Here is a 72,089-nt window from a genome sequence, read left to right as displayed (position 1 = left end):
TTTTGTACTTTTGATTAAAGATTGTTGATTTTTTGTGCTTGTTGTTTTTAATAAAGATCTTGCGACGCGTTGTTAATAAAGATGTATGTGTACCAAGTGGTGCAGGGGTGTTGGACCCCTCCATGCTTGGATGTGGGTAAACGACTGTAGTTATTCTATGTATACTTATGTACACTACATTTTCACAGAATGGGAAGTGCATGTGTCGTGGGTATGTTAGATAGGAAATTACAGGGGAAGGTTGACTATGGAGGGTCAGAAAATTTTGCTCACCTTGTAAGGATGATACTTCAAGCAAGTTTTAGTATCACGGGGGGAGTGTAAGGTTCTCAAAATTCCCACATTCCCCCAAGGTTATTAATAAAAGGGACCCTGTATGGACAATTTAAAAGGGGTAACCAAAAGATGGCGTCCGCACCTCGTGACCAAAAGCCTGTAAGATTTTACAAGCTTGGACTCTGCAGCACAGAACAGGCTGCTTTGGGAAATCGAAACTTAAAATGCATTTCTGTGAAAAGGACTTTTGTGCTTGAAGGGCTAGACAGCTAGGCAAACATTGAATATCCATTACGTCAGACTGAAACAGATCAACCCAGTTAGGCCTAAGCACAAGGCCACTAGTTTGTCCGCATAAATAATCAGAAACAGCTTATGGAAGCCATCAAGGTTGCACAGGCTGATTAAAATGCATTAATGACAATACAGACTATCAGGGGCAATAAATGGCCATCTAAAACCAGTTAACTTAGATTGATATAATCATTTAAAACAGCCCGCCAAAAGTGAAACAATGGACTGACCTGATTTGGCGCGCAGATAAGGGCCATCGGAAAGAGTATAATTGTAGGCCCATCAGTAACAATCATATCTCCTGCTCTCTCTTGCTCTGGTCTCTTGTAGGGGGTGGTGTGGTGGTTGGCGCATATGCCCAGTCATTATGCCCCTGACTGTTTGTGAGCGGTTCGAATCGCTCCCACGCCCCTGGGTTCTAGACACCGGACTTAGGTACAGGTGGTGATACAGAAAAGACTCGAGTAGACCGGTGGTTTGGATGTAAGCAAAACCAAGATTTTATTGAAAAAGACGATTAACACAATTTTATGAGAAGTTACTGGTATAACAATACAGGCAAATACAAAATAACTACACTTGTACAGGGAACGGGGAACACACGGCACATCGAGGGAAAACAAACTATCTTAACAATCCCCTTATCCTTATCCCACCCCCTATACCTAACTAGATTAAGCTATGAGGGGCCAGAATTCATGCTCACCAATCCAAAGATAAAAGCCAACTGTTAACGAGTGCGAGTTTTGAAGTCTGGTTTCTGGTCCTTCTAGGTACCCTGTCGCCATGTGGCCTTCAGGGGTGCAGTGCTGGGTCGGCTACTGTGACACACCTTCTCCCCTCCGCTACCGTCATCGTCTCATCTCGATGGGTTCTCCTCTTCTTCTCCCTCCGGCGGTCGCCGGCGGTAACATTATATTTATCGGACAGTCACCAGTCGTTACCGTTTAGATTTTACTAGCCATGCATCAAACGCCTGTATATTCATACAAGGGCTAGACACCTGCATTATCACATTATTCAACAAGGTGTTTGTCTGCACCGTCCTCAAGGACCTTCTTCCCCAAGCACCTGCTTATAACTGGGCACTTGGCTTGCTTATTGGTATGTTTTCTTCACTGCCCTGCTCTGCCCTTACCGAGTTATTGTCTTCTTCATCTCCCCTCGTCTTGTCTCGTCGGACTACTATACGAGTCCTGGGCTACCTGCTCAACTTCGTCTCGCCCCTTTCTGCGGCCTAGGCATTCTGGATGGCTATGGACTTGGGTCTCGTTCCCCTTCCTAGCAGTTGGTATGGTGTCCTTAGCTACTGAAAATCTGCTCCGGGGAGAGAGAACCCGCCACGAGGCCAGGGTACGAGTACGCGCGGCAGCCCAAGAGGCCGGAGCCACGAGAACAGAGAGCAGAGTCAAGGGCAAGAGCAAGAGTCAAGAGAGAGTTTGCTACCCGGGGCCTCTAGTTATACTCTTCACGATAACCCTTATCTGCGCGCCAAATCAGGTTAGTTCATTGTTCCGATATTGGCGGGCTAGTTTAAATAATGGTAGCAATCTGAACTAACTGTTTTTAGATGGCCAGTAATCGCATCTACTGGCCTGATAATCGAGTTGTTTTGTTATTAATACATCTTAATGGGCCTGTCCAGCCTCGATGACTTCCTTAAGCTGTTCCCGATTATTTATGGAAACTGCTTGATGGCCTTAAGTATAGGCCTAACTGGTTTTGATCTGTCTCCGATTTGGCTTAATGCATATTCAAAGTCCTGTGTCTGCTTTTCAAAATACAAAGTCCTTTTTCACAGAAACTGCAGCATTGGTTTCGATTTCTCCAAAAGCTGCTTGTGCCACAGAGTCCAAGCTTAAAATCTTACAGGCTTTCGGCCACGAGGCGCGGACACCATCTTGGGTACCGTTGTTTTTAAAATGTCCACGCAGGGTCCCTTTTATTAATAATAACCTTTTGGAAAATGTAGAAATTTTGCAAATCTTACACTCCCCCCTGTGATACTAAAACTTGCTTGAAGTATCATTCTTACAAGGTGAGCAAAATTTTCTGACCCTCCCTAGTCAACCTTCCCCTGTAATTTCCTATCAAATATACCCATGACACATGCACTTCCCATTCTGCAAAAATGTAGTGTACATCAGCATACATAGAGTACATTACAGACTTTACACACATCCAAGCATGGAGGGGGCCAACACCCCTGCACCACTTGGCACACATACATCTTTGTTAAACACGTCGCAAAAAAACAGCAGAAGAAACCTTCATTAAAAATAACAAATGCAGAAAAACAACAATCTTTAATCAAAATACAAGGAAAGAAAAGACTTAAACAGGCGTATCTCCCTCCACCTTCATATAATGTTCCTTCCAGATCTTCTGGTTACGGAATTCTAACAACTGGCCTTTTCCCTTACATTGAAGGCAAACTAGATACAACACTATCCTTAACTGGCAAACCACGAGAATGTGGGAAGCCAGCCTGATCCACGAAGGGACCTCTATGTTATTGAAAATGTCCCACCAGGGTGAAATCACAATATCCAATATCTTAGTCCCTATCTCTACTGTTTTCTGCTCTAGGGTGTAAAAATGTTTCTGCGAAACTATAACGGCTTTGAGTATTTTGTTAAGGTGTTCAGGGAGAGGGGGAATTTCATAGCCGAAGTGCGCTACGTAATTTTGCAAATTCGTAAAATTCTCCTTCACAGTGAGGTGAACAGTGGAGGGTTCAGGAATGGGGACATTTCGCTCCTGGGCCACTTGAACTTCTGCCTCGGATTTAAAACAGAAACTGCTGTCAGTAACCGGACACCAGCTATGCTGTCCATGCTGGTAGTGGGACGCGCCGGTGCTGACGCAATATGTCCTATCTCCTATATATGCTACCTGCGGGGGAACATGGCCTTGTGCCATTGCCTCCATGGTACAATTTATAGGTTTCGCGCCAGCAGCTCTGAACCCACACTGCAGTTTTGAATAGGCATTCAAGTGCTGGGGACACAGGATTATGTGTGCTCCCCGGCTCCGGCACCCTGAGAGGTCAGTACCTGTCATAGCGTGCTCCCACTTTATGACGTAAGGTGGGACCGCTGCGAAACGAATGTGCGCACCCCCTTGAATGACTCCAATGTTCTCAACCCTGTATACCGGCGTGGGTCAGGCTGTCCTACCCATGACCGGCATCCTAACTACTACTCCCATGATCGTGTGGTTGGACCGCCCACAATCCACGGGGACTGGATAGGCTTCGGAGGCTTACCGGAGTTTGCACGGGCTTAATGCATTCTCAAATGGGTGGAGGGCTGCGAGGTACTTGTTGCTAATCCAGGAGGGGACTAAACCCTGTTTTACATCCTCCAGATTACTGCGGCCCTTGCCCAGTAACCACGCCCCGTATAGCACGCACACCTGATTCTGCGCAGCCTGGTCAGAAGCATTTCTGTCCTCCCTTATGAGAGCATTTACCGTCTTTGCGTGCTTTTCCAATTCGGCTATAATCTCCTTTAAATGGACCATCATGGCCTGGTCCTCATGCAACTCCGAGCCCACTATCTTGTTCTCATCCAGTAATATGTTCTTTAACTGTGTTTTTAAGCCGTTTATCTGGGTCTGCAGCTCTATGTCATCTAAACTGTTGATGACAGAGGACCCAGTATTAAACGCTGTAAAAACATCATTCCATACTCTCCTTCTTTGCCTCCCTGCATTACCCAAAAATTCTTGGTGTGTGGTGTAAAGTTCGGTCTTGTCCACGTGGGCGAAATCGAACTCATAAAACTTCCTGAACATGTCCTTTAATAGGGCCTGGTATAGCTGCTCTGTTTCTTTGGGACACCACTCTGGTAAATGTACCTCGGTGAGACTTAACATCACGGAGGCTACCGCGTAGTGTACCCCCTGGTACAGCATCTGATCGGTAGGTACTAGTACCAATCCATTCCCTGGTCCCTTGGTGGTGGTGGGGCAACCTTCCCTGGATAACCTCGCTGCCTGCACCATGGGCGGGGGCTTACGGGGGCGGGTTACAAGCTCCGTGGCATTGACTGGGATCGGGGAGAATGGGACTGTGCACGCCTTCAGGCTGGTATCCCACTTCATCCCCTCCCCGGCATCTTGCCACTGCCGGTGGAAAATGATGGATATGCCTGCGAGGCAGACCCTCTCTGACCCCCACATACAGATATAAATCCCTTGGTCTGGTTCCCACCACTTGTCCCAACACACACTCAATCCTCCATGAGTCCCTGTAATCGTCTGGTGGGTGTTGTTCCCCAACCGTTCCCACTCGACTTCGCGGTTCCTCATGTCTTTGCTCAGCTTTCTGAGCCACCACCACCTATCCAGAGGAATGTGTCCTTTACACGTTAAACATATTCGCTTTACAACGGTGACGCTGACCCTCGTGGTAATGACCCGTACCCTGGGGCACAGGAGGGAGGCTTCCCCGTACGTGAATCCGGTTTGGCTGGAGTACTGAGACGAATTGGACCCCAGCCATCCTGGCCATGTTCCCTCATGGGCGTAGACGGCGGTCTCTTCCGCATCCCGTTCACCGCTTCCATCGGTCGCGATAGGCGCCCTGTCTCCCGAACACCCGTAGATGTGGGATTCTTCTACATCGCCCCGTCTTCCCACGCTCATCCCAATCAGGGCGAATAGGATCACGACCCCCTCCATCCTGAAAGTCTTTCTGCAAAAGATGTAAAAACATGCAGCCAGGTCCCAAGAGATTCTCTGGCTTGGTGAAGCATGGTCGGGTCCCACGACCTCGACCCCAATATACACACTCTTAGCAGATTCCTTACTTAATTAACACTATCCATCACCTTATTTAACTTAAACTAAAACCCAAACTTAAGCTAAATAATTAAACTTAACAATAACCAAAACTTAATCTAAAACTATGTACATCTGCTGCTCGTCTCTGGGCGTGCCACACAAAAGATTATTGCTCAAGATAAAACATCATGGGATTGGGGGTAATATTCTGGCATGGGTGGAGGATTGGCTATCTAACAGAAAGCAGAGAGTTGGGATAAATGGTTCGTTCTCAGACTGGCAATCAGTAACTAGTGGTGTTCCGCAGGGGTCAGTGCTGGGTCCCCAACTCTTTACAATCTATATTAATGATTTGGAGGAGGGGACCGAGTGTAACATATCAAAGTTTGCAGATGATACAAAGATGGGAGGGAAAGTAGTGAGTGAGGAGGACATAAAAAACCTGCAAAGGGACATAGACAGGCTAAGTAAGTGGGCAGAGATTTGGCAGATGGAATACAATACTGGAAGATGTGAGGTTATGCACTTTGGCAGGAAAAATCATCGAGCAAGTTATTATCTTAATGGCAAGAAACTGGAAAGTACTGCAGTACAAAGGGATCTGGGGGTCCTGGTGCACGAAACTCAAAAAGTTAGTATGCAGGTGCAGCAAGTGATCAAGAAGGTCAATGGAATGTTGGCTTTTATTGCTAGGGGGATAGGATATAAAAACAGGGAGGTATTGTTGCAGTTGTACAAGGTGTTGGTGAGACCGCACCTGGAATACTGCATACAGTTTTGGTGTCCGTACTTAAGAAAAGACATACTTGCTCTCGAGTCAGTACAAAGAAGGTTCACTCGGTTAATCCCGGGGATGAGGGGGTGGACATATGAGGAGAGGTTGAGTAGATTGGGACTCTACTCATTGGAGTTCAGAAGAATGAGAGGCGATCTTATTGAAACATATAAGATTGTGAAGTGGCTTGATCGGGTGGATGTGGTGAGGATGTTCCCAATGATGGGTGAAACTAGAACTAGGGGGCATAATCTTAGAATAAGGGGCTGCTCTTTCAAAACTGAGATGAGGAGAAACTTCTTCACTCAGAGGGTAGTAGGTGTAATGATATCAGCAAATAGTGATGTTATTTGCCTGTTTGATTATGATGCCTTAGCAGCATAATTGCATGTATTGATTACTTATGCCTGACCAGCAGAGGTCATGTGACCTAGACAAGCAAGGGAGTTTAGATTCAGTTTATTTCCAAATGCATCACAAGCATGATGTCTCCTGTAAGGCTGTATAAAGAGTTGAACAGACTTTAGATTAAAACTCATTCTCTTTCATAAATGTCTCATCATTGAACCCACAAAGAAATCAATACATGGTGTCGGAAGTGACTGAAAGAGATGAAGAGAAAAAATCTGAAGTTAAATCAGCTCTCCACAGATTAGCAAGCCAAAAGTGAACATCGTTGCTTACCATTGGAGAATAGCTAATGAAGTGAAAAAATGGAAGGTTTACACCCACCGGCGACACTTCAGTTGACAGGTAATGTGGCTGAAAATTGGAGAAGGTTCAAACAACGTGTGGGGTTGTATTTATCAGCAATCGGAGCTGACGAGAAAAGTAATAAAAGGAAATCGTCACTGTTCTTACATGTCGTGGGTGATGAAGCACTGGAGGTGTATAATAACTTCACATTCGCTGTTGATGGAGACAAAATGAAGCTAGATAAAATAATGGAACAGTTTGAGGCCTACTGCATACCTAAACGTAACGTGACGTTTGAGAGGCACAGATTTTTCACATGTGTACAGAAAACGGGTGAGACTATTGATCAGTATGTGACTGAACTGAGAAACAGAAGCAAATCGTGTGAATTTGGGGGACTGACAGACTCGCTGATTAAAGACAGACTGGTGTGTGGTATTCCGGATAATGGTCTAAGGGAAAGACTGCTAAGAGAGCAAGATCTAGACCTGGGAAAAGCCATAGCACTGTGTAGGGCTACAGAGACTGTGAAGTTGCAGGCAAAGGAGCTGTTCAGTGACAATAGCTGCAACGTGGATGCAGTGAGAAAGAACGGATACAAACCGTTTAACAAAAAGAGCGCCAATGTGAAAAAAGAGGCATGGCCAGCAAACAAAAATGAAAGGGGCAAGCAACAGTTGTGTAGTCGATGCGGTACACAGCATACACCAAGAAAGTGTCCAGCAGATGGTAAAACATGCAATAGTTGCAACAAGAACAACCATTATGCCCATTGCTGCAAGAACCAAGTGCAACAAAGCAAGGTCCATGCAGTAGATGAAAGTGACATAGAGGAGTTCTATGTAGATGTTGTGTCTGAAAACAAAAAAGAAGAAAGAGACTGGATGTTGACACTAAAAGTGAATGACATACACATTCCATTTAAATTGGATACTGGAGCACAAGTTAATGTGATATCAGAGACTGATTTTAAGAAAATTAGACCCAGACCAAAGATACATGGAATCAAAGTGAAAGTGACAGGATACTCAGGTACTGAAATACCAGTGAAAGGAAGATGCATTGTCAAAGTGACACACAAGGACAGAGAGCACACGTTAGCATTAATCGTGGTGCCAAAGGATGTGCAAGCCATACTAGGTTTAAAAGCCTGTGAGAGACTGAACCTGGTAAAGAGAGCCCTTGTTGTGGAAAGCGAAGGAGAGACAGTCTATGATGAACTCGTGAAAGAGTACAAAGACCTATTTAAGGGTCTAGGTTGCATTCCAGGAGAACACACGATTAGAGTAGATAAAAGTATGACACCGGTCATACATCCATGCAGAAAAGTTCCGTTTGCTCTTCAAAAGCAACTGAAGGCAGAGTTGGACAGGATGGAAAGCCTAAACATGATTCAGAAGATAGATGAGCCAACTGAGTGGGTGAGTTCCCTTGTCGTAGTGGACAAAAAGAATGGAAAGCTCAGAATTTGCCTGGATCCAAGAGATCTAAACAGAGCAATAAAGAGAGAGCACTTCAAGCTTCCTACACGTGAGGAAATCATGGCACAGTTTGCAAATGCAAAATATTTCAGCAAGTTAGATGCATCATCAGGATTTTGGCAGATGAAGCTGGACGAGGCAAGTTCAAGACTGTGCACGTTCAACAGTCCATTTGGCAGGTACAGATTCCTAAGGTTACCATTTGGCATTGCCTCAGCTCCTGAAGTGTATCACAAAACAATTCATATGATCTATGAGCACCTGGAGGGAGTTGATACATCAATGGATGACATCATAATATGGGGAACCACGAGAACTGAGCATGACGAGAGACTGAAAAAAGTGCTGGAAGCAACAAGGAAAACAAACCTGAAGCTGAATAGAGAGAAATGCCAGCTCGGGGTGACAGAACTGACATTCGTGGGAGATATCCTTAGCAGTGAGGGCATCAGACCAGATCCCAGAAAGGTGTCCGCCATTGAGAATATGCCAAAGCCACAATGCAAAAAGGACGTGCAGAGGTTTAATGGAATAATCAACTACATGGGGAAATTCATATCCAACCTCTCAGAAAAGATGGCGCCACTGAGAAGACTAACTGAAAAGAACATAGAATGGGAATGGAATCATGAGCATGAGAAGTCATGGAGCGATCTAAAGAAACTGCTCACAGAGGAACCAGTTCTGAGGTTTTATGACCCAGCGAGACCCATTGAGATATCATCAGATGCATCACAGAGTGGGCTCGGTGCCGTGCTTCTGCAAAAATATGACTACTGGCAACCTATTGCATATGCATCGCGCTCAATGACAGGCGCGGAGACGCGATATGCTCAAATAGAAAAGGAGCTGCTCAGCATCACATACACCTGTGAAAGATTTCACCAGTTTGTGGCAGGACAAGCAATCAGTGTAGAGACTGACCATAAGCCCTTGATTGCATTGTTCCAAAAGCCACTAAATAGCTGTCCGCTTAGAATACAAAGAATGATGATCAGGCTGCAACGCTATACACTGAATGTTGCGTACACACCGGGTAAGCTGGTGTATACAGCAGACACGTTGTCCAGAGCTGTAGACCCAAGTGAGCCCGCAAACACCACAATGGATGAAAAAGTGAACGCCTACGTGGACATGATCACAAGTGCACTGCCCATAGCAGATGCAAAAATGGAGCTCATAAAGACTGAGACAAACAAAGATGAAACAATGAGACGACTGAGGAAAAGCATCTTGGATGGATGGCCCAACATGAAGCAAGACTGCTCACCTGGCATAGCAGAGTACTGGAACTGCAGGGCGGAACTATCAGTGGTCGAAGACATCATCTACAAAGGAAGTAAAATAGTTATCCCAAAGAGTGTGAGAAAAGAGATGCTAAAAAGGATCCATGGAGGACATCTGGGAATCGAAAAGTGTAAGAAAAGAGCACGAGAGGTGATGTACTGGCCACAAATCAACCAAGATGTGACAAATGAGGTGTCAAACTGCACAATATGCCTGAAATATCGAGCAAGCAATCCGGTAGAACCACTAAAGCCACACCCAGCACCAGACAGACCTTACCAGAAGGTAGGCGCTGACCTATTCGTATGTCAAGGGAAGGACTATCTTGTAGTCACAGACTATTACTCCCTGTATCCAGAGGTTTGTAGACTGCACACCACCACTGCAGATGCTGTGATAACATGTATGAAAGCCATATTCTCCAGACATGGCATGGCAAGCGAGGTCTTCACAGACAACGGACCTCAGTTTTACAATGCAAGTTTCCGACACTTTGCCAAAGAGTGGGACTTTGTCCACACAACGTCAAATCCTCACTTTCCACAGTCCAATGGTCTAGTGGAAAAATCGGTCCAGACAGTGAAAAGACTGATGTACAAGGCAAAAGACAGTGGAACTGACTTCTACCAGAGCATGCTTGTATACCGCACAAACCCGCTCGAGTGTGGTAAGTCACCAGCCCAACTCCTTATGGGACGTCGGCTAAGGTCAAACCTACCCATCCCGGAGAACCTCCTGAAAACAAAAGAGGGGGAGAAAGTGAGGAAGTTCAAAGAACAACAGAAAGAAAAGCAAAAGTACTACTATGACAGAGGAACACAAAACCTACCTGAACTCCACACTGGTGACCAAGTAAGGTTGAAAGACAAAACAAACACATGGACTCAGAATGGAACTGTCCTGAGTGAAGTTCAACCAAGATCATACACCATTCAGACAGATGAGGGTGCTGTTCTGAGAAGAAATCGTCGAGATCTTCTCATGGGACCAGCCACAGCAGGTCAAGAGACTGATACTGTTGAACAACCTGATCACACAGCTGAGAAACCATCATCTGAGGCAACAACTCAGATTCAAGGACAATCAATCAGAAAATCCTCAAGACACGTGAAGCCTCCTGAGAGACTCATTGAGCAAATTTAAGGACTATTGTTATAGAAGGAAGTAATGTTATCTTATTCTTTCTTCAAGTTCTAGTGTATTTACATATTTCATGTGAACACACAAAGCAAGGTTAAAAAACCTTGATCATGATAATGATAATGTAAGTTCATTAAGTGTTACAGTTAAAATGCAGATTAATACAAAGAAAACATGTTGTTAGTTAAAAGTAAAATACTTCTGTTTTAAGAAAAGGAGATGTAATGATATCAGCAAATAGTGATGCTATTTGCCTGTTTGATTATGATGCCTTAGCAGCATAATTGCATGTATTGATTACTTATGTCTGACCAGCAGAGGTCATGTGACTGAGACAAGCAAGGGAGTTTAGTTTCAGTTTCGTTCTAGATGCATCACAAGCATGATGTCTCCTGTAAAGCTGTATAAAGAGTTGAACAGACTTTAGATTAAAACTCATTCTCTTTCATAAATGTCTCATCATTGAACCCAGAAAGAAATCAATACAGTAGGTCTGTGGAATTTGCTGCCCCAGAAAGCTGTGGAAGCTACATCATTAAATAAATTTAAAACAGAAATAGACAGTGTTGTGTATGTAACCGTTTACCTTTAAGGGAACTATAGAATGTAACCGTTCGCCTTTAAGAGCACTACTTTAGGGTGGCACTATCTATTGGCTCATGTATACTGTAATACCGATAGTGACCACACCAGTATATAAGGGTTGTGATACGTTAACTAGGGCAGAATCGCCCGAGCCTCTGAATAGTAAAGACGTGTTTTATTTTGTTAACAGTGGAGTCTGTGATTATTTATAATACAACCCACAGACTTAACATTGGCGACGAGTCAGGATTCGAACCCTGCGGCAGTTGTTCCACGGCGGCTTCGTCCGAAGACAGGACGTTGAAGAGAGGTTTCAATCCTCACCAGTCTGGAACCGACAGGCTGGAAGCGACAGGCATTAGGACCCTGAAGCCTCCATAACCTCGTGGGTAAGCCGCAGCGTTGGCTGCAAAGACAGGGCGATCGCAATCCCTGATAAGAGCCGCGGTGAAACGCGCGAGCGGGTAAGCCAGAGCCCGGGAGGGAGCGAGCAAGAGCCGCGCGAGCGGGTGAGCCAGAGGCCGGGGGCCGCTTTCAAGTGCGAGGCGCAGCCGGGCCATCGATCGCATCCGCTGATAAGGCCCGCACTTGGCCTGAAAGTCAGCGTCGGGGAACGGGTGATAACCGCCATTGAAGTGGGCGGAGAGCGCCGAGAAGCGCGGGAAAACCGCCATCGAAGTGGGCGGGGAGAGCGAGAAGCGCGGGAAAGCCGCCATTTTTCGCGGGGAAACCGCTGAAGAAGAAGGAAGAAGCGGGAAACCGCCATCTTGGAAATTATTAAGAATTTCAGGAAAGTAATAAGATTTTTCAGAAAGGCTGGTGTGTTCTCAAGAAGAGAGGGAAAATAAGTATAAGTACAGCAATACTTGTGGTGTTCTCAAGAAGAGAGAAGAAAATTAATAATAAGTAAAGTAATACTTGTACTGTACTCGAAAAGAGAAGAAGATGCCTAAGCGAGGAAATATTAATGATTTTAATGCTGAAATAGAAGACAGGGCCACGTATGGGGAACGCATAGGAATATATTGCGTAGCCATATACGACAAGGCAATAACTTTGTTAAATTCGATGGGAGCAAAAACATACGGGCTTTTGAAACATCTAATAGCACCAGTTAAACCAGTGGACCAGACCTTCGAAGAGATCGTAGCAGTGCTGAAGGATCACTTGAACCCCACACCGTTGATACTGGCTGAACGATTTAAATTTTACGCCAGAACCCAGAGGCAAGATGAAAGCAATGCGGAATACTTAGTCGAACTGCGTAAGCTAGCGAAATACTGCCAGCTTGGAGGGAATTTGACAGAGGCGCTGCGGGACAAGTTCGTATGCGGCTTGGCCAAAGAAGGAACGCAGAAGCGACTCCTGGAGGAAAACGACCTCACACTGGACAGGGCTGTCCTCATAGCTTCATCGCACGAAGCCGCAGTGAAAGGAACGGCGGAAATGCAGCTAAAGGCGGCGGCACTCGGGGTGGACCAAATGACTGCAAGCATTTCCAAATGCTACCGTTGTGGAAAGACAACGCATGACCAGAATCAGTGCTGGTTTAAGAATCAAGAGTGCAGGAAATGTGGCAAACTGGGTCACATCGCGAAGGTATGCAGGTCCAGAAAGAAGACCAACAAACAAAGGAAGCCACCACCACAAGAAAAGTACAACAAGGTGCATCAGGTGGCTGAAAAGAGTTCAGACGAACAAAATTCAGACTCAGACCCAAACAGCCAGGAGTTGGATAGTCTGAGAATCCACAATGTGGGTAAAGTAACTGATCTACAGACGATCTGGGTCACACTAAAAATAGCTGGAGTCCAAGTACGAATGGAGCTGGACACGGGATCAGCTGTATCAGTCATCAACCAAAAGGACTACCACCGACTATTCTCTCACATACCCTTAAGAAATACCAAGTTCGTATTACAGACATACACGGGGCATCGCGTATACCCCATGGGGAAAATAAGAGTCAAGGTGAGAGATAGGGGTAAAGTACACCCAAGAATGAATTTGTACGTACTACCTGAGGGAGGACCACCACTTCTAGGACGGGAGTGGATCAAGAAAATAGACATGGAATGGCACTACCGACAAGCAATGACGAGTGAGGACTCGGTGCAGACAAGCAGCTCAGACTCTGAGCCGGAAGACGATAAGTCCAGCTTATGTATGAAAAACAAGGTTAACATTAACTCACAGACTAAGGTTGGAAAATCGATGGCGTGCATAAAGACAGAGAATTCTGAGTCTGTTCAAGCTACAGACGTATGCATTACGGAGGAACACCGGGCTCGAACTCAACGCTATTTCAAAGTACAACAACAATTAGAACAATTAAGTTACCGCCTCGTACAAGAGATGAAAACAATGAAAAAGTTCTATGACACCGAATGGGAGAGTCTGGAAAGACAACAGAACCTACTGGCTCAAGCAGAGAGCGACCATAGAGCCATCGTGACCAATTACCGATCACATCTCCCTGATGATGTTCAGGGGTTAGAATATTTGCATGATCTAGAGATACAGCAGAAGGGCAAATCACGCTGCACTGAGGATTTTGTTCTGCAATTAGAGACGGAGCTAGTGCAGGCAAAGTTAAGAGAAGTTGAATCACAGGGTGCTCTTAAGGAGATGCAGAAACAAATCTTGGACATGGAAAAGAGAAACGCTTCTTTACCTGATGAGAATAATGTGGCCATGTTGCAAGAGGAGCTTATAGGGGCGAAACTGAAAGAAGCTAAGCAAAGGATGTTGGAACTTGAAACGCAGAACCAAATCAGCGGTAATCAGCTATGTCAAGCAGAGAAGGAGTGCAAGGGTCTACATGAGAAGGTGCGATATCTCTCAGCCCAAAATAAGGGACTACTCACTCAGTTAAATGAAAGTAAACGGGAAATGGCTGAGATGGACTGCAAGAATAAAGAAGAGTTGATGGCAGTGAGACTTCGAGAGGCAGATAGCATAGCAGCCTTGGCTGAACTCCAACAGGAAATTGCGAAAGAAACAAATAAAGAGGAATCTTCAGGAAGCCAGGATTTTATTCCAGTTCTTCTCTACGACTCCTTACAAGCAGAGTGCGAGAAGTTGAAAAAACAGTATGAACAGGCCCAGACTACAATTCTGGAGGGGGTTAACTCAGCAACCTCCGAAAAGCTAGTTTCGTTGGAAGTATATGAGCAACTAAAGGTTGAACATGAGCAAGAAGTCCAAAGGCTGCAGGAAATTCTTGAGGAGCTCAGGGCCAAGACAGACTCATCGGTAGAAGTTCCATACATAGATGAGGATGTAGAGGTGAAAGACATGGCAGAACTCATAAAAATATGGAAGGAAGCCCAAGACAAATATGAGGCGGCAATTACCGAGGTTGACCGACTTGAAGAACAGTTTCAACTGGGAATGGGCCCTGAACATGAGCTAGAGAGCATCGAGGCGCAACTTCTCCAAGCACTGGAAGCCAAAGTACAAGAGGAAGAGAAGATGAAAGCATTGGAGAAAATGATGGATGAAATGGAGGAGTACGCTGAATTACGTCCAGGGGAACAGGAGAATGGGGAAACAGCTACTTCAGTAGAAGGATTAAATAGCCTGATAACGAAATCCCTGAAGGAAGGGAAAGGATTGAACGCACAAATGAGGCCAGGAGGGAAGGAAGGGCAGACATCCGAGGAAGAGCAGGATGAATATGATTGCTTGAAGAAGGGTTTTGACCTGTTGAGTGACACCGAATGTTATGAGGATGTGGTCTGCCCAAATTGTGATGGGAACTCCCAAAGTGCTGAAATCCTGAGGAAGCACTTAAGGTCTAAGGAACATAGAGAGTTGGTGGCGCTACAGATGGCAGCCGGGAAAAGAGCTCGGAGAGTTTCAAAAAGGCAGAAAAGAAAAAGAAGAAGCAGAAAATAATAACTGTTTAAAATATTATTACTTCTACTACCTCAGTCCGAACACTACGAAAGGTGCTAAATTTGTAAAAAAAATCCAGGGACATTATCAAGACAGCCAGTGGGTTGTATAAGTCCGCACTGCTGGTTCAACAGGACGAAAGTACAAGCTGTTAAAAAAAAAAAAAAAAAGGCTATGGAGGATGCTGTCTGGAACGAATTAATACCAGAGACTGAATTTATGAACTGTTCCCACAGAGACTGAACCTGTAAACTGATTCCACTGAGAGTATGTTTGTAAACTGTTATATGACGTTGACTCCATTGAGAGTATATCTGTAAATTGTTATATGACGTTGACTCCATCGAGAGTATATCTGCAAACTGTTTATATAAAGTTGAAGATTGTATGTTTAACGGGATTCTGTAAGTAATAAGCTAGGAAGGGAGGAGTGTTGTGTATGTAACCGTTTACCTTTAAGGGAACTATAGAATGTAACCGTTCGCCTTTAAGAGCACTACTTTAGGGTGGCACTATCTATTGGCTCATGTATACTGTAATACCGATAGTGACCACACCAGTATATAAGGGTTGTGATACGTTAACTAGGGCAGAATCGCCCGAGCCTCTGAATAGTAAAGACGTGTTTTATTTTGTTAACAGTGGAGTCTGTGATTATTTATAATACAACCCACAGACTTAACAGACAGTTTCCTAGAAGTAAAGGGAATTAGGGGTTACGGGGAGCGGGCAGGAAATCGGACATGAATCTAGGTTCGGATCGGTCATGGCCCTGTGGGTGGCGGAGCGGGCCCAGGGGCCGTGTAGCCTGGTCCTGCTCCTACTTCTTGTGTTCTAATTCTGTGTTAGATTTCAGGAGATGGTTCTATTCACAGGGATTAGTGGAGACCTCGGGAACAGGCTGCCAGCTAGGAGTCCTTCAAGAGTAAATTGGGCCTGTTCCTGGCTGGGGTGGAGATCACCTCTTACAGAAGGTAAGTACTGCAGGAAATACAGGGACAGAGTGCTCTCCTGGACGAGTTTCGATCGCCTAGATGGATCGGAGAGGAATTTCCCAGATTTTTTATCCCAAATTGGCCATCGGGTTTTTTATGTTTTTTCGCCTCTCCCGGGAGATCACATGGGTTCAGGTGGGATGGAGAGTGAAAGTAGATTTGAGGTTAGGATCAGATCAGCCATGATCTTATTGAATGGCGGAGCAGGCTCGAGGGGCCGATTGGCCTACTCCTGCTCCTATTTCTTATGTTCTTATGGTTCCAAACTTCCTACTCGGGCATAGTTTCTTACCATAACCTGATCTCCCATCTCCCACTCGTGGTGCTTTCTCGGTTCGAGCAGCAATCGGTTACTCCGATACTGCCTTCCCATGTTCCCAGCCGCCTGCTCGTGGACCTGTTTCAGGTGCTCAAAGAGGTTTCGGGCGAACCTATCCCGGTTTACTTCCCTGAGCTGACCCTCCGTGAGCACCGGGGCTAGTACATGGGTGGGGGTCCGCATAATCCTGCCGGTCATGTAAGAATTCGCAATAATTTACAGTTCTGAAGATTAATATTTTTTGATTAAAGAATCCCTGGGCGATGTGCCTTTAAATTTTCTAGGGATAAAAATGGCCGTCAGACCGCATTGCCGAAGACAAAAGGACTTGGAAGCAGCTTGTGTGTGTGTCTGTGAAAAAAAGGGGTGATGAAAGATGGCTGCCCAACCTCGTGTCAGGACACAGAGACAATCGACATGAAAAAGGAGGATTAAAGATGGCTGACTAAACTGCCAATCAAAGGCAGTTCGGGGAGTTCCCTCCCTGCAGAGACAATCGATGTTTGTTTACAGGAACTGCTACTTTGTGTACACAAGGGTATTCCACTTCAGACTGCAGTTTCGGGTGACCACAGAACAATGGCCTTCTGTTTACACTCCTCCCAAGCTGTTTACATAGTAATACAGCTCCATTCAAAACCCATCAGGATGAATGGAAATGGTTCAATAGCCCATCACACACAATGAAGACACATCCAAACTGCAGCTTTACATTCAAAGCTCAGCACAGAAGAGGCATTTGAACTAAGAAAAGGAACAGTTTAAAATGAATGGGTTTGGATGAATCACCCATTACTGGACAATGGGGCAGTTGGATCCCTTTTGTTTTAGCCCAGACCCCTCCGGAGCTGGGCGGGCCCCAAATGGGGGTATAAAAGATAGCTTCCCAGAAGCTCTCTCTCTCTCTGGCCTTGCCTCCGTGTGCCTCTACAGCGTGGGAGTCTGCCTGTGGAAGCGAAACACCAGCAGTTTACTTTTAAAACACTGGGGTGTTTTTCACTTCGGGGCAGTGAAGATCTAAGTTCGCAGGGCACGGAGCTGGCATTGCAGTGGTGAACATATATTTTTCTGGCCTTCCACAAGGCAACTTAGGATAGGCATAGGGGTGGGAATAAAGTGGGAATTTCGTTAGAATTGTGATTTTAGTTGATTTCCCTCGTTGTGTCCGTTTTTCCTCCCCTATTTAAGTAAGACAGTGTTGCACCTAGCAGAGAAGTGCGATGGTGAACACTGAATTCAGTATTTAAAACTGTATTAAAAGGGAGTAGCTGTTTTAAAGTACTGTATTTAAAACTGTATTAAAAGGGGTGTTGCACCAAGCAAAGGAGTGCTGTGGTGAACGCTGTTAGCTGTTTTAAAGTAACTGTATTAAAGTGCTGTGTTTTTAAGTAAAAGCCACTAAGCTAAGGTGCTGTAGTGAGTAAAGGGTCTTTTAAGTAAAAAGCACTGGATTGAAAATAAAAGCAGTGTTTCACTGAGCAGGGAGCCCTCTAGTGGATACTGAGCGTACTGTGTGTATTAAATAAGGTAGTGTTGCAGTGGGCAGGGAGCACTCTAGTGGACACTAAGTGTACTGCATTTAAGCAAAAGTGTTGTACCAGGCATAAGAGCCATATCAATTATTTTAAGTTGTTTCGTTCTTTTGTTTTCAATAAATACTGCTCTGTTTTGCACCCAAACCACGAGTCACATTGTTTTCTGTCTACATCACCACCGAATAAGTCCGGGGGTCAGAGCTCAGGAATAGGGGAGCGCTTCAAAACCGCACGGGGGTCCCTGGAGCAGCTCAGAGGCTTCTGACTGGCCAGAGACAAATAACCCCAGCCCCGCTAATTCCTTACAGTCATCAGCTCGTACAGGGAATACCCCCTGCTTTTAGACTGGCTGGCCCGGATCCCCATCAAAACCAACGGGAGGACTTCGGCCCATTTACAGGGCGAGTCCACCGTCTCCTTCCTTAACCTTTCCTTGAGGGTCCGATTTATGCGTTCCACAATCCCGGATGACTGCGGGTTGTGGGCCACGTGCCATTTCCCCTCAATGCCAAACAGCATGAGGGTGTTCTGCATCACCTGTCCGGTGAAGTGACTCCCTTGGTCGGACTCCACATACTATGGTAGTCCCCACCGCAAGAACACTTCCTGGACCAGGATCCTGGCAGTACCCAGAGCTGTGGCAGTTCTGCAGGTGAAGGCCTCTACCCATTTGGTAAACACGTCCACCAGGACTAGGCAGTACTTATAGCCTCCCTGGGCGGTGGGCAGGGGCCGATGTAGTCGACTTGTATTGAATGCCATGGTCCCTCAACCTTCACTTGTGGGGGTCGGGGTTACTTGCAGCGCACACAAGACAGCCTGCACAGAACTCGCGGACATCGTCCCTGAGTCCCGGCCATCATCCCGCCTGTTCCACCCATTGCCAGGTGGTCTCAGGCCCGGGGTGTCCCACTCCTGGACCCTCATGGGCCAGTTGAAGGAATTTGCTCCGGTGCTGCTGTGGCACAACCCACTGTTCCCCCCGGAACAGCATACCCTTTTTAACGGAGAGGGTCGCTGTGCCGTACGGACCTTCTACTCCCTTTCCCTCAGCTACTGCACTGAGGACTGCTTTTCGGATGGGGTCTTGGGCTTGGACCGTCTTTAGGTCCGGGGCTAATGCTACCCCTACACTCCCTTGGGTCCTGTCCCTACCTCTGACCACCACCATTGGTCTGGACCCAAATGGGTCCCAGAAAGTACCTGTGCGGGCACCCTCCTTAGCGAGCAAGTCAGCCTGCTGGTTGCCTTGGCCGCGGGGTTCTGTGGAGGAATGGGCTTTCACCTTGTGGATGAAAACCTCCCCTTCCTCCCCCACTGCTGCCAGGATCTTTTCCAGCAGGGATTTTACTGCGAGGGGTCTCCCGTCGGCGGAGGTGTATCCGCGGCGGGACCAGATGGCCAGGTACTCCGTACACGAATTGCACGTGAACATGCTGTCCGAGCAAATTGTGTAGGGGGTGGGGAAGATTTCAGGGTGTGTAACAACGTACACCACCGCGGACAGTTCAGCCTGCTGGGCGCTCATGGTGCTGGGGAGCTTAATCGCCAGGGCAATGTTTGCCGCTGGGTCGTAAACTCCACATCCCGTGAGACACTCGCCAGCAGATACCGTGCTGGAACCGTCTACATAGATTTCGCGTCCTGTGGGATGTATCCCGGCCCGTAAACCTATGTTTACTTCCCAAACCCCTTCCATGGAACACCGATGGGCTGTTCCAGGATATACCAGGTTGGCTGTGAGTTTTGGCTCACAGAGACCCTTCACCTTCAGATCCATCTGTGAGAGGAGCAAGGTCCAGCGGGCAATGCGGGCACTGCTCACTGTTCCATCCTTGACCCTCCCGTCCAGAAGCATCTGGGTGAGTGTGTGATGGGTGAGGAGGGTGATGGGAGAGGTGCAAGTGAAGATCAGTGATCTCTTCACAGCCCAATGTGTGGCCAAAAGGTGCTGCTCACAGTTGGAGTAGCTCCTCTCCACATCCATGAGTATCTGGGAGGAGTAAACAACCGGTCGCAGCCGGCTGTGCCGCTCTTGGAGTAGCACAGGACTCAGGCTGTCCCCGCTGGCTGCTACCTCCAGGAAAAACTCTTTCCCCCCATCTATTGCCCCTAGAGCTGGTGCGGTCTGCAAGTCCTTCTTGAGCCTGACAAATGCTGCCTGGCAACCCTCGTCCCGAAGCCACTCCACACCCTTGTGTAGGAGTCGGAGCAGAAGGGCTGCGGTCGCCGCATAGTCCTCAATAAAGTCTCTACAGTACCCGGCTAGCCCTAGACCTCACACCCATTACTGTGATAGGGACCAATAGTTTTTGTACCGCCTCCCTCCTAGCCTTTTGTATGGCCCTTTCTCCAGTGCGGACGGTCAGGCCGAGGAATTTCACCTTCTGCTGGCCGATCTGCGCTTTCTTGGGTTTCACTTTGAAACCCTTCTGCCCTAACAGCTCCAACAGTTCGGCCAATAGAGGGCCATGCTCCTCTTTCAAATCAGTGAACAGGAGCAGGTCATCCACATATTGAACCAACTGTCTGGGCTGGCTAAAATCCTTCAAACTGTTTGCCATGCACTGATGGAAAATGCTGGGGCTGTTGTGGAAGCCCTGCGGCAAGCAGCTCCACATGTACTGTTGCCCTTTAAATGTAAAGGCAAACTTGTACTGATCCTCCCTCCTTATAGGGATAGACCAAAACCCATTGGAAATATCCAGCCCCGTGAAAGTGGTCGCGGATGCTGGAATACTCCCTATGAGGTCGGCAACTGCTGCTACTGTGGGTGCACAGGCTGGGATGTTACTATTGAGCACTCGATAGTCCACCGTGGCCCTCCAGGAATTGTCCGGCTTTCTGACCGGCCATAATGGAGAATTCACGTGGGTAGCTATCGGTCTCAGAACTCCCTGCTGCACTAACGAGGACATGGCTGCTTCCATGTCCGGCTCTCCTTCCCCGGGGAAGTTATACTGTTTCTGTGGTTGGGCCATGGGGTCCCCGTCTACGCTGACCTCAAACCCTGTGACCCTCCCACAGTCGTGTTTGTGAGTGGCAAATGTGGCCAGGTGGGCCTGCACAAATGCCTGGAACTCTGGTGGGGTGTTGCTGACCATGAGCCCGAGGTTATAATCCTCTTTGGGCTTCATGGTGCAGAGGGTCCACTTCCCTTTCTTTCCCGGGATTGCGACTACCTCTCCGTTCTTTACTTTACCTGCCCCCCAAAGGCAGTGATTCCGCAAATCTGTGTGGAGTTTGCACATTCTCCCCGTGTTTGCGTGGGTTTCCTCCGTGTGCTCCGGTTTCCTCCCACAGTCCAAAGATGTGCGGGTTAGGTTGATTGGCCATGATAAAAATTGGCCCTTAGTGTTAGGGGGGATTAAATACATGGGGTTATGGGGTTATGGGGATAGGGCTTGGGTGGGATGGCTGTCGGTGTAGGGACCGGGTGCTAGGGTTTGGATGATCAGCCATGATCTCGTTGAATGGCGGAGCAGGCTCGAAGGGCCGAATGGCCTACTCCTGCTCCTATCTTCTATGTTTCTATGTAAATCCACTAGGATCCTGTGGCCTACAATAAAGTCGGCCCCCAGGACCCCTCTTCCACCCTCCACTTCCCATCTCATCAGGACATAGGCCCTCTTGGAGCGGAGCGGTCCTAACCGAATGGTGAGCAGGATGGAAAATGAGCCAGCCTGTTCTTTACCCGTGAATCCCGATAGACTGTATGGGACCCCGTTAGAGAGAGGCGAGGTGGTGGGGTTATCTGAGTAGATCACGGTGCATGATGCCCCCGTGTCTAACAGATAGGTCCTCGTCACCTTCTCCACCTCCATCTCCAAAAGGGGTCTTTTCCACTCATCATACCGGAGAGAACACAGGTAAACAGGCTGCGCTGGCTCTAGTCATGGCTGTGGGTTGGATGGGGCTGACGGGGTCAGAGCACCGGTAGCGGCTGCTACTCTCCCCTGGCCAGTCAATAAGGACCTCATGGCGTCCAAAAGTGACTCGACCTCTGACGAAGGGGTCCCTGCGCCCGCCATTTGGGCTGGGGCTGTGGGATGCTTTCCCTTGTTATCCTTCCAAGGGTTTTTGCACTCCTTCCGCCAGTGGCCATCCTTCCCACACCCGTAACAATTGGTCTTTGTGTTGGGGGGATTACTCCCTTCCTGGTGCCACTCTTTACTACCCGGTACGGGTTTTACCTCATGCACCTTTCCCTTGGGTGGGTGTGCATCGGCTCCCCTACCGTTTTTATAGGCCAGAGTGAGCTGCCTAATTACCGTGAGTTCTGTGGTCTGGGGATTTTTGGGGTCGAACCAGGCTTCTGCCTTGGCCTGGACCTGTGGCAAGCTGTTCGCCACCAGGCAACGGAGCCAATGGGCCAGGGAATCCCTGTTCAGGAACGCTCGGTCCGGCGTCCCCGGGCAGGCCCTCCAGTACACCGGCCACAGCCGGTCCGCAAAAGCCTGCGGGGTTTCCCCTAGGAGTTGGATCGTCTTCTCCACGCGGGAGAAAGGGCTTCCTTCATCCATCCCCATGGCCTCCAGAACCGCATCTCTAAGCTCCTCATACCTGCTCTGCCCCCTTTTACACTCGTCAGAGAGGGATTGGAGGAGACTACTCTCCAGGGAGAATAGCAGCATCTTGGCCTTCTCAGCGTCATCGCAGTCGTTGACACTGGCTGCCTGCTCTACTTCCCTGAAGTGGATCGAGGGGTCTCCCTTTTCGGAGAGCCTCGGGAGATTGTTGACCATAGCCCTAAGCTGTTGGGTGTTAAAGGGTAATACGAACTGGTTTTGGAGGGGTCCCTCATTGTCGCCATTGGCGGGTGGGCCGAACCTCTGATGCCGTGCTGGGCACATCGGTCCCAGCTCCGACCTCTCGGGCGGGGCTTCCTCTACCTCCGCCTCCACCTCTGGCTCCACTCGCGGTTGCACCCCACCTTGCTACCAAACCTCACTGAAACTTGGCGCTACGGGTGGTGGTTGTGAGGTCTCCTCTCTCTCAACCGGGTCAGCCCTAGGCATTACCGGTGACGTTGGAACTGTCCTTCCCTCGTTCCCCATAAAATCTGCCTGGCCTGCCTTTGGGCTTATGAGGCATACCATGCCTTTTGCCTTCCGGAGGGCCCGGCTCAGATTTTCTATCCTCTCTTTACAGGGGCCATGGTCTGCCTCCTCAAAACCCTGCTTGCTCGCTAGCTTGTACGCTGCCTTTACCTCCTGTACTTTCTCTTCCTGTTCCCTAATCTGCCTTGCCAAGCGGGCGTTCTTTTCCCGCAACCTTAACTCATTTCCCTTGGCCTCAGTGACTTGTCACCGTAGGTATTCCAACTGGGCCTTGTGTTCTCCCACTAAATGCACTCTCTCCTGATTTAGGGCCTGCAAAGCTACTAATAACTTCTCCCCTGCAAGAGCGTTATCCTGGATCTCCAGGGCTGACTCCCTTAACTCGACTGCCTTTGCTGCAACGAGCCTGTCCAAAAGCTGGACCTGCTTTTTAAAACACATCAGCCAAACTGCCTTCTCTAAGGACTTCTTGTGTTACTTTCCCTCTGTCCACTTAGCTGCTGCATCTACCGGACGCCCAGCCCTTAACAGAGTGGTGATCCACTTCTTAGTGATATTCACCTTGCTAAACACATAATCAGAAATCCTTTCCTCCATCATGGTTTGCTCATCCAAACCATTGTCTACTGTATCGCAACTCTGTTGCCGGTGTCCTGCCGTGGTCGCCATTTCTGTAGGGGGTGGTGTGGTGGTTGGCGCGTACACCCAGTCAGTTATGCCCCTGACTGTTTGTGAGCGGTTCGAATCACTCCCACGCCCCTGGGTTCTAGACACCGGACTTAGGTACAGGCGGTGATACAGAAAAGACTCAAGTAGACAGGTGGCTTGGATGTAAGCAAAACCAAGATTTTACTGAAAAAGAAGATTAACACAATCTTATGAAAAGTTACTGGTATAACAATACAGGCAAATACAAAATAACTACAATTGTACAGGGAATGGGGAACACACGGCACATCGAGGGAAAACAAACTATCTTAACAATCCACTTATCCTTATCGCACCCCCTATACCTAACTAGATTAAGCTATGAGGGGCCAGAATTCATGCTCACCAATCCAAAGATAAAAGCCAACTGTTAACGAGTGCGAGTTTTGAAGTCTGGTTTCTGGTCCTTCTAGGTACCCCGTCGCCACGTGGTCTTCAGGGGTGCGGTGCTGGGTCGGCTACTGTGAAACACCTTCTCCCCTCCGCTACCGTCATCATCTCGTCTCGATGGGTTCTCCTCTTCTTCTCCCTCGGGCGGTCGCTGGCGGTAATGTTATATTTATCGGCCAGTCACCAGTCGTTACCATTTAGATTTTACTAGCCATGCATCAAACGCCTGTATATTCGTTGTGGCGTAGACACCTGCGTTATCGCATTGTTCAACAAGGTGTTTGTCTTCACCGTCCTCAAGGACTTTCTTCCCCAAGCGCCAGCTTATAACTAGGCGCTTGGTTTACTTATCGGTAAGTTTTCTTCGCTGCCCTGCTCTGCCCTTACCAAGTTATTGTCTTCTTCATCTCCCCTCGTCTCGTCTTGTCGGACTACTATACGAGTCCTAGGCTACCTGCTCAACTTCGTCTCGCCCCTTTCTGCGGCCTGGGCATTCTGGATGGCTATGGACTTGGGTCTCGTTCCCCTTCCTAGCAGTTGGTATGGTGTCCTTAGCTACTGAAAATCTGCTCCGGGGAGAGAGAACCCACCACGAGGCCAGGGCACGAGTACGAGCGGCAGCCCAAGAGGCCGGAGCCACGAGAACAGAGAGCAGAGTCAAGGGCAAGAGCAAGAGTCAAGAGAGAGATTGCTACCCGGGGCCTCCAGTTATACTCTTCACGATAACCCTTATCTGCGCGCCAAATCAGGTTAGTTCATTGTTCCAATCTTGACGGGCTAGTTTAAATAATGGTAGCAATCGAAACTAACTGTTTTTAGATGGCCGGTAATCGCATCTACTGGCCTGATAATTGAGTTGTTTTGTTATTAATACATCTTAATGGGCCTGTGTAACGGCTTCAGCCTGAGGGCGGTTTTTGAGGCCTCGGTGCACTGCTGCCGTGCCTTCTGGGCTCCTCTCCTCACCTGTTTCTCGAGTAATTGATCTCATCAGAGTAATTAGGCTAGTTAATAAAGTTGTTCGGTTTTTGTCCTTGTCTTGTCCTCTGTGCCTCTGGCCTCACCTGTGTGTAGTTAAAGTATTTGTCTCCTGTCTCATTTGAATAATTATGTCAGGTGACCACTCTGGCCTGTATTTAAGCTTCCTGTTTCCTGTCCTCTTGGCTCAGTCCTGGGTTCGCCTGCCTGCCTGCAAGTAACAGCGCTTGCTGTGTCTCTGGCGTTCTCGAGTCTCAACTGAATCTCCTTTCGAGTGTTACTATGTCTCTGTGTTTTCGAGTCTCAACTGAATCTCCTTCCGAGCGTTACCATGTCTCTGTGTTTTCAAGTCTCAAGTGAATCATTCTTTCGAGTGTTCCCCTGTTTCTATGTCCTCGAGTCTCAAGGAAGCATCTTTCGAGTTCTACCCGGTCTCGAGTCCTTGGATAGGTTTCCTGCGCTTGGGTCCACTACCGTAACCCTAGCAAAACGGCCCCATGAATGCACGGCACCGTGACAGCCTGTCCAGCCTCGATGACTTCCTTAAGCTGTTCCCGATTATTTATGCAAACTGCTTGATGGCCTTAAGTATAGGCCTAACTGGTTTTGATCTGTCTCCGATTTGGCTTAATGCATATTCAAAGTCCTGTGTCTGCTTTTCAAAATACAAAGTCCTTTTTCACAGAAACTGCAGCTTTGGTTTCGATTTCTCCAAAAGCTGCTTGTGCCAGAGTCCAAGCTTAAAATCTTACAGGCTTTCGACCACGAGGCGCGGACGCCATCTTGGGTACCTTTTATTAATAATAACCTTTTGGAAAATGTAGAAATTTTGCGAATCTTACACTCTTGACCCTGGCCTTTGGGCTGCTGCCGCTCGTACTCGTGCCCTGGCCTCGTGGCGGGCTCTCTTCTCGCTCCCCGCATTGTGCAAGCAGCCAAGGTCATCCATACCAATCGCGGGTGGGGGGCGAGGCCCGAGTCCAAAGTTATACAGGACACATGGGCCACCAAAAGGGGCAGACGAAACGAGATGAGACAAGGCGAGACGAAGAAAAAGGTAAAGACCTGACAAGAGCAGAGATGGGCAGCAGAAGATGCATTGATAAAGACCAAGCGCCTAGTTATAAGCTGGCGTTTGGGGAAGAAATATATGTATGGACAGTGAGAATAAGTTGGCTAGTTGAACTCTGTGTATAAGCTGGCGTTAAACGCAGGTGTCCACGCCATAACGAATATACCGGCGTTCCAAGAATGCGTAGAAAAATCTAAGCAGTGAAGACTGCCAACCGTCCCGTTAACGCAACGTTACCGCCGACGACCGCCCGAGGGAAAAGAAGAGAACCCATCACGACGAAATGACGACGGTAGCTGAGGAGAGGGAAGGTGTGTCGCAGCAACAGCTCCAGCACCGCGCCCTGAGACCACGTGGCGACGGAGTACCCCAAAGGACAGAAGCCCAAACCTCAAAACTCACAATTGTTAAAGCAGCAGGCTGTGGATTGGTGAGCATGAATTCCTGGCCCCTCATAGCTTAATCTAGTTAGGTATAGAGGTGGGATAAGGATAAGGGGATTGTTAAGGTAGTTGTTTTTCCCTCGATGTGCCGTGTGTTCCCCATTCCCTGTATAAGTATAATAATCATTGTTCATGCCTGTAATTTTTATCAGTAATTTCTCATAAGACTGTGTTTTATTCTCTGTTTTAATAAAATCTTGGTTTTCTTACACCAAACCACTTGTCTACTCGAGTTTTCTCTGTCACCGCCTGTACCTAAGTCCTGTGTCTAGAACCCAGGGGTGTGGGAGTGATTCGATCCGCTCACAGGCAGTCAGGGGCATAACTGACTGGGCGCATGCGCCACACGCCACCCCCTACATAGTATTAGGTCAACGGAAGAGGCTTATCATGTTGCCAAAAACAGTAGTAAACCTAAGGATTGGGAGGCTTTTACAATTCAGCAGAGGAAGACCAAGAATTTGATAAGGGAAGAGAAAAAAAATATGAGAGTAAATTAGCAAGAGACATAAAAACAGGTTGTAAATCTTTCTATCGGTATGTATAGAGGAAGAGATTAGTGAAAGTAAACTTGGGCCCATTAGAGGCAGAGACAAGAGAAATTAAAATGGGCAATAAGGAAATGGCAGAGACATTAAGCAAATAATTTGTATCTGTCTTCGTGGTAGAAGACACAAAAAAACATTATGGAAAGAATGGGGACCCAGGGGTCTAGAGAGAATGAGGAACTTAAAGAAATCAGTATAAGTAAAGACAGGGGAAAAAAATCAGTTGGTAGCGCCTCCCGTTAGTGCCTTAAGATGGCGCCAAGTGGGGCACAAAGCAACTAGCGCCCGGGCGCGGCGATATCTGCCCCTCTCACGAAATTGACCGGACATTTTGCAGTGGTGCTAAACAATACCGCCCGATCTCCTGCGTTCGCAGATCTTGACGTCATTCGAGATTGCAACGCCCTTGTGACGCCCTGGACCGGAAATTGAGTGGCGCCCCCTGCCTTACCACCTGCCATTAGCAACGACAGGTTGAGGGGAGCGTTATGCTGTCAGAACGGGACTAGGGGAGCACTATTTAAAGGTGGCCGCTTCCTGCCTTTTTTTGTCGGTGACATTTTTGCACCACACAGTCTGAGAGAGAGAGAGACTTCTGGAGAGATTCAACGCTGTGTGAAGGAGTTTTGGGTACTGAGCAGCACTTTGCAGGTTCATTTTGATTTGATTTTCCTTGCATCGATTTAGAAGAGATTATGGGGGTTGCACCCTGAGCTCTTTCCCTGGGCCTCTCCATTGTTCTTTCCAGCAGATTTGATGTACAGGTCTCTCCAGGCCGAGATTCAAGGCTGCAATGACAGGGTGTGGATGGAGTGCAAGATCGACCCTCCCCTTTAAGATCTGGCCGGCACCAATGTGTCTGTGTTCCATTGCTGGCTGATATCACATGGGCTTTGTCAGCGCTCTGAGGTAGCGCCTCGCTCCTCGGCATTTGCACCTTAAGAGAGGTGTGTAGTGCCTGATTTAGCGCTCCAATCACCTCCAGGGGCGATAGAAGCCAAGTTTGCAGTCAGAGGCGATAATTAGCGCCAGGCGCTAAACTTTGCGCCCGGCCGATAATTGCGCCCCAAATGGGGCGACACCGAATTTCTCCCCCATACTGGAGAAATTAATGGGACGAAGTGGCGACAAATCCCCTGGACCTGACGACCTGCATCCTAGGGTTTAAAAGAGGTAAGTGCAGAGATAGTGGATGCACTGGTATTAATCAACCAGGATTCCCTAGGTTCTGGAAAAGTCCCCAAGGATTGGATGGTAGCAAACATAACCCCGCTGTTTAAGAAAGGAGGAAGAGAAATAACGGGGATCCGTAGGCCAGTTAGCCTGACATCAGTAGTAGGCAAAATGCAAGCATCTACTATTAGGGACGTGGTAACAGGACACTTAGAAAATCGTAATATGATTAGGCAGAGTCAACATGGTTTTATGAATTGAAATCGTGTTTGACAAATCTGTTAGAGTTTTTTGAAGATGTAACTAGTAGAATGGATAAGGGGGAACCAGTGGATGTGGTATAACTGGATTTTCAAAAAGCATTCGCTAAGGTGCCACACAAGAGGTTATTACACAAAATTAGGACTCATGGGATTGGGGGTAATATATTGGCATGGATTGAGGATTGGTTAATGGACAGAAAACAGAGAGTAGGAATAAATGAGACTTTTTCAGGTTGGCAGGCTGTAATTAGCAGGTTACCGCAAGGATCAGTGCTTGGGCCTCAGCTATTTACAATCTATATTAATGGCTTCGATGAAGCGACTGTTTGCTGATGATACAATGTTAGGTGGGAAAGTAAGCTGTGAGGAGGATGCAAAGAGGCTGCAGAGAGATATAGATAGTTTGACTGAGTGGGCAAAAACATGGTAAATGAGGGGAAGTGTGAAGTTATCCACTTTGGTAGGAAAAACAATAAAAATTATATTTTTTGAATGGTGAGAGACTGGGAAATGTTTGCACTCAGAGGGACCTGGGTGTCCTTGTACATGAATCACAAAGTTAACATGCAGGTACAGCAAGCAATTAGGAAAGCAAATGGTATGTTAGCTTTTGTTACAAAGTGATTAGAGTATAAGAGTAAAGAAGTCTTACTACAATTACGCAGGGCATTGATGAGGCCACACCTGGAGTACTGTGTACAGTTCTGGTCTCCTTACCTAAGGAAAGACATACTTACCTTAGAAGGGAGTGCAGCGAAGGTTCACTAGACTGGTTCCTTGGATGGGGGGATTGCCCTATGAGAAGAGATTGAGTAGACTAGGCCTATATTCCTTAGAGTTTAGAAAAATGAGAGGTGATCTAATTGAAACATATACAATTCTTAAGGGGCTTGATAGGGTTAATGCTGGGAAAATGTTTCCCCTGGCTGGGGAATCTAGAACACGGGGTCACAGTCACAGAATAAGGGGTCGGCCATTTAGGGCTGAGATGAGGAGAAATTTCTTCACTCAAAGGGTTGTGAATCTTTGCAATTCTCTACCCTAGAGAGCTGTAGATGCTCAGTCGTTGAGTATATTCAAGACAGAGGTTGATAAATTTTTGGGAATCAAGGGATATGGGGATAGTGCAGGAAAGTGGAGTTGAGGTAGAAGATCAGCCATGACCTTATTGAATGGCGGAGCAGGCTCGAAGGGCCGAATGGCCTATTCATGCTCCTATTTCTTATGTTTCTTAGGAACAGGAGTAGGCCATTCAGCCCCTCGGACCTGCTCCGCCATTTAGTTAGTTCACGACAGATCTGCACCTCAAATCCGTTTACCTGCCTTTGAAAGCACTATTTGTCTCAGCAGCGACAGCCTTTTGAAGAGAGTTCCAAACTTCTATTACCCTTTGTGTGAGAAAGTGCCTCCTTATTTCACTCCTGAATGGCCTAGCATTTTTGATTGCTTTTTGCATGTGTCTACTGGCTTTTAATGACTTGTGTACTTAGACTCCCAAATCTCTTTGCTCCTCTACTGGTTCAATAAGGAGTGTAGAAGAGCACGACAGGAGCAACACCAGGCGTACCTAAACATGAGGTGCCAACCTGGGGAAGCTGCAACACCGGACTACATGCATGCTAAAAAGCGGAAGCAGCATGCTATAGACAGGGCTAAGCGATCCCACAATCAACGGATCAGATCAAAGCTCTGCAGTCCTGCCACATCCAGTCGTGAATGGTGGTGGACCATTAAACAACTAACGGGAGGAGGAGGCTCCATGAATATCCCCATCCTCAATGATGGTGGAGCCCACCCAGTATGTGAGTGCAAAAGACAAGGCTGGAGCGTTTGCAACCATCTTCAGCCAGAAGTGCCGAGTGGATGATCCATATCGGCCTCCTCCTGAGGTCCCCACCATCACAGAAGCCAGTCTTCAGCCAATGGCCCAGTAATTCCTGTCACAACGCGTGAGTACGGTCGGGGAATTGCCGGTTTTCAGCATGCACAGCGCATGCGCTGAAAACTGGCATTTCCTGTCCTCTGACCCAAGGGGTTAAGAGGCTGAACGCATGCGCGGTATCGGGCAGCGCGTGCGACTTGGATTTCCTGTATTTTTACAGATTTGCGCAGGTGTAAAGGCCTCCGGTTTTTACGCATTGAAAAACCACACGTAAGTACTTAGTTTTACAGGTAAGTGGTCTTTTAGTACAATTTAGAATTTTTTTTTCCACTGGTTTATTATTTTTAAAGAATCTACAGTAAGGTAAGTTTAGTTTTAGACCCTATTTTTAAAAAATTTATTTTTTTCAAAAATTTGATTAATTGTTTAAAATAGTTTTTTTAAAGTTATTCATAGTTAATTTAATTATTGGGATGCTTTTTAAAATTTTATTTAAAGTTTAAGTAGTGTTTTGGGGTGCAGTACTTTTCATGAGTTTGACAGTCTTTACTATCAAACTTATGAATGAAGTTTCCCCTCCCCTGATTGGCTGAACAGTGCTCACCTAATCCCAGCCGGCACATCGCACTAACTACGCCGCTGGGTCAGGTTAGCACAGCGTGCCGAGATCAGAACCTGGCCACTGACAGGAAATCCACTGCGGGCCAGATTTCAGATGTCGGTGCGCTGGGTAAGTGCACATCGGGGGCTTGCACGCGCGGCAAGCCCCCGACCCGAATTACTGCCCCATTATGATTCACTCCACGTGTCCATGACAACATTGGCAGCAGTGACCACCGCACAGTCCCTGTAGAGACGAGATCTAGCAGCTCAAAACTGGGCATCCATGAGGCACTATGGGCCATCAGCAGCAGCAGAATTTTATTCAACCACAATCTGTGACCTCGTGGCCCGGCATATCCCTCACTCTACCGTTACCATCAAGCCAAGGGACCAACCCTGGTTCAATGAGGAGTGCAGAAGAGCATGCCAGGAGCAACACCAGGTGTACCTAAAAATTAGGTGCCAAACTGGGGAAGCTGCAACACAGGACTACATGCATGCTAAAAAGCAGAAGCAGCATGCTATAGACAGGGCTAAGCCATCCCACAATCAATGGATAAGATCAAAGCTCTGCAGTCCTGCCACATCCAGTCATGAATGGTGGTGGACCATTAAACAACTAACGGGAGGAGGAGGCTCCATGAATATCTCCATCGCAATCCAGGCTGACACTCCAGCACAGTACTGAGGGAGCACTGCACAGGATGAGGTGCCGCCTTTATATAGCGCCTTTAAGGTAGAGAAATGTCCCAGGGCACTTCACGGAGGTGTAATCAGACAAAAATAGACGGAGAGCCAAAGGAGATATTAGGACAGATAACCAAAAGCTCGGTCAAAGAGGTAGGTTTTAAGGAAGGTCTTAAAGGAGTGAGAAGCATTTCCTCTGCCCACCTGGGGCTCTCTTGCCATGTCGGAGCTCCGAGTAGAGCGCTTTTTCTGGGAGTCTCGTATCGGGCATGCGGACGATGTGACCCATCCATCGGAGCTGATCGAGCGTGGTCAAAGCTTCGATGCTGGGGATGTTGGCCTGAGCGAGAACACTGACGTTGGTGCGCCTATCCTGCCAATGGATTTGCAGGATCTGATCTTGCGGAGGCAGCGTTGGTGGTACCTCTCCAGTGCTTTGAGGTGCCTGCTGTACATGGTCCATGTCTCTGAGGCATACAGGGTATCACTGCTGCCCTGTAGGCCATGAGCTTAGTGCCGGGTTTGAGGTCCTGGTCTTCAAACACTCTCTTCCTCAGGCGACCAAAGGCTGCACTGGCACACTGAAGGCAGTGTTGGACTTCATCATCGACGTCTGCCCTTGTTGACAGTATGCTCCCGAGGTATGGAAAGTGGTCCACATTGTCCAAGGCCTTGTAGTGGATTTTGAAAATCGGGGGGCAGTACTGTGTGGCGGGGGCAGGTTGGTAGAGGACCTTTGTCTTACGGGTGTTTAATGTAAGGCCCATGCTCTCGTACACTTTGGTAAAGGTGTTGACGATGGCATGGAGTTCGACCTTTGAGTGAGCGCAGACGCAAGCGTCATCTGCATACTGTCATTCGACGACAGAGGATGGAATGACCTTGGATCTGGATTTGGCGGGCAGAGGAAAAGCTTCAAGGACACCCTCAAAGTCTCCTTGAAAAAGTGCAACATCCCCACTGACACCTGGGAATCCCTGGCCCAAGACCGCACAAAGTGGAGGAGAAGCATCTGGGAAGGCCTCGAGTCTCTTCGCCGGGAGCAAGCAGAAGCCAAGCGCAGGCAGCGCAAGGAGCGCACGTCAACCCAAGCACCCCACCCGCCCACCCCTTCAACCACCATCCAACCTGTGACAGAGACTGTAGGTCCTGCATTGGACTCATCAGTCACCTGAGAACTCATTTTTAATGTGGAAGCAAGTCATCCTCGGTTCCAAGGGACTGCCTAAGAAGAAGAAGAAGAAAGGAGTGAGAGAGAGGTGGAGAGGATTAATGTTCAGGTGATGAAGAGGAAAATCTACCCCAGCATCTTGACTGTATTTTGTACACAGCGAGTTGTGATTCTGCACTGCCTGAAAGGGCGGTGAAAACAGATTCAATAGTAAATTCAAAAGGAAATTGGATAAATATTTGACGGGAAAACATTTGCAGGGTTTGGGGAAAGAGCAGGGGGAGTGGGACTAATTGGATAGCCCGACCAAAGGGTCGGCACAGGCACGATGGGTCGAATGGCCTCCTTCTGTGCTCTTTCATTCTATGATTCTACATATTGGAGAATGGCTACTTGGTACTGCTGGGCTGCCGTCATGGGAACCAGTCAGTGCTTTTAGGAGAGGAAGAGAAAATGCTTCTTTTAATGTAGGTAACAGATTGATGTAAATGTAAATCATTTTATAGAGCCATACAGCACAGAAGGAGGCCATTCGCCTGCACCAGCTCAGTTTGCTTCCACAACTGCTGAGAAAATTTCAGCTTTTCATCATCATGGGTATAAACGGGAGGCCAATCAAACCCTAACCAAAGAGAGCGGGGGGGGGCTGGGCAAGGACACTTCTTTCTTCACCTGTTTTCTTATATACATTCCTTCCTCTCATCTCCCTGGGTCCTGTTTTACATTAACGCTGCTCCATTGATTGAGATACAAGTCACTTGCCCAGAATTCGTCTGATGAGTTGCCCGGGAATAGTTTCATTAACCGTTCTCCAGTTACCCAGTTTTTGCAGCCAGGGAAAAATATTTTCTTTGCAGGTTTTCGTCTCATGTTTTTTTTGCCTGCAAGGAAATGAAAATACATCATGTCAAGTTGATTTGGTTTCATTGTTGAAGCTGAACAGGGCACTCGCAACAAAGAAAAGTTCAGGTCATTTAAGGTTGCTCCTGCAGTTATGCAAAAGCAGGATGGTAGTTCATTCCCCAACCATATATAGAAAACACACATGTAATACACACCCAGTGTGCTGTTCCTGAGACCTCTCCCCCAACATGGCCCTGCGGAGTCTTGCTGTGGGACAGTGCCATGAACACTGGCTGCCCCATGGCCCCTGGTATCTCATCCAATGTTATGTTCATAAATAAATAGAAGTTTTCATTATGAACAGCTAGCTTGTGCTAGACATTTATTCAGCCATGTGGACTAGTGTACAGGCATCCATCTTGACTACTGCCTTGTGGGTAGCCCCTTACTAAACATACAGCTCCACCTAGTGTACCATTCTAGAATGACATGTTACTGATCATTACAATCCAAGTGGCCAATCTTCACGTGAATGTTGTCTACTTATCATCTCTGAGGGGAATGGGGGCATCACAGCTAAAACACTGCACACGCACACACACCGTCACATATATACATACATGCTCACATATATACACATAAAAATATATACACACATCCACTCACAAACACACACAGTAGGAAAAGCAAAATATTCTTTAAATGGAGAGAGACTACAGAATGCTGCGGTACAGAGGGATCTGGGTATCCTCTTACATGAAACACAAAATGTTGGCATGCAGGTACAGCAAGTAATTAGGAAGGCAAATGGAATGTTGGCCTTTATTGCAAGGGGGGTGGAGTATAAAAGTAGGGAAATCTTGCTACAACTGTACAGTTCCCAACTAAGACCACACCTGGAGCATGCATGCAGTTTTGGTCTCCTTATTTAAGGAGGGATATACTTGCATTGGAGGCAGTTCAGAAAAGGTTCACTAGGTTGATTCCTGAGATGAAAGGGGTTGTCTTATGAGGAAAGGTTGAGCAGGTTGGTGTGGTGTATGTAACCTGTTCCACCTTAAGAGAACTACCTTACGAGATGTGCTACTTTCTCTTGGCTGCTGTATACTGTAATACCGGTGGTGACCACACCGGTATATAAACGTTGTGTAGTGATTTGCTGGGCAGTTCAGCCCTGACCTCCGAATAGTAAAGACCTGTTAAAGTTATTCTTGTTGTCTGTATCCAGTGATTTATAATAAGCATAACTGGGACACACAGACTCAACAGTGGCGACGAGTCCGATCTTACCCTGCGGCAGTTTTACATCCAAGGCAGCTTCGTCCTCAGAACGAGCGTCGAGAAGAGGCATCCACCCTCATCATCCTGCTGAGCACCACATCGCACGGGAGGCATCGAGAACCCAGGTTAAAAAGAAAAATTCTGACCACGAAGCCCTCCATCAGCGACAGGCAGTGATCATCCCTTCTACCACGGTGGTGGGTAAGCCGATCAGCGACACAAGCAGAAAGTCGGCCGCGTTGGCTGTGGAGTAGGGGAGGGAAAATGGAGGAAAAAGGGCGGAGAACTCGACCGCGGCCGGTGAAAAGGGCCGGGCTGCAATCGGGGCCGAGAGGCGCAGCGACTGGGGCAGCGTTAAGGCCACGAGAACCGCGGAGAACTCAACCACAGCCGGTGTAAAGGACCGGCCTGCAAGCGGGGCTGAGAGGCGCAACAGCAGGGGAAGCGTGAATGCCCACAGGACCCGCGGGGGGAAAAAAAAAAGCAGCGTCGGGGAATTGAGAACCGCTGGGGAGGCGAGAACGGCAGCAGCACGGCAATCGCCATTGCAGCCAGCGGGGGAAGAAGGCAAACGCGGGAAGCCGCCATTGTAGTCGGCGGGGGAAGAAGACGAGCGCGGGAAAAACCGCCAAGCGCGGGAAGCCGCCATTTTAGTAGGCGGGAGAAGAAGACAAGCGCGGGAAGCCGCCATTTTGGGAAAATAAAATAGTTAAAGAAAATCTCAAGGATGCCTAAACACGGTAACATCACTGCTTTTGATAGTGATGTTGAAGATTGGACCACGTATGTAGAACGCATTGGAGTTTATTGTACAGCAAATGAAGTACCAGATGATAAGAAAGCAATAACATTATTAAACTCAATGGGGGCGAAGACGTACAGGTTATTGAAGCATCTGATAACACCAGATAAACCGGCGGATCAGACTTTCGCGAAAATTGTTACGATCCTGCAAGAACATTTAAACCCCACGCCGCTGATGATAGCGGAACGATTAAAATTTTACAGCAGAACGCAGCTGAAAGAGGAAAGCAACGCTGAATTCTTAATTGAACTGCGTAAGCTATCAAAGTACTGTCAGTTTGGTACAGGACTAGCAGATGCTCTGAGAGATAAATTCGTGTGTGGATTATTAAAAGAAGGAACACAAAAGCGTCTGCTAGAAGAAAAGGACCTTACGCTTGAGAAAGCTGTCACCATTGCAGCATCGCACGAGGCTGCAGCAAGAGGCACCGCGGAAATGCAACTAAGGTCATCGGAACTCAGCACCAATCAAATGGCATTGGGTGCAGTAAAGTGTTATCGTTGCAGAAGGACAACGCACGATCAGAATCAGTGCTGGTTCAAAAATCAGGAATGCAGAAAATGTGGCAAGCTCGGTCACAGAGCTAAAGTATGCCGGTCAGGTAAGAAGACCAGCAGCAAAAAGTCACCGCAGGAAAAGTGCAAAAAGGTACACAAGGTGACAGAGAACAGTTCGGATGAACAGAAGACGGATTCAGACTCCAGCAGTAAGGAACTGGGTTGTCTAAGAATACATAATGTGGGTAACACAGCAGACCACCAAACTATCTGGGTCACACTTCAGATAGCAGGAGTCCAAGTGAAGATGGAATTGGACACTGGATCGGCATTGACGGTCATGAATAAGCAAGATTACAAAAGGTTATTTCCACACATTCCCTTAAGGGATACGGAGATTGTTTTGAAAACATATACGGGGCAAAGAGTATACCCCATTGGAAAGATAAAGGTAAAGGTGGTCCACAAGGATAAAGAAAGCCGAGGAATGGACTTATATGTGCTACCTGAGGGAGGTCCACCATTACTGGGACGGGAATGGATCAGGAGAATAAATATGGACTGGCATTCCTTAAAAGCACTAACTGTAGATTCCGGCAAAAAGGAAGATGTCAAACCTAAACGACTGTCCAGAATATTGGACGATGCTAAAGAGGTGTTCCAGCAGGGACTGGGAACACTGAAAGGAATTACGGCAAACATCAAAGTTGAAGAACATGCAAATCCAAAATTTTTCAAAGCCAGACCGGTACCTTATGCGATACGACCTGCTGTGGAAGCTGAGCTGGAAGGACTAGAATGGTCCGGAGTACTGTCAAAGGTGGACTGGAGTGAATGGGCCACGCCCATTTTTCCCGTCATGAAGCGTTCATCGAGCAACAAGCCGGGGGAACCGGGGAAGGTTCGCATCTGTGGAGATTTCAAGATCACTGTTAATCCGGTGCTTCACACGGTGCAATATCCGCTTCCGCGGATTGAGGATATCTTCGCTTCGTTGTCTGGTGGGAAACACTTCACCAAGATAGACCTGGCGCAGGCGTACTTACAGATGGAAGTTGAGGAAGAGTCACGCCAGTATCTCACGATCAACACACATAGAGGCTTGTATCGGTATAATAGACTGGTTTTTGGAGTGGCATCGGCTCCAGCAATTTGGCAGAGGGCCATGGAGCAGGTATTACAGGGAATTCCAGGCACACAATGTTACCTGGACGATATTCTGATTACAGGAGATGATGATGAGGAACATCTTGCAAATTTGGAACTGGTGCTCACCAGATTGAAAGAATATGGACTTCGAGTTAATCGCCAGAAATGTGAGTTCTTTCAGAAGCAGATCTCGTACTGTGGTCATGTCATTGACCAGGAGGGGCTTCATAAGTCTCCTGACAAGATCGAAGCTGTTGTGAAGGCTCCCGCTCCGGATAATGTATCCCAGTTGAGGTCGTTCCTAGGGTTGATTAACTATTACCATAAGTTTCTGCCAAATTTATCCACGGTGCTGCACCCGCTGAACGCTCTTTTGCAGAAGGGAGTACCATGGAAGTGGAGCGAGGACTGTAAGAGGGCCTTTCGCAAAAGCAAGGCATTGATCACCTCAGAGGAAGTGTTGGCTCACTTCAACCCAACGCTGCCTATTCATTTGGCTTGTGATGCTTCTCCATATGGTATTGGGGCAGTACTCTCACACAAGTTGCCAAATGGCTTGGAGAGGCCAGTCGCGTTCGCATCCAGATCATTGACCTTCGCTGAGCGCAACTATGCTCAGATAGATAGGGAGGCTCTCAGCCTTGTGTGGGGAGTAAAGAAGTTTAATCATTACCTGCAGGGCCAAACGTTTACGCTACTGACAGACCACCAGCCGTTGGTATCCATTTTTAACCCTAAGAAGGGTGTTTCGGTGATGACAGCACAGAGGCTCCAGAGATGGTCCCTTTTCCTAGGGGCACATCAATATCAGATTGAATTCAAAGGTACAAAGCAGCATGGTAATGCTGATGGGCTGTCGTGCCTGCCACTACCTACAGCGGAGGAGGCACCGACGGTTGACCCTGTTGAGTTATTTCACTCGACCATCATCGAATGTTTACCAGTCACCAATGCAAGTATTGAAAGAGAAACCAGGAACGACCCGACACTGTCCCGGGTCTACGAATTGACAGTGAAGGGATGGCCAGCACATGGTGATCCACTGTTACTGGCATTCTCAGCAAGACGAGAACAGCTGTCCGTCTGTCAAGGAACATTGATGTATGGAACAAGGGTGATTATTCCTCCTAAGTTAAGAGAGAGAGTTCTAAAGGAACTGCATGAAGGTCATCTGGGGGGAGTCAAGATGAAAAGCCTTGCTAGGGCTTATGTGTGGTGGCCGGGTATCGACCAACAGATAGAGGATCTGACGAAAAGCTGCTCAGGGTGCCAAAAAGTTCAAAATGCACCTCCAATTGCACCGCTGCATCCATGGGAATGGCCTTCAACCCCATGGCAACGTGTACATATTGACTTTGCTGGTCCATTCATGGACTCCATGTTTTTAATTGCGGTGGACGCACATTCTAAATGGCCAGAAGTGATTAAGATGACTACCACTACCTCGGAAAAGACGATCGCGGTGCTAAGAACGATATTTGCAAGAAATGGATTGCCAGAACAAATATGTTCAGACAATGGACCGCAGTTCGTGTCAGAAGAATTCCAGAAATTCATGAAGAAGAATGGGGTGAAACATTATACCTCTGCCCCATATCATCTGGCTACAAACGGGTTGGCCGAGAGATTTGTACAAACGTTCAAAAAAGCAATAAAGGCCATGAGCGAAGATCAGATTCCACTACAACACAAGGTGGACAATTTCCTACTGGTATATCGAAACGCCACTCATGCAGTGACAAACCAAAGTCCTGCCATGATGTTCTATAACAGGAGGTTGCGGTCCAGGTTGGACTTGTTAAAACCAAATGTGCGGAGGGAAGTCGAAAACAAACAGTTCCAGCATATAAATAACAAGACCACTCGGAGTTTCGAAATAGGACAACCAGTGTTAGCCCGGGACTATAAAAATGAGAAATGGCAATCTGGAACAATTCGGGCCAGACAAGGACCCCTGATGTACACGGTAGATATGGGTGAAAATGTAATACGACGTCATGCTGACCAACTGGTAGAATCGAGAACAAGGGTCGAACCCATGGTTACGGCAGAGACAACCGTGGAAGAAGTTAGTGAACCTGAAGCATCTACCTCAGAAGTGAATGTACCTGATGATGATGTCCAATCCATAAGAGATCAACTAGATGAGTCACCCCAGCAACGAGAATCAGAGACCCCTGAAAGGCGTTATCCAACTCGGATCAGGAGGCCTCCTCAGAGACTGAATCTTTGAACTGTTTTGCATGAAGTTGTATATATATAGATATATGTTATTATGTTATGTTAAATGGGGATAAACACTGTTAAGCTAAAAAGGGAGGATTGTGGTGTATGTAACCTCTTCCACCTTAAGAGAACTACCTTAAGAGATGTACTACTTTCTCTTGGCTGCTGTATACTGTAATACCGGTGGTGACCACACCGGTATATAAACGTTGTGTAGTGATTTGCTGGGCAGTTCAGCCCTGACCTCCGAATAGTAAAGACCTGTTAAAGTTATTCTTGTTGTCTGTGTCCAGTGATTTATAATAAGCATAACTGGGACACACAGACTTAACAGTTGGGTCTACACTCACTGGAGTTTAGAAGAATGAGAGGTGATCTTATTGAAACATATAAAATTCTGAGGGGGCTTGACAGGGTAGATGCTGAAAGGTTGTTTCCCTTTATGGGGGAAATTAGAATGAGGGGGCATAGTTTCAGAATAAGGGGGTCACCCATTTAAGACTAAGATGAGGAGGAATTTCTTCTCTCAGAGGGTCGTGAATCTGTGGAATTCTCTACCCCAGAGCGCTGTGGAGGCTGGGTCATTGAATATATTCAAAGCGGAGATAGACAGATTTTGAACTATAGGGGAGTCAAGGGTTATGGGGAACAGGCAGAAAAGTGGAGTTGAGCCCAAGATCAGATCAGCCATGATCTTATTGAATGGCGGAGCAGGCTTGAGGGGCTGAATGGCCTACTCCTGCTCCCATTTCTTATGTACTTAGTCACACACAGACACACACACAGACACACACACAGACACACACACACAGAGACACACACACACACACACAACACACTCAAACACACACAACACACACAGACACACAGAACACACACAGACACACACTCAGACACACACACTCAGACACACACAACACACACAGACACACACACATACATACACACACAGACACACACAAAGACAGACACACACACACACAGGCACACACAACACACACAGACACACACATACACTCACAGACACACACACACAGACACAGACACACAACACAGACACACACACAGACACACACACACACAGACACACACACACACACAGACACAGACACACAGACACAGACACACACACACAGACACACACAACACACAACACAGACACACACACACAGACACACACACACACACACAGACACACACACACACAGGCACACACACACCACACACAGATACATACACAGACACACAAACACACAGACACACATACACACACAACACACACAGACACACACACGCACACAACACACACAGACACAGACACAGACACACACACAGACACAAACACACAGACACACACAACACACAGACACACACAGACACTCACACACACACAGGCACTAACACACACACACACACACAGACAACACAAACACACTCAAACACACACAACACACACAGACACACACACACAGGCACACACACAGACACACACTCAGACACACACACACACTCAGACACACACAACACACACACACACAGACACACACAACACACACAGACAACACACACACACTCAAACACACACAACACACAGACACACACAACACACACAGACACACACACAGACACACACATACACACACAGACACACACGCACAGACACACACACAGACACACACATACACACACAGACACAGACACACAGGCACACACACAGACACACACTCAGACACACACACACACTCAGACACACACAACACACACACACAGACACACACAACACACACAGACAACACACACACACTCAAACACACACAACACACACAGATACACACAATACACACAGACACACACTCAGACACACACACACTCAGACACACACAACACACACACACACACACACACAACACACACAGACACACACATACACTCACAGACACACACACACAACACACACAGACACACACACACAGACACACAGGCACACACACACACACAGACACAGACACACACAAACACAAACACACACACACAACACACAGACACACATACACACACAACACACACATACACACAGACACAGACACACAGACACAAACACAGACACACAGACACACACAACACACACACACAACACAGACACACACACAGACACACACAACACACACAGACACACACAGACACACACATACACTCACAGACACACACACACAACACACACAGACACACACACACAGACACACAGACACACACACACAGACACACAGACACACACATACACTCACAGACACACACACACAACACAGACACAGACACAGACACACACAGACACACACACAACACACACAGACACATACACACACAACACACACATACACACAGACAAACACAGACACACACATACACTCACAGACACACACACACAGACACAGACACACAACACAGACACACACACAGACACACACACACACAGACACACACACACACACAGACACAGACACACAGACACAGACACACAGACACACACAACACACAACACAGACACACACACACAGACACACACACACACACACAGACACACACACACACAGGCACACACACACCACACACAGATACATACACAGACACACAAACACACAGACACACATACACACACAACACACACAGACACACACACGCACACAACACACACAGACACAGACACAGACACACACACAGACACAAACACACAGACACACACAACACACAGACACACACAGACACTCACACACACACAGGCACTAACACACACACACACACACAGACAACACAAACACACTCAAACACACACAACACACACAGACACACACACAGACACACACACACAGGCACACACACAGACACACACTCAGACACACACACACACTCAGACACACACAACACACACACACACACACAGACACACACAACACACACAGACAACACACACACACTCAAACACACACAACACACAGACACACACAACACACACAGACACACACACAGACACACACATACACACACAGACACACACGCACAGACACACACACAGACACACACATACACACACAGACACAGACACACAGGCACACACACAGACACACACTCAGACACACACACACACTCAGACACACACAACACACACACACAGACACACACAACACACACAGACAACACACACACACTCAAACACACACAACACACACAGATACACACAATACACACAGACACACACTCAGACACACACACACTCAGACACACACAACACACACACACACACACACACACAACACACACAGACACACACATACACTCACAGACACACACACACAACACACACAGACACACACACACAGACACACAGGCACACACACACACACATACACACACAACACACACATACACACAGACACAGACACACAGACACAAACACAGACACACAGACACACACAACACACACACACAACACAGACACACACACAGACACACACAACACACACAGACACACACACAGACACACACATACACTCACAGACACACACACACAACACACACAGACACACACACACAGACACACACACACAGACACACAGACACACACATACACTCACAGACACACACACACAACACAGACACAGACACAGACACACACAGACACACACACAACACACACAGACACATACACACACAACACACACATACACACAGACAAACAGACACACACATACACTCACAGACACACACACACAGACACAGACACACAACACAGACACACACACACACACACACACACAGACAACACACACAGACATCACACACACACACACACACAGACAACACACACAGACACACACACACACAATCACACACAGACAACACACAACACACACACACACACACACTCACACAACACACACAGACATTCACACACACACAGAAGCACACACAGTGACTCACGCCTATCAGCACTGATGTCATTCCTGCGGCTTCACGTAGGGAAATAGTAATGTGCCTATGGAGTTAAAATCACCCTGGGCCTCGCGCTCCTGGGGAGTAGGGGCGGGGCGGATGAATCACTGGCTCGCTTCCTCCTCGCCCACCCCGCGCACACACCCTTTCCCTCACCACCCCCGATTTCCATCCTGAGTTAAAATCGGGGCTTACATGTCCAGGCACTGAAGTGGGGCTCAAAACCACAAGCTAAAGACAAAAGAAGTCCGACTAACTCAGCACCTCACTCGCCCTTTGTAAGTAGCTGCCACCACTCAGGGTGGAGCAGCTGTCTGCTGACTGTATCCCATGTCCCACACACACAGCTGTCAGAGTAACAGTGGAAGACTTCCTCCCCAGCAAGCAAATAAACGCTTCTGATTTACTTCTTTGAACTCCTGGCAGAATTCTGGAATATATAACTAAGCCGTCCTGAAAACGCTGTTTCCCTGGGATTCCCTCTCCCACCCGGTGGGCTTCCAGTATGCCCTGCGGACTTTGATCAGGCAGACTGACATTTAACCAGTCACCATTTTATTATAAGGAAAAAACTGCAAATACTGGAACTCTCATGAAACCAGCCACAATGAAAAAAAATGCAGCCAGCTGGTGATGTTTTGAGTGTGCAGCTTTCTTCAGAGCGGAAGACGGAGAGATAGACAGGTATTTTAATAAGAGTGGGGAAAAATTGAGAGAAAGGGATAATGGAGGGGTGGGGTGGGGTGGTGGTGGGGGAGGAACCAACAGTTACACCGATCACAGGGAAAGGGCGTGAATGGCCTGGAATTTGCAGTCAGCGGTGAAGCAAAGGCGCTCGCCACTGGCCCTGAAGAAAGCTCCCCACAGAGATCTCTGTGGCGAGAAGTTTGTTTTTTTTGACGCGTAAGTGATTTCAATGCAGTAGAGTGGGGATTCCCTAACGCGAGCTGCTGTGATGTTAGCAAGCAGTCTAAGCAGCCAATCACATTGCAGGATTCTCACAGACCGCAAACCAGGAAATGAAAAGCTGCTTTTATCACAACCTTTGAAAAAATGTTGCAGAGTAAGGCAAAGATTGGGACTCTCACAATGGAACCTGAAATATCATGAACAAACTTTTTTTTTTTAATTACATTTTCTTTGAGGTTTCTTAAAAATTGTAATTTTTTTATCATAATGGAGAAATTTGGCACTCCACAAAATTAAAATTAGTTTTTCAGATCCAGAGTGTTTGTTTAGCAGTGAATACGCTGTTAAAACCCCAGTTACACCTATTCCAACAAAGTCTAACTTTTAATGGGGTGTTTAACTGTGGTAACGAAAAGACTGAGTTCGACTCAGGCAATCAAAATAACGAACTTTAATGGAACAAAACAGGTTTTAACTGGAAACTGCTGGAATACATCGAATACAGGTCTGCTCTCCTTGAGGGCTCCACGAGGACTGCTTCTCTGCTCCGAAAGCTGACGTCATGACGTCATCACGTTCTTCCCGCCATTGGGAGATCACGTGATGAACGGCATGACATCATCACGTTGAAACCGCGCTGTAAAGGTAACTAGACATAGTACAGTTAAACAGTTAAAGGTACAGACACAGGCTGTAACTACATTGCTGTTAAAGGAATTATGTACAACCGCTCTGAGTCCTTTGGTGGCTCTGCCACATGCGCCCCTGCAGAATTGTCTTTAACAGAAAAAGTGAGATGAGGAGGAGGTCTGACAAGTCTGTCTGATCGACTTCGATAACCTGGCAGAGGAAGTTGATGACCGGTGGTCAAGCTGACAGGCTTTAAGTGACCTGTGGAACCACTCGCAAAGGCCGTTCACCTGTGGATGATAGGCGGTGGTGCGATGAAGTTTGGTGCCGAGCCGCTGAGCTACAGCGGTCCAAAGCTCCGAGGAAAATTGTGGCCCACGGTCGGAAGAGATGTCCGCCGGTACCCCGAAACGGGCAACCCAACAGGAGATGAAAGCTCTAGCGACGTCTGCCGAAGTGGTGGAAACCAAAGGAATTGCCTCTGGCCACCTAGTGGTGCGGTCCACCATGGTGAGGAGATGCGTATAACCATGAGAAGGCAGAAGCGGCCCCATAAGGTCCACATGCACGTAGTCGAAACGACGCTCCGGAACAGCGAACGTAGCCACTGGAGCTTTAACATGACGCTGGACCTTGGCCTTCTGGCAGACTACGCAGGTATTAGCCCAGTCACGGACATCGAAGTGCATACCTTTCCAGACGAACTTCGCCGACATAAGCCGTTGTGAAGCCTTCAGCCCAGGGTGCGACAACCCATGTATGGCATCAAACACCTTCCAGCGCCATGCGACCAGCACGATAGGTCGGGGAACGCCCATGGAGATGTCGCAAAGGAACGTGGCGCCTGCGGCCTGGAAAGTGACGTCGGTCGCTTGGAAACTAGAGGGGACGGTTCTGTATGATTGGACCTCGGAGTCCGAGGCCTGATCTGCAGCCATGAGGGCGTAGTCGATCCCCAGGTGAACCACATGGGCCGTCGCACGGGAGAGGCAATCCGTCACCAGGTTGTCCTTACCAGACACATGTTGAATGTCCATGGTAAATTCGGAAATAAACATCAGGTGACGTTGTTGACAAGCGGACCACGGTTTGGCGGTCTTGGCCATGGCGAACGTTAGAGGCTTGTGATCGACAAAAGCCGTGAAGGGACGTCCTTCCAATAAGAACTGGAAATAGTGAATGGCTAGGAAAAGGGCCAGTAACTCCCGATTGAAGGTGCTGTATTTTTTTTCATTTTTCCGTAGTTGGCGGCTGAAAAACGCCAGCGGTTGCCACGTGCCATTGACCCACTGCTCTTGCACTGCGCCGATGGCGTAGTCTGACGTGTCCATGGTAAGGGCAATGGTGGCACCTGGAAGTGGGTGCACCAGCATGGTTGCGTTGGCCAAGGCGCTCTTGGTGTTGACGAACGCCTGGTCCATCTCGGCTGTCCAGCTGATTGGGTCCTTACCGGACTTGCCCTTGAGTGCCCCGTACAAGGGTTGCATAAGCTGAGCCGCCTTAGGGACGAATCGGTGATAGAAGTTGACCATCCCCAGGAACTCTTGCAGGGCCTTGACGGTTGGCGGGTGCGGGAAAGAGATAACCGCTTCCACCTTCGTCATTAAGGGGACGGCGCTGTCCGATGTTATGCGGTGTCCCAAGAAATCGATCTGCTGCAGGCCGAACTGGCACTTGGCCGGGTTGATGATTAAACCGTGCTGGCTGAGGCACGTAAAGAGGGTACGCAAATGGGAGATGTGCTCTTCCTTGCTAGCACTGGCGATGAGAATATCGTCAAGGTAGACGAAAATGAAGCTTAGGTCTCGGAGCACGTAGTCCATTAAGCGCTGGAAAGCCTGTGCCGCATTCTTCAAGCCAAACGGCATCCGCAGGAACTCAAAGAGGCCGAAAGGGGTGATGACTGCAGTTTTCGGGACATCTTGCAGGTGCACGGGAACCTGGTGATACCCCCGGACGAGGTCAACTTTAGAAAAGATAGAATTTCCCGCCAAATGGGCCGAGAAATCTTGAATATGCGGAATCGGGTACCGATCAGGAGTGGTGGCATCGTTCAGGCGTCGGTAGTCACTGCATGGCCGCCAGCCACCGCCCGGTTTTGGAACAATGTGGAGAGGCGAAGACCAGGGACTATTGGATCAGCGAATGATCCCGAGCTGCTCCATCGTGTTGAACTCCGCTTTCGCAGCCGCGAGCTTGCCGGGTTCGAGCCTTCTAGCCCGCGCATAAACCGGGGAGCCAGTAGTAGTTATATGATGTTCAACACCATGCTTCATGGCCAAGGAGGAGAAAGTGGGCCTTGTCAGCTCCGGAAACTCTCCGAGGAGCCGAGTGAAGTCATCCGGAGGAGGGAAAGTGCAGGCAATAGAGCGCGCCACGGTGGTACCGTGGTAGCATGGAATCGAGTGGAAGGTGGCCGCGTTGATCAACCGGCGGTGCCAGACATCGACGAGGAGGCCATTGGCACACAGAAAATCCGCCTCTAGGATGGCTTGTGATGAATTCCCAACAGAAGTGCTGATCGCCGAAACAGACTTGGACCCGCCACTTTCGGAAAGTTCGAATTGCTGCGCCATTAGCCGCCATGAGGGAAAAACCGTGGTTCCCAGCTTGCATATCGAGATTCGACGCAGGTAGAATGCTACACTGCGCCTCGGTGTCACAAAGGAAACGTCGACCCAATAAGGAATCGGTGATATAAAGAAGTTTCCCCGTAGATCCGACGGCCATCGCAACCGCGGAGCGCCCGTTAGACCCGGTCCTCCTTCGCCAGGAACGCTGCAGGAGCTTTGCTTTTTTGGGGGGCGAAAAACTGCAGGGGGAGCGGCAGCGTCATGCTTTCGCGCCAAAACGGGCGTGGTAGGAGCACCAGCCCGCTGCAGGAGGAGCTGGAACCGCGTCTGTGGGGGATGGGCGCCTCGTGGCCGCGCAGCACTGCTGGGTTACAGTGAAAATCTTATCGGCTTCGGCAGCAAGCTCGGCACAGACTGTAATGTCGGACCTGGCTAGGGCATCCTGTACCTGCTCCGGCATTTGGTAGAGGAAAAGCTCCCGGAAGAGGAAGCATTCTGGTTCGGCACCCAAGAGCGTGAGCATTTGGCTCATGAGCTCGGACGGTTTGGAGTCCCCGAGGCCAGGCAGCGTGATGAGCCGGCGAGCGCGCTCTGACTTCGAGAGCCCGAAGACCTGTAGCAACCGCGCCTTTATCGTATCATACTTGCTGTCAGTAGGAGGACTACCGAGGAGGCTGACGATCCGTGAGGCCGTTGCGCTGTCGAGGGCGGAGACCACGTAATAATAACGGGTCTGATCCGCGGCGATGTTCCTGATGGCGAACTGGGCTTCAGCCTGGATAAACCAGGCGTCTGGTTGTTGCTCCCAGAACTGTAGCAGTTTCAGAGTCACGGCGTTTGTGTCCATGCTGAAGATCTTCCGCGAAAACTGTTCACGAAAGTCGGGGTCACCAATGTAGGAATGGAGGTTCCTAACGAAAAGACTGAGTTCGACTCAGGCAATCAAAATAACGAACTTTAATGGAACAAAACAGGTTTTAACTGGAAACTGCTGGAATACATCGAATACAGGTCTGCTCTCTCTGAAGGCTCCACAAGGACTGCTCCTCTGGTCCGAAAGCTGACGTCATGACGTCATCACGTTCTTCCCGCCATTGGGGGATCACGTGACGAACGGCATGACGTCATCACGTTGAAACCGCGCTGTAAAGGTAACTAGACATAGTACAGTTAAACAGTGTAATTAAAGGTACAGACACAGGCTGTAACTACATTGCTGTTAAAGGAATTATGTACAACCGCTCTGAGTCCTTTGGTGGCTACGCCACAGTATTACCATGGAAAAGCCCAAGTTCTCATCAGTTTCACTGACCTCACTGAGTACACTGATTGCTGGCTATGGGGGCGGGGTGGGTGGCGGGGGAGCTGGGGGCATCCACAGTGCAGCCTGTGTCTGAGCAGTGAATGACTGACTGCAACTTCAGGATTTCCACGTTTAGATGCGCGTCCGCTACATCCTGAAGTTGCAATCAGTTTTAAAGGGCTAGTAACGGCAAACGCTGTTAGTTCACTGTTACTATCAACCGCAAATTGCGGCCCCTTGTGTTAACTGACCTGCAAACTGCTAAATAGGAAGTATAAAAGGCCAGCAGTGCGATCACGCAGAAGGAATATATGTTGCGAGTTTGACAACTTGCTCGAGTCCCGATTGTTTACACTGATTTTTGTTTCCTTCCAGCGAAAGCTAAACCATAATAAATCACTGGTTAGGCCTCAGCTGGAGTATTGTGTTCAATTCTGGGCACCGCACTTTAGGAAGGATGTCAAGGCCTTGGAGAGGGTGCAGGGGAGATTTACTAGAATGGTACCAGGGATGAGGGCAATGTTCCCTGTAATTTTTTTGGCCCTGTGTGGCCTCTTTACATTGAAAACCCAGCAAGCCAGCTGCATGTGTGTGTGCGCGCGTGTATGTGTATGTCTGTGTGTGTGAATGAGCGTGCGTGTGTGCATACGTATCTGTGTGCATCTGTGTGCGCGTGTATGTGTGTGCCAATATATGCCTGTGTGCGTGCGTGCGTGTGTGTGCAGGTATGTGCGTGCTTATGTGTATGCGTGTGCATGTGCTTATGCGTGCACGCGCGTGTACGTATGCGCGTGTATGTGCGTGTGTATTTGTGCGTGTGCATCTGTGTGTGTATTTGTGCGCATGTATGTGTGCGCGTGTATGTATGTGTGTGTGGACAGGATTGGCGGTGATTCCTCACCCCCCTGCTCACCACCGACGGTTAAATATTGTGCCGACACATGCCTCGTAGTCTCGCGCTGGCCATTTGGAGGAGAGGACTATCAGTGCCTGTGGAAAAGTTAGCGAGAATAAAAACCCACATGTGTACTCACGAGCAGTTGTCAGGAACCACTCGTGAATTGGGAGCTCCTGAGTTAAGCAGTCAGCCTGACATCCAGAGATATCGATCGTGCCTCACAGCTGGTAACTACATAAGGAAACTCTGTCTGTGATGGGCACCCGGGGGAATTGAAAGCTTTTACTGAACAGGATAAGCAGTGGCTAGACAATGTCAAGTCCAGTACATTATTCATAAAGAATACACAGATAGTGCTGGGAAATGAGGTGAAACTGACACTAATGTGCGTTACATTAAACCCAGGTCTGTAACTAATAGATCTCCTTCCAACTCCCCTCTGCTTCATGGTGGTTCCTGGCAGTGCAAGGACCATTTGTGACGGGGAAAGCTGCCCGTATCGTGTAATAGTCCTTTGTCAAATCGCTATATATGTTATATACATGTATATACATATACATAAAAGTCTTCCACATCTCTGTCATATTCCAGATGTCACACTTCAAAGTTAAGAAAGAACTTGCACTTGCATAGCACCTTTCACGACCTCAGTTCGTCCCAAAGTGTTTCACAGCCAGTGTAGTCACCGGTGTAAGGTAGTGAAATGCAGTAGCCAATTGGCATACAACAAGGTCCCATAAACAGCAATGTGATAAATGACCAGATGATCTTGCTTAGTGATGTTGGGTGAGAGATAAATATTGGCCAGGACACCAGGAGAACTCCCCCACTTTTCTTCAAATAGTGTCAGGGGATCTTTTACATCCACCTGAGAGGGCAGATCAGGCCTCGGTTTACTGTTTTATTTGGAAGAAAGTACTCTGTCAGTACTGCTCTGGAGTGTCAGCATAGATTATGTGCTCAAATCTGTGGAGTGAGGGTTGAACCTACAGCCTTCTGACTCAGAGGGGGGGTACTACCGACGAGGAATATAGGAATATAGGAACAGGAGGAGGCCATTCAACCCCACGAGCCTGCTCCGCTATTCAATTAGATCACTGCTGATCTGTATCTTAACTCCATCTACCTGCCTTGGTTCCTTAACCCTTAATAGCCTTGCCTAACCAAAATCTATCCGTCTCAGTTTTAAAATCTTTCACTGATCCCGAGCCTTATCAGCTTTTTGGGGGCAAGAGTTCCAGATTTCCACTACCCTTTATGTGAAGAAGTGCTTTCTGACATCATTCCTGAACAGCCTGGCTCTAATTTTAAGGTTATGCCCCCTTGTTCTGGGCTTCCCCACCAGAGGAAATAGTTTCTCTAGATCTCCCCTATCAACTCATTTAATCATCTCAAACACCTCGATTAGAGGATTGATAGGTTAGATAGAGAGAAACTTTATTGGCTGGTGGGAGTGTCTAGGACAAGGGGACATAACCTTAAAATCAGAGCTAGGCCATTCAGGAGAGAAGTTAGGAAACGTTTCATCATGCAAAGGGTGGTAGAAGTGTGAACCTTTCTCCCACAAAAAGCAGTAGATGCTAGCTCAATTAATCATTTTAAATCTGAGATTGATAGATTTTTGCCAGACAAGGGTTTTAAGGGAAAAGCAGTCAAGGTGGGTGGATGGTGTTAGGATACAGATCAGCCATGATCTCATTGAATGGCAGATTAGTATCAAGGGGCCGAATGGCCTACTCCTGCTCCTCTGTACCTATGTTCAATGAGCCTGAGACTTGTACATTACTTCCCAGTCTGGCGAATCTCTTCCGGCACCTCCTGCACAGGCGACAAGAAGAAACTAATCGTTTGATTGGTGATCTCTCTCTAGCCTTCATCTTCTCTCTCAGTTTACTTTATTAATACACTACTCAAGGCATTGTTCCTTGAAATCCCATCATTTTATTCTACTTTCACAAAATAATGCTGTGGAATACAACGTATGTGGGTAGAGTGAAACCTGTACAGACACTCCCCAAGAAAATAGTCGCCTGCAATAAACGGACGCTTATTGAGAGATCCCAATAACTTACATGGTCAAATATATAAGAGGCACTCTGAAACCACAGGCACTCGCAAATTATGAACTATGGACAACCTACAATGTACCAAGACCTTGTATAACTTGAAACACGGAGCATGGAGGTCAGTGAGAGACGGTAGCAGGTTTTGTGAAAGAAACGACTTTTGTGGAATGGTGAGCTCTTAACCCAGCATCCACAGCAGCAGAGAAACCGCTCTATCTCTGGGATAAAGAACATAAGAACATAAGAAATAGGAGCAGGAGTTGGCCATTTGGCCCCTCGAGCCTGCTCCGCCATTCAATAAGATCATGGCTGATCTTCTACCTCATCTCCACTTTCCTGCACTATCCCCATATCCCTTGATTCCCTTAATATCCAAAAATCTATCGATCTCTGACTTGAATGTACTCAATGACTGAGCCTCCACAGCCCTCTGGTGCAGAGAATTCCAAAGATTCACCACCCTCTGAGTGAAGAAATGTCTCCTCATCTCAGTCCTAATTGGCCAACCCCTTATTCTGAGACTGTGACCCCTGGTTCTAGACTCCCCAGCCAGGGGAAACATCCTCCCTGCATCTACCCTGTCAAGCCCTGTAAGAATTTTGTATGTTTCAATGAGATCACCTCTCATTCTTCTAAACTCTAGAGAATATAGACCTAGTCTACTCAATCTGTCTTCATAGGTCAATCCCCCCATCCCAGGAACCAGTCTGGTGAACCTTCGTTGCACTCCCTCTATGGCAAGTATATCCTTCCTTAGGTAAGGAGACCAAAACTGTACACAATACTCCAGGTGTGGTATCAACAGGGCCCTATATAATTGCAGTAAAACGTCTTTACTCTTATTCTCAAATCCATTTGTAATAAAGGCCAACATACCATTTGCTTTCTTAATTGCTTGCTGTACCTGCATGTTAACTTTCAGGGATTCATGTACAAGGACAACCAGGTCCCTCTGAACACCAACATTTCTCAATCTCTCACCATTGAAAAAATGCTCTGCTTTTCTATTTTTTCTACCAAAGTGGATAACTTCACATTTCTCCACATTATATTCAATTTGACATGTTCTTGCCCATTCACTTAGCCTGTCTATATCCCCTTGAAGCCTCTTTGCATCCTCCTCACAACTTACATTCCCACCCAGCTTTGTATCATCAGCAAACTTGGATATATTACATCTGGTCCCCTCATCCAAATCATTGATGTAGATTGCGAATAGCTGAGGCCCAAGCACTGAACCTTGTGGTACCCCACTAGTTATAGCCTGCCAACCCGAAAATGATCCTTTTATTCCTACTCTCTGTTTTCTGTCCATTAACCAATTCTCAATCCATCCTATTATATTACCCCCAATCCCATAAGCCCTAATTTTGTTTAATAACTTCTTGTGTGGTACCTTATCAAATACCTTCTGAAAATCCAAATACACCACACCCACTGGTTCCCCCTTATCTATTCTGCTAGTTACAACCTCAAAAAACTCTAACAGATTTGTCAAACATGATTTCCCTTTCATAAAACCGTGTTGACTCTGCCCAATCCTATTATTATTTTCTAAGTGCCCTGTTATCACGTCCTTAATAATAGATTCTAGTATTTTCCCTACTACTGATGTCAGGCTAACTGGTCTGTAGTTCCCCGTTTTCTCTCTCCCTCCTTTCCTAAATAGTGGGGTTACATTTGCTACCTTCCAATCTATGGGAACCGTTCTAGAATCAATGGAATTTTGGAAGATAACAACCAATGCATCCACTATCTCTATAGCCACCTCTTTCAAAATCCTAGGATGTAGGCCATCCGGTCCAGGGGATTTATCAGCTTTCAGTCCCATTCATTTCTCCAGTACTATTTTTTTACTAATACTAATTTCTTTCAGTTCCTCATTCTCACTGGACCCTTGGTTCTCCACTATTTCCGGGAGGTTTTTTACATCATCTTTCATGAAGGTAGACACGTTGGGGGTGATTTTGCCAATGGGGAGCTTTTGAAGGCAGGACTCCCACTTGTCGGGTTTCAGTCCCGCCTCCATCAACTTCAGGCCAACCCACGCTATTTTCCCTTGATTGACCTTGTTAAGCCCGCCCAACGGGTTTAGCAGGCCAATTAAGGGAAAGGTGGTTGCAGAGAACGTCAATGTATGACGTTTCATCTGTCAAAAAGTTTTGACAGATGAATTGTCATCATTTGACAGCTCTGTGAAGCTGTCAAACAGTGACATTCTCTGTAGTTTGACTGGCAAGCTTCCTCTGGGGTCGCAACTGGCACCTGCAGCTCGTTGGTACTATCCTAATGAAGCCAGCGCTCCAATTTGCCATGGTCCTGCTGCCAGCCTCATTCGGCGCCTGCAATATACGCTGCACCAGGATTGTACCCTAATTCGGGCACAATCCAATTTCTAAGCCAGCACTTTGGAAAATGCAGCACTCAGTCAGTAAAAAGAAAGAAAGACTTGCATTTATATAGGGCCTTTCAGGACTACCAGACATCTCAAAACCCTTTACAGCCAATGAAGTAGAGTCACTGTTGTAATGTGGGACACACGGCAGCCAATTTGTGCACAGCAAGGTCCCACAAACAGCAATGTGATAATGAACAGACAATCTGTTTTTGTTTTGAATTCAAGACCTCATCAAACCTCTTTCTTTTGCAGAAATGAGATGGTTGCTGCATTGGAGACTGCAACGGCCATCTGTCATCTCTACCGCGGGGTGCGAGACTCTCCACATATACACCAACTGAAGCCTGCAAGAAGAAACAAAGGTAAGTACACTTTTTCTAACACTTTGCACTTACCTCAGCTACTTACCTCTCCACACTTGCACCCATCACTTACCTTCACAGCACATTTTTGGACCCCTCCGACCCCCACAGATCCAGTACTCGCCTTGCTGACCTGGCAGGTTTTGGAACCTTCGGGAAGCCCGCACTTGGGTCATCAAGGACAGGGAAGCAGTCAGTGCCCACAGGAAGGAGCACTTCGAAGATCTCCTTAACCACGACTTTGTCTTCGACACGAGTGTCCTCAACTCCATCCCACAGCATGCTACCCACCACCATCTCAGCACAACCCCAGCCCGGCATGAGGTTGAAAAGGCCATCCGACAACTGAAGAACAACAAGGCCTCAGGAGCAGATGGAATCCACGCCGAGGCACTAAAGCATGGCGGAGAAGCACTACTGGCATGAATTCATGAACTCATTTCTCTTATCTGGTAGGAGGAGAGCATGCCAGGGGATCTCAGAGATGCCGTAATTGTGACCATCTTCAAGAAAGGTGACAAGTCCGATTGCGGTAATTACAGAGGAGTTTCCCTGCTACCTGCCACAGGGAAAGTCATCACAAGAATCCTCCTCAATCGCCTTCTCCCAGTGGCCGAAGAGCTCCTCCCAGAGTCGCAATGCGGATTCCGCCCACTAAGGGGCACAATGGACATGATCTTCACCGCACGTCAATTACAAGAGAAATGCAGGGAACAGCACCAACCACTGTACATGGCCTTCTTTGATCTCACAAAGGCCTTCGACACTGTCAACCGTGAGGGATTATGGAGTGTCCTCCTCAAATTCGGCTGCCCTCAAAAGTTTGTCACTGTCGTCCGCCTGCTTCACGACGACATGCAAGCCGTGATCCTGACCAACGGTTCCACCACAGACCCAATTCACGTACGAACCGGGGTCAAGCAAGGCTGTGTCATCGCACCAACGTTATTCTCGATCTTCCTTGCTGCAATTCTCCATCTCACCCTCAGTAAGCTCCCCACTGGAGTGGAGCTAATTTACAGAACAAACGGGAAACTGTTCAACCTCCGTCGCCTCCAGTCCAGATCCAAGGGCGTCCCATCCTCTGTCGTCGAATTACAGTATGCAGGCGATGCTTGCGTCTGCGCTCACTCGGAGGCCGAACTCCAAACCATCGTAAATACCTTCACCGAAGCATACGAGAGCATGGGCCTTACACTAAACATCCGTAAGACAAAGGTCCTCTAACAACCTGCCCCCGCCATACAGTGCTGCCCCCCGATTTTCAAAATCCACGACAAGGCCTTGGACAACGTGGACCACTTTCCATACCTCGGGAGCCTACAGTCAACAAGGGCGAACATCGATGTCGAAGTCCAACACCGCCTTCAGTGTGCCAGTGCAGCCTTCGGTCGCCTGAGGAAGAGAGTGTTTGAAGACCAGGACCTCAAACCCGGCACTAAGCTCATGGTCTACAGGGCAGCAGTGATACCTGCCCTGCTGTATGCCTCAGAGACATGGACCATGTACAGCAGGCACCTCAAAGAACTGGAGAGGTACCACCAATGCTGCCTGCACAAGCTCCTGCAAATCCATTGACAGGATAGGCACACCAATGTCAGTGATCTTGCTCAGGCCAACATCCCCAGCATCGAAGCGCTGACCACACTCAATCAGCTCCGATGGACGGGTCACATTGTCTGCATGCTTGATACGAGACTCCCAAAACAAGCACTCTCCTCGGAGCTCTGGCATGGCAAGAGAGCCCCAGGTGGGCAGAGGAAACACTTCAAGGACACCCTCAAAGCCTCCTTGAAAAACTGCAACATCTCCACCGACACCTGGGAATCCCTGGCCCAAGACCGCACAAAGTGGAGGAGAAGCATCCGGGAAGGCGCCGAACACCTCGAGTCTCTTCGCCGGGAGCAAGCGGAAGCCAAGCGCAAGCAGCGCAAGGAGCGCACGTCAACCCAAGCACCCCGCCCACCCGCCCCTTCAACCACCGTCTGCCCCACCTGTGACAGAGACTGTAGGTCCCGCATTGGACTCATCAGTCACCCGAGAACTCATTTTTAATGTGGAAGCAAGTCATCCTCGGTTCCGAGGGACTGCCTAAGAAGAGAAGAAGAAGACCTCTCCACACTTGCACCCACCACTTACCTTCACAGCACATTTTTGGACCCCACCGACCCCCACAGACCCAGTGCTCGCCTCGCTGACCTGGCGGGTTTTGGAGCCTTCGGGAAGCCCGCACTTGTAAGGGAAAAAAGGGGATAATCCTATTTTCTGCCTTTTAACTACCTGTTAACAGGCAGTTAATAGGCTTTAATCCCTTCCCGCCTCCAAGGCAACGGGACCCGACACGGGACAGCATCCCGCCTCCTGGCAAGATGACATGGAGGCGGGTTAGGCACCTGCCCCTAAATTATGCCATTTCCTGACAGTCCTGCCTCCAAACCTGCCCCCCCAGGGCTGGCAAAATTGCCCCCTATATTTGTTTAATTTCTCTGCCATTTCCTTATTCCTCATTATAATTTCTCCTGTCTCAGCCTGTCAGGGATCCATATGTTTCTCCGGCTCTGTCCCTGGGATTGAATGTTTCTCCGGCTCTGTCCCTGGGATTGAATGTTTGTCCGGATCTGTACCTGGGATTGAATGTTTGTCCGGATCTGTCCCTGGGATTGAATGTTTCTCCGGCTCTGTCCCTGGGATTGAATGTTTGTCCGGATCTGTCCCTGGGATTGAATGTTTGTCCGGATCTGTACCTGGGATTGAATGTTTGTCCGGATCTGTCCCTGGGATTGAATGTTTGGTAGCAAAATACTGCAGATGCTGGAAATCCGAAATAACAACAGAAAATGCTAGAAAAACTCAGCAGGCTAGGCAACATCCGTGGAGAGAAATTAGAGTCAACATTTCAGGTCAGAACCCTTTCTCAATACTAAAGAGGCACAGGGAATGAAATAGATTAAGAGGCCAGGCTGGGAGAGAACAAAAGAGAAGAGACATTAAGAGGTATTCAAAACAAGACGAGATGGTGATAGGACTAGTGGAGACAAAAGACGGCTCTAGATTAGGTGTGAAATGCGCTGGCAGAATGGGAGACAGCTGCCATGTGGGAGAGAGAAAAGAAAAGAGGAAGTGGGGGGGAGGGAAAAACCAAAACAAAGGTGTGGATAAAAAATATGAGTAAAAATGTAATAGGGGCCGAGCTTATGATCTGAAATTGTTGAACTCGATATTGAGTCCGGAAGGCTGTAAAGTGCCTAATCGGAAGATGAGGTGCTGTTCCTCGAGTTTACGTTGAGCTTCCGTGGAACAATGCAAGAGGCCTACATTACAACAGTGACGACACTTCAAAAGTACTTCATTGGCTGTAAAGCGCTTTGGGATATCCTGAGGTCGTGAAAGGTGCTATAGAAATGTAAGTTGTTGTGTATGTACCTTTAAGGGAATAACTGGTCTTAGACTGCAGTACCGGCAGTGACCACCCCTGTATAAAAGGCCCTAGCAGGCTTCTGTAGTTTCAGTTTCAAGCTGCCTCTTGTTCAGTAAAGTAGCTGTTAAACTGTTCTCCCGAAGTACGTGTATTATTGAGGCGCAGACTTTACAGTGGCGACGAGTAAGTTCGAACTCACCTGCAGTGTGGCATCATCTCACGGGGATCTCGCCCTGAAAGGAGGGTTCTGGAAGGTCGTACTCTGAGCAACGGGCGTCGACCGAGGGCAACCGCCCAAATAATTCATCGGTGTTCGGAGAATTGCGGGAGAGACTGTGGAGAGCTGTGCTTGGCTCCCCAGTTAAGATGTTCCAGCAAATCGTGCTGGTAGCAGGTAGCGCGCTGACCCTTCCGGACTGCGGCGGGCTCAAGCTCGATCGAGCGGCTCTACGAAACGGGCTGCGCAGCGTCGCCGGGAAAAGAAAACAAGAGAGAGAGAGGGTGGAGCGCACAGGGCGTGGTCGGTGCTCAAGAACAGGGCAGCGGAGAGAAACTAAACGGGGGGGGAAGGAAAGCGAGACACACCGAAGCTGCGGGTCGCCGCCATTACCCCGTAGAACGCTAGGAGCAGCATGGCAGCAAGGGCAAGAAGCAAAAGCGCGGGAGGCGCCATTTTATCCCTGTGGTGATTATTCTTGTTTTATAAGAAGCATTGTAATTGGTTGCCTGTTTTCCTGCCTTGAGATATATGCTGTAAACTTATTGGTTAGTTGATTCCATGTGACCTGTGGTGGCCATCTTAAATTCAGTTCTCTACAGTTTGGTTGAGACTGGGTGCTTAACATGTACTGCTGGTTTTTTAAGGTTAATAAAGCCTAGCTTTTGAAAGGCAAGCTACTCTTTATTTCAATTTATTAACCTTTTGCTATAATGGAACGATATCTTCGACCGGAACGATTTAATGCTGACCCTAATTCTGCAGGAGTGGATGATCAATGGAAACATTGGTATCGTACATTTAAAAACTTTTTGGGCGTGTTGGATCAGCAATCTCTGAATAAGTTGGATATACTAATCAACTACATTGCTCCGGATGTGTATAAATATATTTTGGACTGTGAAACTTATGAATTGGCTATTGCTACGTTGGAAAAAAATTTTGTTAAACCCAAAAATGAGGTATTTGCACGTCACCTTTTATCTGCCCGTAGGCAGCAGGCGGCAGAATCCTTGGATGCTTATTTACAAGCACTCCGGCGCCTTGGTGCTAACTGTAATTGTAAGGCCGTGTCTGCAGAAGAACATAAGGAAGAGTCGGTACGGGATGCATTTATTAATGGATTACTGTCTAGATCAATTCGTCAGCGGATATTAGAAAATAAGACCTTGGATCTTAAGAGTGCTTTTGAGCAAGCCTCTACATTGGATTTGGCTCAGAGAAGTTCGGATTCTTATGCTCTTTTTGATCGGCCTGCGACCGTGGTTTCGGCAGTTCCGGATGAAAGGGAGTCACGTGGATTTAATAGGAGTGGTTTACCAGATTCCGAAACAGTTTTTACTTCGGCAGCTGTTGCCTCTAGGATTCAGAAGTGTTATTTTTGCGGGAACGCCCGGCACCCCCGTCTGAAGTGCCCTGCCCGGGAGGCTGTGTGTAGTAAATGTGGCAAGGGAGGTCATTATGCACGTGTTTGCAAATCGGTTGCCTCCTCTGCGACCATTCAGCCTTTAGATAGGGCGTTTATTGCATCAGTTTCTGCCGCCTTTTCCCATGGCCTAAACAAAGCTATAGTTATGGCCCAAGTTAATGGGTTAGAAGTGAAGGCCCTTATAGATACGGGCAGTACTGAGAGCTTTATAAGTCTTCAGTTTGTGAGGGAGAAACGTTTGAAAATTTCGCCTGCTTCCTATCAGGTGTGTATGGCTCAGACGACTCTCACCTCACAAGTAGCTGGTTGTTGCCTTGTGAAATTAATTCTCCTAGGTAATACGTATACTGATATACGCCTATCTGTTCTGCCTAATCTCTGTGCGGACATTTTGATTGGTCATGATGTGCTTCAATTACATGAGTCCCTCAGTCTTTCTTTCGGAGGAACTAAGCCACCTTTGTCTATTTGTGGATTAACTTCTTTATTCATTTCTCCATTATCACTTTTTTCCAATTTGATGCTGGACTGTAAGCCAATTGCTACCAAGTCAAGAAGGTATAGCAGTCAGGATAAAGAATTTATTAATTCTGAAGTTCAACGTCTTTTATCGGAAAGAATCATTGAACCTAGTTTTTCGCACTGGCGGGCACAGGTAGTTGTCACCACTAATGAGAGACATAAGAAGCGAATGGTGATAGACTACTCTCAAACTATTAACAGGTATACTCAATTAGATGCGTACCCCCTGCCTAAGATTGATGAGCTTATCAATAAAGTATCTCAATATAAGGTTTTTAGCACTAGTGACCTAAAGAGTGTTTATCATCAGATTCCTATCGCTAAGAGGGACAAACCATATACGGCCTTTGAAGCTGGTGGAAAGCTGTACCAGTTTTGCAGAGTACCATTCGGTGTTACTAACGGTGTCGCCTGTTTTCAACGGGCAATGGATGCTTTTATAAGTGATAACTCTCTCTCTGACACCTTCTCATATTTAGATGACATCACGGCGTGTGGCAAATCAAGGGTGGAGCACGATTTTAATCTAGAAAGATTCCTTCAAGTTGCGGAAAAAGTTGGCTTAATTTTCAATAAAGAGAAGTGTATCTTTTCGACCACCGAGGTAAATTTACTGGGGTATATTATCTCAGGAAACAAGATTAAACCAGATCCAGAACGGCTGTGACCACTGATTGAGTTACCTTGCCCTACTAATTCTAAGGCCTTGCAACGAGTTGTTGGACTGTTTTCTTATTATTCTAATTGGATTGCAAACTTCTCGCAGAAGATCCGGCCCCTTATTCGGGTTACGACATATCCTCTATCATGGGAGGCCAGGATGTGTTTTGATAATCTTAAAAAGGATATCCTTGGAGCAGTTGTGCATTCTATTGATGAGCAGGTTCCCTTTGTGATTGAGACGGACGCTTCCGATTTTGCAATTGGGGCTACCCTGAACCAAAATGGAAGACCTGTGGCCTTTTTCTCACATACTCTGAGCAATAGTGAGCAGAGACATTCATCAATAGAGAAAGAGGCGTACGCAATAGTAGAAGCACTGCGTAAATGGAGACATTATTTATCTGGGCGACATTTTACGTCAGTAACTGACCAAAAATCTGTGTCCTTCATGTTTGATGTCAAACATTTCAGAAAGATTAAGAATGATAAAATAATGAGGTGGAGGATCGAGTTGGCATGCTATCATTTTGATATAGTCTATCATCCGGGGAAGGATAATGTTGCCGCTGATGCGCTGTCGAGGGCTTATTGTTCTGTGCTTCACGGAGATACGCTTATTAATCTTCATAATGCTTTGTGCCATCCTGGTGTTGCGAGGATGATACACTTCGTACGCAGTAAGAATTTGCCCTTTTCAGTTGAAGACGTCAAGCGGATGACTTCATCATGCTCTGTCTGCGCCCGGTGTAAACCGAATTTCTTTAAGCCTCAACGAGCTCATCTTATAAAGGCTACTTCTCCCTTTGAACGCCTGAGCGTTGATTTTAAGGGGCCCCTTCCTTCAACGACTCAGAATCGATATATATTTACTGTTGTGGATGAGTTTTCAAGGTTCCCTTTTGCTTTTCCTTGTGCAGATGTATCAGCTGCTACAGTTATTAAATGTCTGACTCAACTTTTTGTCATCTTTGGGATGCCTGCGTATATCCATTCGGATCAGGGAAGTTCTTTTATGTCTTCCCAGTTGAAGGAATACCTCCAGAGTCGGGGAATTTCTACTAGCAGAACTATCCCGTATAATCCCCAGGGTAATGGACAGTGCAAACGATACAATGGGGTGATCTGGAAGGCAGTTATGTTGGCTTTGACATCCCGGAACCTTAAGAATACACAGTGGGAAATGGTACTGCCTGATGCCCTGCATTCCATTAGATCATTGCTTTCAACGGCTACTAATGTGACCCCCCATGAAAGGCTCTTCAACTATCCGCGGAGATCCTCTACGGGATATTCGGTACCTTCATGGCTTACTATGCAGGGACCTGTGCTGCTCCGACGCCATGTTAGACTGTCAAAGTATGATCCATTAGTGGAGGAGGTGGAGCTATTGGAGGCAAATTCCCAATATGCTCATATTCGATTCCACGATGGGAAAGAAAGTACGGTTTCAGTTAAAGACATAGCTCCTTGTGGTGGCCAGCCCTCTCCTGAGGACATTAACAATAGCCATAATTCAGATAATGTTGATGTCGTCACAGATACTACGAACATTTCCAATCCTATTGCAGACACTTACAATTCTCTCAGTCTGCCCCCGATGGATGTTCATGACCCTCCCAGTCTACCTTCTAATGGGACTTCCAATCCGGAAACCGTTGATAATCGGGATATTGATAGCCTCCCTGCAGAAGATATTTCTGTGTCTCCTGGTGTGGGAGGGCAAGGAACTCCACCAAGGCTAAGAAGGTCGACACGAACAAGATATCCGGTCGACCGATTAAAAATGGGCTTTTAAAATAATTAATAATTTAATAGTAAAATGTTAAAATTGTTGAAGGCATTATACATGTATTGCTCCAGTCATAAATAACTAATTGTAAACTGTAAAGGCTACCTAGGTTGAAGTATATTTTAAAAGGAGGGGTGAATGTGGTGATTATTCTTGTTTTATAAGAAGCATTGTAATTGGTTGCCTGTTTTCCTGCCTTGAGATATATGCTGTAAACTTATTGGTTAGTTGATTCCATGTGACCTGTGGTGGCCATCTTAAATTCAGTTCTCTACAGTTTGGTTGAGACTGGGTGCTTAACATGTACTGCTGGTTTTATAAGGTTAATAAAGCCTAGCTTTTGAAAGGCAAGCTACTCTTTATTTCAATCCCGTTGGGGAAGAAGCAAAAGCGCAGGAGGCGCCATTTTATTCCATTGGGGAAGAAGCAAAAGCGCGGGAGGCGCCATTTTAAATCACCCAAGATGCCGAAAAGTGGCAGTATCACTGCTTTCGACAACGAGGTAGAAGACTGGACCACGTATGTGGAAAGAATTGAAGTGTACTGCAAGGCAAATGAGGTGGCCGATGGAAAGAGGGCGTCGGTATTATTAAATCTGATGGGTGCGAGTACGTACGGCCTATTGCGGAATTTAATTACCCCAGCTAAACCAATGGAGAAAAGTTTTGAGGAGATTGTTCATATCTTACAGGAACACCTAAGCCCTACACCACTGCTGATAGCAGAAAGATTCAAGTTCCATAAAAGAAACCAGCACAAAGATGAGAGCAATGCTGACTATCTTATGGAACTACGCAAGTTATCAAAGCACTGCCAGTTCAGAGCAGGAATGGCAGACACCTTACGGGATAAGTTTGTCTGCGGGCTCCAGAGTGAAGGAGCCCAGAAACGATTACTTTCAAAAAAGGACCTGACGCTAGAACAGGCTTTCAGCGTGGCAGTATCCTACGAAGCAGCAGCACGGGGAGCTGTGGAAATACAACAGAAACCACAAGAATACAGCGCTAACGAAATGGCGTATGGAGCAGAAAAGAGCTATCGCTGCGGCAGAACAACCCATGAGCAGAAGGACTGCTGGTTTAAAGACAAAATATGCAGGCAATGCGGAAAAATGTGACATATAGCAAGAGTCTGCAGGTCGGGAAAGAAGACCAACATGACAAGAACCACTAAGGAACAGTACAGGAAAGTAAAGAAACTGACAGACAGTAGTTCAGAAGATCAGGAGAGTGATAAGGAATCCGGGAGCAGGAGACTAAGTTGTTTAAAGTTACACAACGTGATCGCAAAGGAAGATCACCGAACCATTTGGGTCACCCTCATGATAGCAGGGTCCCCAGTGAAGATGGAATTGGACACAGGATCAGCCCTAACTGTCATGAATCGACGAGACTATGAGCGGCTATTCTCACACATACCCTTAAAGGACACGTCCATTGTATTGAAGACATACACGGGGAAAATGGTCTACCCCAGAGGAAAAATAAGGGTGCCAGTTGAATATAACGGAAAGGAAACACAGAAACTATACATGTATATACTACGAGATGGAGGACCACCATTATTGGGACGTGAATGGATCCGAAAAATACAATTGGATTGGCATTCCATTCTGGCACTAACTGTGATTGACAAAAAGGATGATGATGTTGCACCTGGACGTCTGTCACAAATTCTATCTGACGCGGAAGAGGTGTTCCAACAAGGACTTGGGACTCTAAAAGGAGTAAAGGCAACCATAAAGATTGAGGATAACGCAACCCCAAAATTTTTCAAGGCCAGACCGGTGCCATACGCGATCCGCCCAGCCGTTGAAGCTGAACTGGAGAGTCTGGAGTGTTCGGGGGTGCTGTCTAAGGTGGACTGGAGCGAGTGGGCCACACCCATCATTCCTGTAATGAAGAAAGCATTGAGCAGCACGCCTGGGGAGCCAAGGAAGGTTCGCATCTGTGGGGACTTCAAGGTGACTGTGAAACCAGTCCTGCACACAGTACAGTATCCACTTCCGCGGATAGAAAATAATTTTGCCTCACTATCTGGAGGGAAATGTTTTACAAAGATTGACCTGGCTCAAGCGTATCTACAAATGGAGGTGGAAGAAGCATCTAGGAAATACCTCACGATAAACACTCACAAAGGCCTTTACCAGTACAATCGACTGGTATTCGGGGTAGCATCGGCCCCGGCTATGTGGCAGAGGGCAATGGAACAAGTCCTGCAAGGGATTCCGGGGACCCAGTGTTATTTGGACGACATCCTGGTTATGGGCGAAAATGACAATGAACACCTTGCCAACCTGGAACAGGTGCTCACGAGATTGCAGGAATATGGGCTACGAGTCAACCGCCCCAAATGCGAGTTCTTCAGGAGACAAATCTCGTATTGTGGCCACATGATTGATGAGGAAGGGCTGCATAAGTCGCCGGACAAGATTGAAGCTGTAGTCAAGGCTCCAGCACCGGAAAATGTGTCGCAGCTGAGGTCGTTCCTCGGGTTGGTGAACTACTACCATAAGTTCGTGCCGAATTTATCTACAATTCTGCACCCACTGAACGCCCTGCTTCAAACTGGTGTAACATGGAAATGGAGTGAGGAGTGTAAGCGTGCCTTTCAGGAGTGTAAATGCCTAATCACTTCAAAAGAAGTATTGGCCCACTACAACCCAACACTACCGATTCGGTTGGCATGTGATGTGTCAGCTTACGGCATTGGAGCGGTGCTGTCACACAAATTCCGTGATGGTTCAGAGAGGCCAATAGCCTTTGCATCGTGCTCGCTAACCTCAGCCGAGCGTAACTACGCCCAGATTGACAGGGAGGCCCTCAGCCTGGTGTGGGGGGTGAAGAAGTTCAATCACTATCTGCACGGGCAGAAATTCACCCTACTGACTGATCATCAACCCCTGGTCTCAATTTTTAACCCAAAGAAGGGCGTTCCGGTGATGACGGCGCAATGGCTGCAAAGATGGTCACTTTTTCTAGGGGCACATCAGTACGACATAGAGTACAAAAGCACGAAACAGCATGTAAACGCTGATGGGCTGTCGCGCCTACCGTTGCCTACGGCGGAAGAAGCACCTGCAGTGGACCCTGTGGAGGTATTCCATACGACCATAGTCGAATGTTTGCCTGTTACAAACGCAAGTATTGAGAAGGAAACCCGAAATGGCCCGACACTCTCTCGGGCGTATGATTTGACGGTGAAGGGATGGCCAGCATATGGCGACTCACTGTTGCCAGCATTCTCGCCAAGGAGAGAACAGCTGTCAGTGTGCCGGGGAACCTTGATGTGTGGATCCCGAGTGGTAATTCCACCCAAGTTGAGAGATAGAGTGCTCAATGAGCTTCACGAGGGTCATCTGGGAGGGCTAAAAATGAAGAGCCTAGCCAGGGCGTTTGTGTGGTGGCCGGGAATCGATAAAGAAATCAAGGATATGACCAAGAGATGCACAGGATGCCAGAAGGTCCAAAACGCTCCACCACAGGCCCCGCTACATCCATGGGAGTGGCCTTCATCTCCATGGCAACGGGTACACATTGATTTTGCTGGTCCATTTATGGACTCAATGTTTCTAATCGCTGTGGACGCCCATTCGAAATGGCCAGAGGTCATTAAAATGTCCTCCACCACCACGGAGAAAACTATTGCAGTCCTAAGGACCATCTTCGCCAGGAATGGGTTGCCAGAACAGATCTGTTCCGACAATGGCCCACAGTTTGTGTCTGAGGATTTCCGGAGGGTCCTGAAGAATAATGGGGTGAAACATTACACATCGGCATCGGCAGCGGGTGGAGGCGGAGCTGAGCGGCAGAGCGACTACAAGAGGCCCCAGAGGCTCAGATAGGCCCCAGTGCCGCATCGGCAGCGGGTGGAGGCGGTGCTGAGCGGCAGAGCGACTACAAGAGGCCCCAGAGGCTCAGGTAGGCCCCAGTGCGGCATCGGCAGCGGGTGGAGGCGGAGCTGAGCGGCAGAGCGACTACAAGAGGCCCCAGAGGCTCAGGTAGGCCCCAGTGCGGCATCGGCAGCGGGTGGAGGCGGAGCTGAGCGGCAGAGCGACTACAAGAGGCCCCAGAGGCTCAGGTAGGTCCCAGTGCGGCATCGGCAGTGGGTGGAGGCGGAGCTGAGCGGCAGAGCGACTACAAGAGGCCCCAGAGGCTCAGGTAGGCCTCACCAATCTCCAATCTCAGGGAAGGAGAGAGGTAAAAAGTATTCAATGTGTGACGTCACCACAAAGCGGGTAAGTGATTGGTTGATAAGTATTTCTCCCTTTTTAAGCTTAAATCTCTTTGGTTTATAGTTCTAAGGTGTGATATTCACCATCTAGAATCGAGGCAGAGGGAATTTAACAATAATATTAATAAATTTAATTAATTACATAGAATGGGAGATCAGGCGATGTGTTGCTGCTGCAATATGTGGGAGCTGGTGGACACCATTGATGCTCACGGTGATCACATTTGCAGTAAGTGTTGGCTGCTCGAGGAATTCCGGCTCCGTGTTGAAGAGCTGGAGTCCGAGCTTCAAACACTGAGACACATCAGGGAGGGGGAGAGTTACCTGGACTCTGTGTATCAGGAGGTAGTCACACCAATTAGATGAATTAATTCAGATGTAGTCCGTGGCCAGGGTCAGGATGGTGTGACTGGAAGTGAGGCAGGTACGGGGATCCAGGAGGTAGTGTTGGAGGAGCCGCAGCCCTTGCACTTGTCCAACAGGTTCGAGGCTCTTACTCCCTGTGAGGATGGGAACAGGGACTGCGGGGAGGATGAGCAACCTGGCCACAGCACCGTGGAGCGGGGGGCCATTCAAGTGGGGGGAGTTAAAAGAAATGTTGTAGTGGTAGGGGATAGTATCGTTAGGGGGATAGATAGAGTTCTCTGCAGCCGAGAGCGAGAGTCCCGAAGGCTGTGTTGCCTGCCCGGTGCCAGGGTTAAGGACATCTCCTCTGGACTGGAGAGAAACTTGGAGTGGGAGGGGGAGGATCCAGTTGTCGTGGTCCATGTTGGTACCAACGACATAGATAGGACAAGGAAGGAGGTTCTGCTGAGGGAGTTTGAGCAGCTAGGGGCCAAATTAAAAAGCAGAACCACAAGGGTAATAATCTCTGGATTATTAGCTGAGCCACGAGCGAATTTGGCTAGGACAAATAAAATAAGAGAGTTAAATGCGTGGCTCAAAGATTGGTGTGGGAGAAATGGGTTTTGCTTCCTGGGACACTGGCACCAGTACTGGGGCAGGAGGGAGCTGTTCCGTTGGGACGGGCTTCACTTGGCCAGTGCTGGGACTAGAGTCCTGGCGGATCATATAACTAGGGCTGTAGAGAGGGCTTTAAACTAACTAGTGGGGGGGAGGTTCCTAGAGAGCAAATAATACAAATGACAACAGAGAAGGTCATAGACTTAGGTAGCAGTGGGGAAATTAAAAACCAGAGTATGTCAGGAAGGGGCAGAAGGTATGGAGTAAAAGGTAAAGTAATAAAAAGGGCAAAAGCAGGAACTAAGTGTCACAAAACATATTTGAAAGTTCTCTATCTGAATGCACGTAGCAGTCGTAACAAAATAGATGAGTTAATGGCACAAATAACTACATATGGGTATGATCTTGTGGCCATTACAGAACCATGGCTGCAGGGTGACAATGCCTGGGAATTAAACATACCAGGTTATTTAACGATCAGGAAGGACAGGCAGGAAGGAAGGGGAGGTGGGGTGGCTATGTTAATAAAGGAAGGAATTACTGTAATACAGAGAAATGATATTGGGTCAAAAGATCAGGACAATGAAACAGTTTGGGTGGAGGTAAGGAATAATAAGGGGAAAAAAACACTAGTGGGCGTAGTCTATAGGCCTCCGAACTGTGGCAACTCTGTTGGATGGAGTATCAATCAGGAAATAGTTGAGGCTTGTAAAAAGGGAACATCTATAAGTATGGGGGATTTTAACTATCATATTAATTGGACAAATCAAATTGGGCAGGGCTGCCTTGAGGATGAGTTCATTGAGTGTATTAGGGATGGGTTTCTTGAGCAGTATGTAACTGAACCGACCAGGGGGCAGGCAACCTTAGATCTGGTCCTGTGTAACGAGACAGGATTAATTAAAAATGTCCTAGTAAAGGATCCCCTTGGAATGAGTGACCATAACATGTTTGAATTCCATATTCAATTAGAGGGTGAGAAGGTTGGATCTCAAACAAGCGTGCTAAGCTTGAATAAAGGAGACTATGAAGGTGTGAGAGCGGAATTGAGTAGAGTGGATTGGGAAAATAGATTAAAGGGTAAGACGATACACGATCAGTGGTGTACATTTAAGGAGTTATTTTACAACTTCCAAAAAATATATATTCCACTGAGAAGAAAAGGGTGTAAAAGAAAAGACAGCCATCCGTGGCTAAGTAAAGAAATTAAGGATAGTATTCGACTAAAAACAAGGGCATATAAGGTAGCCAAATCTAGTGGGAGGATAGAGGATTGGGAAAACTTTAAAAGACAGCAAAAAATAACAAAAAGATTGATTAAGAAAGGGAAGATAGATTATGAAAGTAAATTAGCAAAAAATATAAAAACAGATAGTAAGAGTTTTTATAGTTATATAAAAAGAAAAAGGGTGGCTAAAGTAAGTGTTGGTCCCTTAGAGGATGAGACCGGGAAATTAATGGTGGGAAATATGGAGATGGCAAAAACACTGAATGAATATTTTACATCAGTCTTTACAGTAGAAGACACTAAGAATATCCCAACACTGGACAAACAGGGGGCTAAAGGGGGGGAGGAGCTAAACACGATCAAAAACACTAAGGAAGTGGTACTCGGTAAAATAATGGGACTCAAGGCGGATAAATCACCTGGACCTGATGGCTTACATCCTAGGGTCTTGAGGGACGTGGCGGTAGGGATTGTGGATGTATTGGTAATAATTTTCCAAAACTCCCTGGACTCGGCAAAGGTCCCGGCAGACTGGAAAACTGCAAATGTAACACCCTTATTTAAAAAGGGCAGTAGACAGAAGGCTGGAAACTATAGACCGGTTAGCCTAACATCTGTGGTAGGTAAAATTTTGGAGTCCATTATTAAGGAGACAGTAACAGGACATTTGGATAGTCATAATTTAATAGGACAAAGTCAGCATGGTTTTATGAAGGGGAAGTCATGTTTGACAAATTTGCTGGAGTTCTTTGAGGAAGTAGCATATAGGATGGATAAAGGGGAACCAGTGGACGTAGTGTATTTAGACTTCCAAAAGGCATTTGACAAGGTGCCACACAAAAGATTATTGCTTAAGATAAAAAATCACGGGATTGGGGGTAATATTCTGGCATGGATAGAGGATTGGCTATCTAACAGAAGGCAGAGAGTTGGGATAAATGGTTCATTCTCAGACTGGCAATCAGTAACTAGTGGTGTTCCGCAGGGGTCAGTGCTGGGTCCCCAACTCTTTACAATCTATATTAACGATTTGGAGGAGGGGACCGAGTGTAACATATCAAAGTTTGCAGATGATACTAAGATGGGGGGGAAAGTAGTGAGTGAGGAGGACATAAAAAACCTTCAAGGGGACATAGGCAGGCTAAGTAAGTGGGCAGAGATTTGGCAGATGGAATACAATACTGGAAAGTGTGAGGTTATGTACTTTGGCAGGAAAAATCGTAGAGCAAGTTATTATCTTAATGGCAAGAAACTGGAAAGTACTGAAGTACAAAGGGATCTGGGGGTCCTGGTGCACGAAACTCAAAAGGTTAGTATGCAGGTGCAGCAAGTGATTAAGAAGGCCAATGGAATGTTGGCTTTCATTGCTAGGGGGATAGAATATAAAAATAGGGAGGTATTGCTTCAGTTGTACAAGGTATTGGTGAGACCGCACCTGGAATACTGCGTACAGTTTTGGTGTCCATACTTAAGAAAGGACATACTTGCTCTCGAGTCAGTACAAAGAAGGTTCACTCGGTTAATCCCGGGGATGAGGGGATGGACATATGAGGAGAGGTTGAGTAGATTGGGACTCTACTCATTGGAGTTCAGAAGAATGAGAGGCGATCTTATTGAAACATATAAGATTGTGAAGGGGTTGGATCAGGTGGATGCAGGGAAGATGTTCCCGATGATGGGTGAAACTAGAACTAGGGGGCATAGTCTTAGAATAAGGGCTGCTCTTTCAAAACTGAGATGAGGAGGAACTACTTCACTCAGAGGGTGGTAGGTCCATGGAATATGCTGCCCCAAAAAACTGTAGAAGCTACATCATTGGGGGGCACGGTGGCATAGTGGTTAGCACTGTTGCCTCCCAGCGCCAGGGACCCGGGTTCAAATCTGACCTTGGGCGACTGTCTGTATGGAGTTTGCACATTCTCCCCGTGTCTGCGTGGGTTTCCTCCGGGTGCTCCGGTTTCCTCCCACAGTCCAAAGATGTGCAGGTTAGGTTGATTTGGCTATGATAAATTGACCCTTAGTGTTAGGGGATTAAATACGTGGGGTTACAGGGATAGGGTGGGATATGTGTCGGTGCAGGCTCGATGGGCCGAAATGGCCTCTATCTGCACTGTAGATTCTGTGATTCTGTGATCTGTGATTACATAAATTTAAAACAGAAATAGACAGTTTCCTTGAAGTAAAGGGAATTAAGGGTTACGGGGAGCAGGCAGGAATTTGGACATGAGTCTAGGTTCGGATCGGTCATGGCCCTGTGGGTAGCGGAGCAGGCCCAGTGGCCGTGTAGCCTGATCCTGCTCCTATTTCGTGTGTCTAATTCTGTTAGATGCAGGAGATGGTTCTGTGATAGTGGATTGGCAGTTAGGATCAGATCAGCCATGATCTTATTGAATGGCGGAGCAGGCTCGAGGGGCCGATTGGCCTACTCCTGCTCCTATTTCTTATGTTCTTATGTTCTTATCTGCCCGATATCATCCAGCCACAAATGGATTGGCTGAGAGGTTTGTTCAGACCTTTAAAAAGGCCATAAAGGCAATGTATAATGACGACATACCACTACAACACAAGATGGATAATTTCTTGTTTGCTTACCAGAATGCGACACATGCAGTAACCAACCAAACTCCAGCCGTACTGTTTTTCAACCGAAG

The sequence above is a fragment of the Somniosus microcephalus genome, chromosome 9 (genome assembly GCF_052327205.1).
Source record: "Somniosus microcephalus isolate GS21.2 chromosome 9, FLI_Smic_1.0, whole genome shotgun sequence".
Classification (NCBI taxonomy): domain Eukaryota; kingdom Metazoa; phylum Chordata; class Chondrichthyes; order Squaliformes; family Somniosidae; genus Somniosus; species Somniosus microcephalus.
This window is presented reverse-complemented; position numbering follows the sequence as displayed.